At 36.2% G+C, this 60948-nt stretch overlaps 6 protein-coding genes across 7 annotated transcripts; 3 read left to right on the top strand and 3 right to left on the bottom strand.

The window, feature by feature from the left end:
* The first annotated feature begins 258 nt into the window (after nt 1-258).
* On the top strand, nt 259-5389 carry LOC131799788 (mannosyl-oligosaccharide glucosidase). The gene is made up of 3 exons (XM_059117486.2): nt 259-628; nt 1951-2206; nt 2609-5389. The coding sequence occupies exons 1-3, from the start codon at nt 339-341 to the stop codon at nt 4487-4489; spliced, it is 2427 nt and encodes an 808-aa protein (XP_058973469.2). The 5' UTR covers nt 259-338; the 3' UTR covers nt 4490-5389.
* A 1136-nt stretch (nt 5390-6525) lies between these two features.
* Nucleotides 6526-26033, bottom strand: LOC131799794 (small ribosomal subunit protein mS39). Its single transcript, XM_059117492.2, has 31 exons — nt 25902-26033; nt 24970-25028; nt 24358-24391; nt 23713-23758; nt 23261-23329; nt 21916-22011; nt 21743-21809; nt 21312-21374; nt 20095-20189; nt 19823-19909; nt 19071-19102; nt 18634-18721; nt 18183-18246; nt 17979-18046; nt 17283-17331; nt 16829-16933; nt 15849-15935; nt 15122-15223; nt 14231-14259; nt 13853-13953; nt 13202-13283; nt 12587-12677; nt 11565-11647; nt 11131-11195; nt 10737-10805; nt 10068-10109; nt 9628-9691; nt 9126-9220; nt 8054-8094; nt 7258-7307; nt 6526-7095 (listed from the first exon to the last, which is right to left on the bottom strand). The coding sequence occupies exons 1-31, from the start codon at nt 25979-25981 to the stop codon at nt 7063-7065; spliced, it is 2136 nt and encodes a 711-aa protein (XP_058973475.2). The 5' UTR covers nt 25982-26033; the 3' UTR covers nt 6526-7062.
* Nucleotides 26018-34356, top strand: LOC131799796 (copper homeostasis protein cutC homolog). 2 transcript variants are annotated; one of them, XM_059117494.2, is made up of 8 exons: nt 26018-26178; nt 28788-28847; nt 29522-29690; nt 30544-30584; nt 31108-31143; nt 31507-31640; nt 32117-32144; nt 32698-34356. In XM_059117494.2, exons 1-8 carry the CDS (start codon nt 26127-26129, stop codon nt 32916-32918), a joined length of 741 nt encoding a protein of 246 aa, XP_058973477.1. In that variant the 5' UTR covers nt 26018-26126; the 3' UTR covers nt 32919-34356. The 2 variants fall into 2 exon arrangements, with proteins under 2 accessions (XP_058973477.1, XP_058973478.1); XM_059117495.2 differs by having other exon boundaries at nt 26103-26178; nt 28788-28851.
* A 1411-nt stretch (nt 34357-35767) lies between these two features.
* Nucleotides 35768-37650, top strand: LOC131799795 (ankyrin repeat domain-containing protein 31-like). Its single transcript, XM_059117493.2, has one exon. The coding sequence runs from the start codon at nt 36196-36198 to the stop codon at nt 37210-37212; it is 1017 nt and encodes a 338-aa protein (XP_058973476.1). The 5' UTR covers nt 35768-36195; the 3' UTR covers nt 37213-37650.
* Nucleotides 37651-41475: 3825 nt separating this feature from the next.
* LOC131799798 (uncharacterized) lies at nt 41476-44357 on the bottom strand. The gene is made up of 5 exons (XM_059117498.2): nt 43834-44357; nt 43498-43596; nt 42687-42860; nt 42164-42274; nt 41476-41583 (listed from the first exon to the last, which is right to left on the bottom strand). The coding sequence occupies exons 1-5, from the start codon at nt 43984-43986 to the stop codon at nt 41476-41478; spliced, it is 645 nt and encodes a 214-aa protein (XP_058973481.2). The 5' UTR covers nt 43987-44357.
* A 2857-nt stretch (nt 44358-47214) lies between these two features.
* LOC131799797 (uncharacterized) lies at nt 47215-51508 on the bottom strand. The gene is made up of 6 exons (XM_059117496.2): nt 51406-51508; nt 50973-51109; nt 50737-50835; nt 49531-49704; nt 49323-49424; nt 47215-48166 (listed from the first exon to the last, which is right to left on the bottom strand). The coding sequence occupies exons 1-6, from the start codon at nt 51407-51409 to the stop codon at nt 48059-48061; spliced, it is 624 nt and encodes a 207-aa protein (XP_058973479.2). The 5' UTR covers nt 51410-51508; the 3' UTR covers nt 47215-48058.
* Between the last annotated feature and the right edge of the window lie 9440 nt (nt 51509-60948).

The following is a 60948-nucleotide window of genomic DNA, read 5'->3' as shown; positions in this document are numbered from 1 at the left end:
AAAGTTTACTTTTTATAACAGTTATTTGCTTTTTCACCCATTGTTTACAGGAAAATCGTCATCTAAATTTGCGACATTTGAGATACTTTGAAAACTTTGCGGTAGACCGAGAGATTTGTCTTGCAACCGGAATATTCTGAGACAAACCGGAAGTACTGACGGGTCAGAAAGCACGCGATTGTCGCGCCGGTCGGGCGACTGCCGCGACTTTTACCTTAGTGCTCAGTCCTTTCCAGCTTATTCTCGGCCGCATGGTAACAAGATGGCTGACCCTCTGTAAAGTTGTTCGCAGAGTTTTGCAAGTCTTTTTCTCCTTCAATTTAGCATTATTCTCGAAAATGGCACGACAGAGGAAAGGAAAACACAGTTTCGATTCTTCAAGAGATCATGTAGATAGGACTAAATTTCCTCGGCGCCGGGTGAAGGAATCTTCTTTCAAACCAATTCTAGTGCTGGCAGCTGTTTTTGGTCTTCCATTGTTTTTGTTTGGAGCCTATAAACTTTGGAATTACAAATTGTCCACACGTCTTTTCACGCCACTCGATGCGCCGTTAGTTATAAACAAGAGTGAAATGGAAATGAGTCGCTTCTGGGGAACATATCGATCTAACCTCTACTTTGGGCTGCGGTAAGAAAATTATTGATTTGAAAAAAAAAAAAAGCTGACACTATTTTTTTCTTAAATTATGACGACTCACTTGAGCTTGGTTATCTGTTAGTTTCAGTTACAAAGCTAAATTTATTTCCTTTTAAATTTTAAGACTAAAGTCGTTAAACATGACTTCTGAGGATTTTTCTCCTGAACCCTTGAACTCTGAAGAATGATGAGCATCAAGTTTCTCCTTACAGAATCATGGCTGAATCAAACAATAAGGTAATGGGAATAAAGAGAATGATCACCATCTAGAGAATCCTGGACTGTGAAACAAATTCTCCTGGCCAATTCCATGTGAAATGTCTAGAGAACAGTGTGTTGATTATGCACACTAATTTTATGGTGAAGAGGAGTAATGGAGACTGTTGTAGAGGGTTCTGTGAGGACAGGTGAGCTTACCCTATTTGGGGGGAGTTCTATCCACCAGATCCATATTGTTTGGCCCTTTACACCCTAACATCAAAATGCATATTCTCCATACTGTTCTCTATACATTTCCTAAGGTGCTGAAAAGGAGAATTTGATGATCAATTATGAGCCTCTTTAATTGGAGATCATCTCCTTTATTCTCATGACCTTTATCTGTAATTTAGAGATGATATTGTAAGGAGAAATAAGATGCTAGTCACTCCACGGATTTAAGGATTAAAGGGTAAATTGTCATGCAAGTGTTCATTTATAACAAAGATGTGATGATAATTAACTCTAGCCCAACAAAATGTAAGGCTGGATAGGAATTTATCCTTCAGTCAGTCTTCACTATATTTCAAACAGCTTAGGGAAGGTGCTGTGTCTTTGGTTACCCTACATATTTAAGAAGTTTTAACTTGATGAGAAAAAAATCAAGTATTTTCTTGATCTCATTTCCAAGAAAATGAATCAATGTAAAAGGTGTTGAAGTTACTTTCCATTGAGGAATTGATAATTTAAGGTAACAAAACCATTTTCAACCACCTCAAAGAGATACATTGATAGAGTTAGGAATTGGGCCTAACTGTAGAAAAAATCATTTTTACATTTACTGCAATAATGTGAGTTCATCTTAAACTGGTCTTCTGGAGAATGATTTTGAGACCATTATTACTGGATCAAACTAGACCACCAGATCTTCTTCTTTGTGAGGGAATATCAAATATAGGATTACCTCTTTCATCTCCATAACCCTACATAGAATGTATAATTATGGCAGAAAATGAAGACGCATGCTATTTTTTTTTAATTTAGCTGGCCACCTTCCAGAAGATTTTGTGTGGATTGAACTTGCTCAATTACAAATCTTTTTCTATTGTCCACAGAACAAGGAGTCCTAAGTCCCTCATGACAGGTTTAATGTGGTTCCCTCAGCTTTCACCTGATGGTCAAGTAACCATTCGTCACACTTGTGAGCAGTCTGACGGGCTTCCCAAGTATGGTTGGCTTAAACACGATGGCACCAACTTTGGTTCTCAGCAAATAGTTGACAAAGATTTTGAGTTGAATACAGACTTTGTGAAAAGGTTGGGTGGAGATCATGGTGGAGACTGGACTGCAAGAATTTCAGGAAAGAGAACGGTTGGTGTTTTTTTGCCCCATTTAGTCATACCCTGATTCTCACGGTCACTTAATGACACAACAAGCATGAGCTAATAATCAGCATTTTTGAAATGTGTCCAAAATCAAACTTCAAAGAGATGCACTGATTTTTCCTTTCTGACCTTTGCTTAATTGCTGACAAGAGAGATAGTTTTTCAACCTTAAGTTACTTTTCACCAGTCTCATTCACAGACTTGATTTTTTGTTTAATATTTTATCTTAGATTTAACTGTCAGGTTGAGGTGAAATTGAAAACGTAAACAATTTAAATGCAGTATTTCATCGTAGATACTTAATCGAAATTTCAAATGACTCTAAATCGTTTAACACTTTGAAATATGTTTATTCATTTGTTATTTTTGCGTCCGATTCGTTTTTTAGGGAAACCCCAGGCAGATGGTTTCGTTACTTTTCTATGTCACTTACGAAGGAGAAGCCCAACTGCAGCCAGTTGTCCACAAGAACACACTTACAGCGCTGCGCGGTTACACGCCTGAACTCGGCTCTTTTAAGCTATATTTTCCACGCCCCTCTAAAGTCTTGTTGTCGTCGTTCTTAATTACACACACGCCGCACGTGCATTCGGTCAAGGAAATAGTGATGCAGAACATGCGTGGGGAAAAAATGAAAGATGGCAAGAATATGCAGCTGCTTGCCTTAGCGGGTCACGTGGCTAAACGTGACCAGAATGGGCGTGAGTTACCAGTGAACCTATTTGTCCAGCAATGGATTCTCGAACTTCCTTTCGACGTGGAGTTTGTGTTCGAGTCTGAAAGTTCCTCAACCAGGGAGAAAAGCCTGATAGGGGCTGCTTTCACGAATCTTAGAGATAAATACAGCGCCGAATTTGACAAAAAATTTGAAGAAAAGTTTTCGTTGAAGGCTAAAGGGTTTAATGACGATGAGGTTAAATTTGCGCAGGCCGGGCTAAGTAACATGATTGGAGGCATTGGTTATTTCTATGGAAGCTCAAAAGTGATTTCTCGGTTCTTTAAGGAACCGAAAGATTACTGGGAAAGCGCTTTGTACACCGCAGTTCCGTCGCGTCCTTTCTTTCCACGAGGTTTCCTCTGGGATGAAGGCTTCCACCAACTACTAATCAGTCAGTGGGACTCGGATATAAGCAAAGATATCATCGGCCATTGGCTGGATTTGATCAACATTGAAGGTTGGATTCCTAGGGAGCAGATTCTCGGCGACGAAGCCCGAACGAAAGTACCTTCAGATTTCGTCGTACAGCACAACGAAAACGCAAACCCACCCACTTTGATCCTGCCTATCAAATCGATGGTGGATAAGGGCGTGTTGGATGAAGAATACTTGCGGAAGATTTTTCCTCGCCTGAAGGCGTGGTTTAATTGGTTCAACACTACACAGTTAGGAAATCAACCATCTACATACAGGTGGCACGGGAGGGATGCTAAGACAGACAGAGAGTTGAATCCTAAGACGCTTACCTCCGGGTTGGATGATTATCCCCGTGCGTCGCACCCGTCAGACGATGAAAGGCACGTTGATCTACGTTGCTGGATGGCATTTGCTGCAGGACTGATGGCTGACATCGCTGAGGCTGTGGGTGAGAAGTCAGATGCCGGCTTGTACAAATCAACGAGCCAGTATCTGTCGGACAACAGGCTGTTGGACGAGTATCATTGGTCTTCAAAGGCGGAGACGTATAGCGATTTTGGCAATCATACCAAGTTTGTGAAGCTTGTTCAGCGTGTTATGTATCCGAATCAACCCGGTTCGCCCAAAAAGACTGTTCGCATCGTTACATCAAAGCAGGGTCCTTCTCTTAGGTACGTGAACGCAGTTGGTTACGTCAGCTTGTTTCCATTTCTGCTTCAGATCCTAGATCCCACTTCACCCAAACTTGAAAAAGTTCTCACTCAGTTAAGAGACCCAGAGAAGCTGTGGGGTAAGTACGGTATACGGTCCTTGTCCAAGAGCGACCCCGTCTACAAGAAGCACAACACTGAACACGATGCTCCTTACTGGAGAGGAGCCATATGGATCAACATCAACTTCCTGGCCGTGAGGGCCTTGAACCACTACGCTAGCATCCCGGGGCCTTACCAGGGCACAGCTAAAGCAATTTACACAGATTTACGACAAAATCTAATCAAAAATATGTTCAGGGAGTACGAGAGGTCAGGGTTCATATGGGAACAGTACGACGACGGGACAGGTCATGGGAAGGGGTCTCATCCTTTCACAGGGTGGTCCTCTCTCGTGGTGCTCATGATGTCAGAACATTTTTAAAAATTTAGCACAGGTTTTTAAAATTTATTAGAACAAAATAATATTGACTATTGATTGTGACTCAAAAGAACACTCTAAAAGAGATTTTATCGTAGTTCGTTCAAGGGCGCCTTTGATTGGGTGTCGTAAACCCTAAACTTAAGTAATCACAAGTTAGGTCGAAGAAAAGGAACAATATGTGCATCTACCGTAAACGCTCTAATAAACTTTCTCCTTTGTTGTCCCTCTTTCATAATAAGACTCCTCCTCCCTAATAATGTCTCTCCTTAATAAGTCCCTCTCCAACAGGCCTCTCCCCTCCCCAATTGGCCCCTATTTTCCTTGTCTTCCCCCCTCCCCAATAAAGTACTCAAAACAAGTGGTGTAACAATCATTCGTTCGGGAAAGATAGTTTTACAGATTAAAATATACTCGTATTTGAAAGTCTAAATTAGTTTCCTAACTCTGGGCGACAATTCAGAAGTATGAAAACGGCTCACATGTTGTTCCTCAGTGAGACAGAACTGTGGTGACAGTAATAGCTACAAAGTAGACGAATATTTACACAATTCCAACCATGCCGTTTCTCTTTACTCGTGCTTAGTAAGTAATATGAAAAATTCAATCTTTCATCATCGCTGGATCCCGTCCAAAAAGAATGAACTGATTTTCACCGTTTAAATTTGGAAGAGTAAAAATCTGTGAATTTCGTGAACTGCTTCTCGCTTTTTTAAGCTTGGAAGAGTAAAAATGGGTAACTTTCGTGAACCCCAGTCCTTTCCTTGTAACTGAAGATCAGTATGAAAAAAAATATCACTGATTTAGTTGAGTGGTATGGCCTCCTAACCGTAAGTCTCGAGATCAGACTGATACTTCTCTCTTCAAGCTGTTAAACAGTTGCTTGTAAATTTCTTTAGAGCGTTAAAATAGAGTCCGCCGCTTACTGTTCAGTTTTTTCTATTCTTATCACCTGTTTGCTTGCTACTCAATTGATACTGTAAGGAAAATTACCATGTTAATCGATTTGGGTTTTAATTAAGGGTTAAGAGTTCACCCTATGGTTTTCGTAGATGGGTCCCAATTAGTTGTTAGCCGTACAGTACTGATGATAGATTCTACCTTGGTCGTAACGATGGTATCAAGAACTGGTAAACTTAACCCTTCAACTCCCAGAAGCAATGAACATGTAATTATAATATCCATACATAATCCAGCAAGCAGGTAATGAGAAAACTCAAACTTATCAGGTAGGATTTGTTCTCACGATCTAGCACCAAATTCTCGTAACCAATTTGTAAGGAAATGCTAAACAGCTAGAAGGGAGGATTAACAATCACATCTTGGGAGTTCAAGGGTTAAAGCTAACTGTTATCAAAGACGCCAAAGGTGGATTTGAAGAATCTAGTCATGACTGTTTTCACTTTCACACCGTGACAATATTTCCTGCCAATAATTCATACCCAACATGTCGCTATATATTGTATAAAATATAAGTTTGGGGAAAGGATGGGCTCCTTGGATACTGAAATACCCATTATTTTTTTCCATGAGGCACTTAAATGGCCTTTAAAACTACATTCGCTGATCCAATCTCTATTGTGAAAGGCAGCCGGGTTAAAATGGATGAGAGTAACAGATCATTCTCGGATCAAAGACCGAGCCCCTGGCCTCTCTTTGAAACAGAGGCTCGTGAAATCTCGGGGATGTCCTATTCCATCGCGTCCATCCAGCTGAATCATGAGAGGAGAGGAGGATAGAGAAATGGGAGAGAAAAGTTAGCCGTGAGAGAGGAAAGGGGAGCATGAGAAAAGTTAGCTGTAAGGGCAAACCGCATGACCGTGGAAAACTACCTCTCGTGATACTGGAAAAAAAAGTTGGACCATTTATCTATAGTAGTGGAGCAAATATTTTTTATTTAAATTTAGTTCAAGTCAAAATAGTACTGATGAAATTTTTATTTGTGAGGTGACCAAACGGACCTAAACCGAAAGCATACAACAGTAGTAGTGTGACGCAAAACACGCATATTATTCAAAGTGAACGGCACGTTGAAACTGTCCAAAACAATCTTCTTTATTTCTACTTTACTTGCGATCTGTAAGGAGATGCATTAAGAGCCATTTAAAACTTGATCTAAAAAAAATTTTTTTCCTTCGTTTGTTTGTTTGTTTGCGCGCTTAGTGTCTCATACTTGCATCTGTTTTGAGTTCTTATTGGTTTACTGTATGTTGCCATTTGCTAAGATCGACCACTTTCCGACCTATGAAACTGCACTGAAAACGCCATAGTACCCCTTCTCTCCCGACTTCAGACCATTTAGAACGACAGAGAGAAGACCCCACGGCGTTGTCCAGTCTCCCTGGCTCCGTAGGGTGGAAAGAGGAGAGACCCTGGGAACGATTTTGCTTAATACTTCGTGCGTGTCAATTAACGGAAGTGTGCGAACTAGCAGGTTGTTCAAAAAATAAAACGCTTCCGAAACACAAAATTAACGTCCACGACAAATGACTGTAACAAAGTCTATATTACTGTTCAGAGATTTCCGCGATGTTTTCTGTGCTCTTCGTTTGGGCACTTTGCATCTACTCTTTTCCTTAAATCTCTGTTGGGTTATGTGAGGCATCATCCTTAAACACAGATATAAAAACATCGTGATTAAAAGATAGAAATTTGCCCATTTATTTCTGTATTTTTCAAAAGAAATCGAAATTAAAAAATGAATAACCAATTACACCTATAAGAAAAAGGTTTAAAGTTGTATACACATGGAGACAACTACAGATCCATACCTCATCCGGCAAGTTAGCTGCTGCGTCTATTGCTTTCTTCCTGTTTTTTTCTATTAAAACAACAAAAAAAGAGACAAACAGATAAATGGTCTAATCGAGACATCATGTGTTGATTAGATTGGGTATAGCTTTAGAACACTAGAGTTGACTACTTTATCTCTTGAATAAACCCCTTTACCTTACCGCTTAGAGTGTCTGGCTTTTTATTTCTCCTTACACATCCTTTAGGAATCAAAAGTTAAGGTCATATGAATAAAAGAAATGATCACCTAATTGTCAAACAAATTACAAAAAATGGGATTTAATGGAGGACATTCCGCGAGCTGACTCTTCTTGTCCACTGTTTCCAAGTTGAATTGGAATTTAGAACGTTGGCTTTTGTGAAGGGGTGACCCAGAGAAAAACCCTTAGAGCAAGGACGAGAACCAACAAAAAACGCAACCCACATGCGACACCAGGTCCGGGAATCGAATCCGGGTCACAGTAGTGGGAAGGCGTGCGTTCTCACCACCGTGCCATAAATGCTCTAATAAATTCTTTTTGTCAGTACCACAGAAATTGTAAAGAGAACAGTGGGAAGAGTATGAATGTTAACCTTAGGGTGGAAGGGGTCAACAAGTTAAATGGCTCTCTAAAGTTGCAACTTAAACCACAAAACCAATGTAAGGCTTTCCCTCAGTTATGTCACAGAATGCAGCCCTCCCTCTTCAAGTATATCTTTCATTGAAAAAAAGAAATACTACCGGAGCCTATATTACCGAGAAACTGAGTAAGCGAGAACCTTCAAAGCACTTACCGAGAGCAGCTAAACTTTCAAATAACTTGTCGATGTGTTTCCTGATAATGACAAATGAAATAATGATGAATGAATTGGTAAATTGACGGTTTAGTCCGTCAGACGATAAGTCTGTCAATCCGTCAGTCTAGCAATCAGGCAGGCAGGCAGTCAGTAAGACTCTCAGCCTAGCAGTCGAGAAGTCAGTCAGTCAGTTAGTCTAGCAATCAGGCAAGCAGTCAGTAAAACTATTAGCCTGGCCGTCTAGCAGTTGGTCAGTCAGTATAGCTACCAGGCAGGCAGTTGTAAAATGTTTAGTCTAGCAGTCTGTTAGACAATCTTTACCAAGCTTTAGTAAAACCTCACTTTGATTACTGTGACATTGTCTGGGGTAGCTGTGGGATAACGCTTCGAGATAAGCTGCAGAAATTACAGATTAGAGCAGCCCGTGTTTTGACATTTTCCAGCTATGATGCCGATGCAACTAAGCTACTTGAATTTTTAAGTTGGAAAAATCTGACAAGCCAGCAGGAAATTCATAGAGTTACCATGGTTTTCAAATGTCTGCACGGGCTAGCTCCTGAATATCTTAATTCTAAGTTTAGATGGCGTAACTCTGCTTATGACCTCGGGGACTCTGAAAATAAACTCAATGTTCCTCTACCTCGCACTAACTATTATCGAAAAAGCTTTAGCTATAGTGGAGCCACATTATGGAATAGTCTTCCATGTGATATAAGGAACACAGAGTCTCTGGGGTTATTTAAACGCAAGATCAATGCCACTCTATAACGCACGGCATTCACGGAAAACAGCTTTTAGTTATTAGTTAGTGTTTTAATTTTTAAATAGTTTTAGTTAATATAATTGCTGATGAATTGTTTCGTGCTTAAATAAAGATTATACATACATATACATATACAATCAATCAGCTTGCGAGCCTTCCAGCCAATTTGACATTCAGTCAGTAAATCAGTCAGCCAAAAGTCAGTGGGTTCTCAAGTTTGTTTGTTGTTACCAGTGTTGTGTTTTCTACCTTCAAAAGTACTGATTGTATATGATACTAAGGAAAGAATAATGACAAGTGCCTTGCCTTTTATCAGGAGGAAGGTCGACTGCATCATAATAACGACTTCGTCTGCGACTGTTAAATTCAAACCCATACTTGGCTATCAGCTCAAAAGTTACCTGAAAGAGTTGAAAAGTATCACAACAGCAACAAATATTGGGACCCACACACACAAAAAACACCTAATAAGACAGAGCGATAGACAAACTGTCAAATCTTTGGGGTGTAAAAATTTTACGGAAGTACATAAAATCGTCTGAAGTTATTGGATGAAGCAATGCATTCTCAGGTAATATTCTGGAAGGATTTCCAAAAGTAGAGATGGAAAGAAACAAAGGCAATCCATGTAAAATTGCAATGAAACGACACTATATCTTACTTCTGATGCACACGTCTAAACTAAGCCGAGCGCATCCCTTTACCTGTCACCCAATATATCGATTGAAGCACCTACACACCTAGAGTGTGACATCCTAGCCAGAAAAATACTGTGACAGTCTAGTGTGACATGCAGCGTGACACTTACCACTACTTTGGTTTTGTCACCTTTCTTCACCGCCAGATTCAGTATGTTAAAGAGACTTGAAAAACTGGAGTGAAATTAAAAAAAAATTACCATGAAAAGTCCATGTTTCTACAACGTAAGACTCACAAGACACGTGAAATATTCTTATATCAAGTCTTACATTAACAGGTATAAACTTCGATTTAAATACCTATCCTATACATGTTAGGTATGTCGCAAACAAGTTGGCTATGAGGCCAAACATGATACAACTTAAAATGACATAGTAAGTGAATTTTTTTCCAGAAAAGTCCCCAAGAAATGGTGCCAAAATCAGCACAGAAAATACAGCCACGATTTTTTGTGAGTAATTTCCGAGTTGCAGGCAAAAAATTAGAGACACTAGAGAAAGGTCTCCACACTTTAATAAAACCTGACCTGACAATTCATAAAGTACTTACTGTGGAAAGGCTTCTACTTTATTGTACATCGCTAAACAATTCCTGAAATAATAGAATCCCTAGTTAGCCTAACATAAATCTGTTTTTAAATGTATATACTATTCCAAAAATAGGTCGAAGGTGGTGTCTTTAGGATGGCATGGCCACAGCAACAACAACAACAACAACAACAACAAAAGCAATTTTTCAGTGCTGTAAATGAAAGCATATGAAATTGGGAATGATCATATCATATAACAGGGTACCAAAACTAATTACAGAGCTAAACTAGTTGGAGCAATTCACAATCGGAGCAATCAGAGAAATCCATTTCTTCTACCAAACGGCATTTAGGATAAAATTAAGAGAACGTGCGGACCCATGTATTTTTTGTGTGTATAAAAACAGCCAGTGTTTTATAGATGCACTGAAGGCCGACGATTTGCCAGCTACTTGTTTCTGAACGGCGGGCCTTTTTAATAAGACTAAGCAGTAATTAAAAGTGTCTGTCTAAATCTTTACTGGCTACTCAATTTCAATGGCTTACTATTAAAATATACGATGTAGAAAAAGATATAATAATAATAATGGTAAAATAATATCTCTACAGGAAGCAATCTCCTCCAATAAGTGGTTTCAGAACGGCCCTGTTAAGAATATTATAACCTATGAGGTAGTTTGTAACCTTACCAAGCTTCTTCTAGTTTATCGTTTACAGTGTACATCCGAATGATTAGAGCAATGGTCAGTGGAGGAATACTATAACAGCAAAAATTGAAGATCCTCATTAGAGATTAAAAAAACCTTTCAAACTCAGTTTAGAAGATTCACTTTAACATTAGTATCAAGAAGTTTCTTTACAATATTCACAATAGGAGGAAGGAAGTTGACTAACAAGTAACTTCTCCTCACAAATTCAATACATTACTCAACAACCAGGTGATGAGAATACAAAAACAAATCCTTGAGAGGCTGTGATTTGCAAAAAAAGCAATTTTCCTAACTTATTTGCATGCTTATGTGCAACAGCTGGAAGGAAGATTTAACAACCTGATCTTGGGCGCACACGGGTTAAGAAACATACCTTAGCTTGAATACTCCTACCCAATGTAAAACATCGTGCATGACTTCCAAGTTCTTTTTAAGATCCTAAGATGATGAATGATTTAAAAACACTTAGTGACTTTAAAATCACAATGAAGTCTGACATCTGAATGAGATTACATGGTTTATTTCTTTCTGTGGCATCCATTTAAAAGAAGAAAAAAGAGGGAGTCTGGAGGGGATGAATAAGGGGGTGCAAGAGAGGTCCGGGATAGCAAATTATCCTACGGCTACCACTGGTTTGGAAGATTTCTAGGTTCCAGGCGATAACATTCCCCAGCCATCAAACATAAGGGGGGCCTAGGGAAAAAAAACTTTTTCAAGTATTTCAAATTTTGTACAATTCCTAAGATAATCACTACCACCATTATTTATTGAGTAGATGTTTCTGAATTTCCACTGATCACAACAAACCTCAGGATTGTCAGCTGCAGCAAGGGTTTTAATCAATGCTCTGACTACATTTTCTGAAATCTCTACTTTATACTTTTGCATATCTGTTAAAGGGAAAGAAAACATTAACTAATAAATTCCTGCAATAGTTAGTCTTCCTGTTGGGGAGAAGAACAAAAGGACAGCTTCGACTGACCTTGTTTGAAAATGATAAGACGTTAAAAAACAATGGAACCAGCAGGAAATCCTTGCAAGAGTTGAATGGTCAATGGAGGGAATGAGTCAGATGCTTAGAAGGAGGGAACACAGCTTAGCAATAGACTAATTAATAAGATCTGCTACTCTACTTCTCATTGTTTTACCACTTTACAAAAATTGGCTGCATTTTGAGGATGGGCTATCTAATGCAGGCTGTCTGGCTGCAATAAACTTTCAACAGGCTCCTCTTGTTCTCAGTTTCTAGTTCAAATTCAAAATTTGGGGTGTAAGTTTTTGAGGGAGGAGCCCAAAAAATGGAACCTGGAGGAGAACCCTGAGAGGAAGAACAAGCACCTTGAAAAAAAATTCTGAACCTAAAAGTGATGCTATGCTCAGGAAAAGAAGCTTGTCCACTGCATTGGGTGGACAAATTCTCACCACTATGCTTTCCCTGCTTCTCAATTAAAAAAAAATATGAGCTCTTGATGGAGGTTGCCAGCTCAATAATATTAATCAATAATAATTATTAATCTTTTTAAATTAATAGGAAGCCTAATTGATATTTCTTTTATATTTGAGACCTTTCTGGCTTTGACAATATGATTAAACACACTAAATACTTTTTCCTAAGAAAAAGCAAGGTGAAGAAGGCTAATTTTCATGGGCATAAAAGAAAGATAATAATGCCTGCTAATGTGAGAGAGGTGCAAAGGAGTTAACAAAAAAAGCAATGAGGTTTCTTAAGGACTAAATAGAGAAGGTACATGTACAAGGGGTTTACTGGAAGTTAATCCAGAATTGTACATGAAACTTTGTGGAGGTACTGTGATAAGTTGAAAACTTACCCTGATAGAGTTGTGGAGCAATTTTTACATTGTGAGTCTTGTACGCCTGGTTCAGAAGGGTGACATAGACGTATGATCTTGGTCTAATTTTCTAAAAAGCAAACAATTTTTTAAAAATATCAAAAAAATATGAATGGAATAACAGACCTGCTGTGATGAAAAAGATATATAGAAAATAAATATCTTCTCTTGAACAGGGAGATTTACTTTACATTACAGGCAACAACAATGACTTTAAATGTTTACACCTAATTTCTTTTCTCTTCTGGCACTATTTATTATTTTGAAGGGGGTGTGCCAAAATAGTTCAAGCTGTTTTCTAACAAAGAAAAGAACAAGTGAAAGATGAGTTTATGTAATAAATGACATATGCATACACTGAGAAAAAGAATTTTGAGTGCTCCAAATAGTAGTCAAAACAAAGATCCATACAAGAAGTACTTCAAATGCTTCAACACTCAGCTTTAAGATAACATCAGAAAAACTGTAAGATTATAAACCAGGGTATTACAATAAAAAAAAGAGACAAAACAGACAAAAAAAAAGCATGAGTTTGTTACAACAACAGCAAGCAATACATCAAAAGATATAATATGAAACAGCTATTAAACATACCTCAGGTACAATTTCTTTGTAGTACTTATATAGCAAAGAAAATTCCACATCTGATGTTGAGAGGGCCAAAAGAAATGTGGAACTACAGCAGAAATAATGAATGAATGAATGAATGGACAAATGGATGGAGGAATGAGAAATATCATAACATCAATTAAAGAATCAATTGGTCAGTCAATCTATTCACTTGCCAGTCAATCAATCAACCAATCCCTGAGCCAGTCAATTAGAAAAACAATCTGTCATTCTGATTGATTGGCTGACTGACTGACTGACAAACAGGCTCTTTTGTCTTTTGATTTCATGATCCACTGAAATTAATTGCTCAGTCAGTTCAAAATCAAGCAAATCTTCATAGCTCCTTAGCTCAAAGAATTCAGTCAGACAACTCAGATGGGGTGACAAGATTATCTCTCATGGAATTTTTCCCAGATGAAAATGATCTCACTACATCTGTGTACATTAATTTTGCTTCAGCAAGTCTTCTTTGTATAACCAGTAGTTCACAAAGCAAGGTAAAAGTAAGGTCATACTAAATTCTTACTAAAAGTGGTACAGGACTGTTTTTTTTTCTTATACACTAGTGTGTATACTATGGTAGGAATTTTCTTGTATGTACATTAAAAATCTTTCCACAAAAAAATCACTTACTAGAACTGAGAATATTTCACACCAAGATAAGAAACATTCCTGTCTTTCTGCACCAAGTTGTACACACGTATTGCTATATTAGCATCAATACAAAGAATAGCCTGTAAAAAGAACAAATTAGAATCAAATTTTGTTTCAATTATGGTTTTTTTCTTGTCAAAATTTTTTAGGCATCATTTTGTGGTCAAATGGGAAAGACTGTTTGTCAATTCTGAAGTCTTTTAGCAGGCCAGAACTAATACTCCTATGAACTGAGTAACTTGGGCTCTAAATTATTTTCAATTTCTTTCTAATAAAAATGGGAATGCTCTGAAGTCTTTTCATTCCTTATCAAATATTTGTAAACATGAGTGTCATTTTTTAGGTAAAAATACTTACTGCACTCATAGCTGTGTTGAGGAAGTTGCCTAAAAAAAATATATTTTTTCCCATCAGCTCAAAACAAAAGCAAAATTAGGTAAATTTTCATATACAATATAATTCTCAAATCTGAACAATAATGAGGCATAAATAGGGTGAAACCTCAATCATCCAGACCTCAATTATCTATTTTTTTTTGCATTATCTTATCTTCTGATCAACATAAATAATTTTTTTGAAAGAATTAATTCTATTTATAACTGTTCCATGAAGTCACTATTTCCAAAAACCTCTATAAACCTTTTTATTTTGCACATGTAATCTGACTTATTTTTTTGCCATGGTCATTCCATTAAACCCTGAGTTAACTGTAAGCTAACACCCTAAAATGCAACACTTTCAACCTCTGTCACCTGACATCTTTCAGTTAATCACAAGACAAGTTGAGAAAAAGGATAAAAAATTGTGTCCCTGGCAAACTTGCGTACAGCTATCTTAGGTTTTTCTTTAAATACCAAAACACTCAACAGGCCTAAACACACCAAGAGACTGTGGGGAACTTCCATTACAAATGGACTTGGCAAAGTCCTTTCTTTTAAAGAAGAAAGATATTTGAAATGATTATTACAGCTATTAAGGGGTTTGGCAACAGTGGCATGGACAAAATGGATAAAATAGTCAATACTGGAGAAAAACTTTAGCAAAATAGAATCAAGAAAAATGGTGTGTTAGTGGAACCTAAAAAAAAGAAACAAAGTACAATATAAGATTCTTCATCTGTGTGAGTGCAAAAGGTCCAGATTGATATATTAAATTTGCTTCTGAGCAATCAAAAACTCTTTTTCTTATATCATGAGCTTATCATGTAAAAGGCTAAAAAGAGGTAGATTTCTCTGGTAGAAGTCTTACTATCTTCTGGATCTATAATGGGTGGGAGATTGGGCAGAGATTCCAGTTGAGTGAGAATTAGATCAAGAACTGCAGGACTTGCAAACATCTTTTTCAATGGTTCTGAAAAGACAAGGAAAAAAGAAATAGTTTCTAAATGGTTAAGAAATTATAATTACAGTGTATAAATGTCTTCTATATCAATTTGTCTCACAGACTCTTATTTATCCATCTGTGGGTCTACTTGAATGTACCTACTCATTATAGGAAATGTTTTTGTTTGGAGTTGTCCAGGTATACATTCACAGTAATATCTGTGTTTGTTTGTCCACATGTTTGTCTGGCTTTCCATTTTTTGGGTGACCATCAATCTACTTGTGCCTTTTCATCAGAGTGACTAGAAGAATTGTGGGTTTTGCATATTTCATAAGCAGAAAAATGGAGTTACGCTATTGGTGGGAATATGGTAATTGGAGAAACAACAATAAAAGTAGAATAAAAAGCTTTCATTGATATGATAGGGATTAAAAGTGCTGATTTTAAAGATAAATTGTTACTCTAGATAACAGTCCAACTGTCTGTCTGTCTCTCATCTTCTTCTGATCACCAGGCCACATGCCTATAAGCCCTTTTCCTAGCTGTTGCTTTACAAGGTTACTGGTCTTCACACCTTTCCTCTTGGATGGGGATGAACTACATATAATCAACACATATTAAATAATTACATTGTACATAATCTGACATTTACGTTTATTCTGCTTCCTTTCCTTCTTCTTGTTCCAAAATGGCAGGTATTCTGCTCGTAGTAACTGAGTGTATGATTCCAGAGAAGGCTCTTAAAGAAAACATACTTTCCATTAGTTATGAAAAAAATAAGTTTCTTTTACCAAGAACAGACATCTTATTCATTTCAAAATACCCCTTTCATTTTTTTGCTATGTAACAAATAATCTACACCTCACTTAATTAAGCAGCATTTTGCATGTACTGCAATATGACACAGTCTAAAAAATTAAGGAAAGGTTGATGAAAAAAAAAAGAATTAAATTCTCCCTCTTCAGTCTTGATAAATAGCATGAGAGGTACCACCTCTCTTCCTGGATGGAAGCTTGTCAACAGTTGAACTATTATCCTTCCCTTAGCATTTAGTGAAGTTTCCCTAGAAATTTGATGGTACCCTGGATGCAGAGAGGTCCTAATGAGCACAAAACAATGACCCATACTCTGGTTCAAACCCAGAATTTTTATTCTGGGCATGAAATATAACTCAGGTTTAACTGTAAACAAATCAGTGTTCTTTTACCATGTAACTAACAGAAGTGATTAACATGTAACTTCTCCCTATAATATCCATACAGTATATTCAGCAAACAAGTAATGAGATTACTCAAACTCATCAGGTAAAAGTTCTTATCTTGATCTACAAGTAACACCAAATTCTCACAATGAATTGAGAGGAAATTTGTAGCAGCTAGAGAGGAGAATTAATCAGATCTTGGATGTTAAAAGAAACATGTTATGTATTTATCCTTGCGACAACAGAGGTATTGTTACTTCTTCCCACTGAAATTGACCCAAGATATTGGGAAGAACAATACAAGGTCTGAAAATAGTCTGGTAAATGTGATTTCAGGGGTTGCAATATATTGGGTAACAAATTAAAAGATTCAAGATGTGTTCCAGTCATGATTCTGGGACCCTCATTGCAATATAACAGAACCAACTTACCTATTCCAAGATCTTTCATGTCTCTCATCAAGGACAGTACAAGCCTTGTCCTTTGTCCTTCTTTAACTCCTACAACAGCAACCCTCATAAGGGAATTGAATGTGACTAGTAGAGAAATACAAAGGAATACCTAAATTAAATTTTTTCTGATTATGTTAAAAAGGAGGGAGATGAGGAGGAAGAGGAAAAATAAATTAGGTAGATAAGAGAATTCAGCAGGATCATATTCACACCCAGGTCATGTTTAAATATAAAAATTTAATACTAAAAAACCCTGACTGCAATGATGGGGGAAGTACTCAAGGATAGCTAAAAAAGAGAATAATTGACTGAAGAAACATGATCAGTGGGCATTCTCTAAAAAATGACATGCACACTACAATTAGTGATGGTATTTATGGTAATGACATGAACAATTTGTTTCAAAGGAATTATTACAGTAAAATAAACTCACTGAGATCAGGAATGACTACAGGTTCTTTAACCATTTCTTTGACAAGAATCTGAAAAAGGAAAGCCAAGATGTCAAACCAGTAATTTAGATTTCACTCAAAGTTTGTGTCAGTGTCAAGGCAAACTTTACAAGATCATTTAGGCTTCAAGCATGTACTTCTGCAAACTTTTTCACAACAAAGGCCAGAGAGATAACCTTCTACATAATGTTCATGATGCTTGGTAAGTTTTTCTGGTTTGCTGGTAGCTAGTTCCAAAATGTGTTTGCTTGAAGTCAACTTCTATTTCTAGGTAAAGGCAGATCTGCATTCTGCAGTCTGTAAATACTACACATCATTGAAAAAAATGTTTACTAAACCCAAATCTGTTCAGACTTGAGACAGCATTTGGAACAACAATGGAATTAAGGGACTCCTTAACCCTTTCACTGCCAGGAGCAACCAAAACAGAATTTCTCTTTACGATATCAATATAATATCAAGCAGACAAGTGTTGAGAATAGGGGAAAATATAAAGAACAGGACTATTAGTTGATCTACTACCAAATTCTCCAAAAATCATGAGAATTGTATGGCAGATAATTACCTTTTCTTTTCATCTACCTTCAGTTCTTTCTTTAACTGTGATGACGTTTTCTCCCATTACAGATATACCTGAACAGTGAAAGAGCTGTACAGTCAGGGTAATATGTACTGACCTGTGCCATTTCCCAATTTTCAATTCTTGAGATTCCCTTTAATAGATAATTGTAGGTCAACAGAGAAGCTGCATATCAAAAAAAAAATGGTTTTCATGAGTAAAACTGACAGGTAAATTATTAATTCAATATCTATCAGTTTAATCAAAACTACATTCATTTATTTAATTTATCCTTATAAAATTTGGAACACGAAAATCCAACCTTGGTGTCCATTTGCTCTCATTCCATTGATTAGCATATCAAAGGCTCTTTCATAGGCTCTAAACTAAAAACAGGAAGACAATAATTGTCTCAAAGATGTTCATCTTCAGGTACATATTTTCTGTATATCTTATAATTGCATTGCAAATACAGAGATTGTGAAAACCAAAACCATGAGAGAAGACACTCCCACAATATAGGTTGAATTATAAAAGCACTTTTCTGTGGAACAATTAACAATTATTTACCAAAGCAGAAGTGGATAGTGGTGGATATTTACTGAGTGGCAAAACTGCTCAGCCTGTCCTGTAGCCATCTCAAGAATTAAAAGCAGGAAATTTCTCAGGTCATGATATGGGAATCTACCTGTCTTAAAGAAATTCCTTCACATAGCCAATAAACAAAAAAGACCTGTCATCAATTAAAATCATTTGAAGTTTAATTATTATACCTTTATCAAACCTAGCATCATAGCTTCATATGTTCGGCCATCTTTGGTTGTCATACTTTTAAACAATCGTTCTGCATAATTGTCACTGCTGTTAAAAGAGACATGAAAATAACTTTTCAGTTCTCTAGAAACATTTTTTTTTAAACTTTGTGTTTCAAGTGAGATACATGTACAATGCATGCAATACAATAAATGATCCAGCATTTTTTTTTTGTAAAAAGTTGTCTTCCTCCTCACCTAAGTAAGGAGACTTCATGTGAAACACCAGCAACAATTTCCAGCCACATTGTAACAGTTTTAATTGCTCATTTGAAAAAAAAACAAACAAACAAACAAACAAATAAGAGTATTATAGTACTAACAAATACAACAAACTACTTAAAGAAGGAACAAAAAACAATACATAAAATATATGAATAAATAAACCATTCACTCACTTCCATAAAACAGTAATTGTACCACCATCACCCTATAGAATGAAGTACACAAATTATTAATCAGTTCTTTAATCTGAAAGGCACTACAAGTTGAGCTTAAATTGCAATTTTCATACATGCAAATCAACGTAAGATTATTTTGCAATTTTGTATCAGTGGGTATTCTAATTCCAGAAAAAAAAAACAGTAGGTTTAAATGGATCACATTAAAATGATAATGAATAAACTGGTAAAACTTTAATGGGTCTGAGAGGGAAACCAGGGGAGGGATACACAACATTCTAAACCCTTTTACTCTCAAGATCTTATTGGTAATTCCCCTTACTTTCTATCATGCAATGCTAATGATGTTAGTTCAGAGAATTTAGTATTGGATCAACTGATCTCCAACTTTTATTTTTCTTTATTCTCATCATTTGTCTGTTTGATGTTGTATTGGTACTGTAAGGAAAAATTCTGTCTTGGCCACTCCTGGGAGTTAAAGGGTTAAAGAAGGGAATGATCAACAAAAATTAAAACCTCAAAAGATCCTTAGAATGAGAGGTAAGAACAGAAATTTCCCTAAATTGGCCAACTGTCTATCTCACCCAACAATCAGTTGAAAGATGTCCTGTTATGGACTTACACTCCCACCAATAAAGAGCACAATGCTCTAAATGCTTTAGACATGGAAACAGAGAACATCAGCTGGTATTTATGAGCATTAGGCTTGTGTGGGTAAAAACCAGGTATACTACATGTGTATTAATTACCTCTGGGTTAATTAGATCATCATCGTTACTAAATGTTTCACTCTCATCCATATCAGCATCCCCAGTTTCTAAATACTCTGATTTTTCCTAAAGGTATTAAAAAAATATTGCTAACAGTTAGATTGTTACAACTGATTAGGCATCACCTCAAACAGCCATTGGTATCATTAATTCAAACCAGTATCATGTTGCTCTTAAGTTTAAAGGATTCTGGTTTCCATCTGCATATAATTGACTGTGTTGCATCTGCAATAGCATTAAGAAACCCTTACTTCTAAGGTCAAAGTCTCTTCGGCTGATTCAGTGCCCAGTTTAAAGGCAACCAGGTCAAGCAAGTTATTTTGTGTTTCCAGTGACACTTCAACCCCTGCAAATTGTAATAACAAAAAATCATATTTATATAAGCTGAATCATGCATACATTTAATGGCTTCTTATTTATGAGCTATTGGCAGACAGATGCATAGATGACATCACCATCAATCATTTTTTGTCTTTTTATTATGTAAAACAAATAGATTCTATCAGTGACACACCCATCTCCGTCTCATGTGCAACTTTTTTGTTCATGCAACTTTTTTGCTCTAGAAAGAGGTATAGCAACATGAAATCTATATGTTAATTAAATGAACTGTGAGGTCACATAACCCATATTGCCCTTTTATTCCATAGACTGAACCTTTCTGAGGGGAAAAACATCCAGTGAAGACTGGGAACAAATACTCTTTTGGATAAAATGTTCAGCCAATATGCTGTGAGCTGAAGGGAAGAATTGAATAACCATACTGAGAAAAACATTAAGCAAGAAAATAAAGGGCAAAATAAAGATTGTTACATGTTAAAGGGCATGAAAGAGGTGATTTTTGGCCAATAATTGCATAGCCAAAGACACTCCCATCCATGCTGCATCATACTACACAGTTCATTAAAAAAAGAAGGCCAAGTACTGTATTTTCTTACTTCTTTCATGGCTATTTGTTAATTAAAACTGATCCTCAGTTTGGTAAAACTTAGAACCTACTGTACATTCATCACATGTAGTACAGTACATAGTGAAGTTTTTAACATTTAACATCTAATGGCAAGCAGAGTAACTTCTCAATCAATCACCTATTTCATGCATAATCACTTTTTGGTTACCTTTGACCTGGTGTTATCGGAACACTTAGCTGTTATCAATATTTCCCCAGTGTCTATCTCTCTAAGTGAACTCAACAAAATTTCTTTGAATGGCTCTAATGCATGATGATGTCATTTACTGAAATTCACTGCCAAGTCCTGTTTGCACCAAACTTTCATGAATCTTTGCCTCTTTTTATGTGGGTATTCATTTGACTTTAGTGTTTTGGAAATACTTTACAATTAAAATATGCCAGTCCACACCTTAAATGCAAGGCTTGAGGGGTGAAATTGGGTCAACATAAACATGCACAAGGCCTACTCATTTATAATTAGAGGAACATGGTACAGCAAAAACAAAAAATTTTCACCTTGTTCCTTGAATTTTTCAAAGGCTTGGGCAGCATTCCTGGCACTCTTCCCCTTAATTAATACTGATGAAACAGAATTAGTCAGAGATCGATATGATTCCACTTCTAGTCTATAAATTCAAGTAGAGAAACTTCTAACTCCAGATGCTACTGAAGTTTCAAGAGAAAAGAACACAATAAATAGAAATATTAAACTTCAAAGTGCTTGCAGCTTGAGAGCTGTTGAGAGAAGGAAGCACATTAACATTTACTGTGAGTGTCAAATTAACTGGTGGTTTTCCTCTCTTGGTTAAACTGCATTGTACTGATTTGATTAAGGGAACAGGAGGTTTCAACTTCTTAATCATGATAACACCTTTTATATTCATTTGGTGATTATTTCAATCAATGTTCCAGTACACTTGTTAAATTAAACACAACTTCTGACAAACCTTTCAGTTGATCCTCAGTTTGAACATCATCAACATCAATAGCTTGTGCACCTTCTACTTTCCAAGCCTGGAGTGAGAAAGAAAGCCATTTACAACATTTATACATCTTTACTGTAACTGGCCATTAAAGAGAATTAGATCAAGGTGTGATTTTGCAGAAAAGGTCAACTTACAGGGTTTGCATTCCAAAGAGGAAAAATCCCTGGACAATTTGAGATCACAAACTTAGCAGCTTCTACACCTGACCTCTTGGCCCAATAACATTGATCCTGCAAGAAAGAAGAAACTATCAATAGGATTGTTACTATAAATCATAAAAATCCTAACTACTCTTTGAAAAAAACAAAAAACAAAAACAAAACAGAAAAGCATATCAAAACACAACACGACAAAGAATAAACCAAGAAGTGAATATATAAGTTCCATCCAGAATAACTTTCTGATTTGCTCATTCAAGTACTGACCTAATAATCAATTACTCAAAATATAAACAAGCACCCTTATCTCCTTGTTATTGAGTTTTTCTCAATTAAGTATTGATCAAAAAATTTTTTGATAAGAGGAGTCCCATAGACCTGGCCTGGGTTGTTCAAAGTTAAGTTAAGATAACCCAGGGTTAGTGTGTAATCTTATTTCAGATCTGGAAGCTTTAAAAGAAAATTCAATATAATTCTTTCTGCCGACAATTTAATGATTAGATGCTCTTAAAAGAATTGAGGAAATTATCCTGAAAGGGCTTTTGAAAAAAGGGAAAAAGAAACCAGTATTAAAATTTAACCTTGGGTTACTGCTGATTGACCTTTGAACAATTGGGCCCTGTACAATATACAGGTTCAAAGTCGATTTTCACACACAAAGACATTTTAATCTTTTTTTGTCTTTGACCAGGACACTTACATCTACAAGGGGAAAACATACTATTTCCTTTAAGCATACAGATACATTTTGTATATTTTACATCCAATTCTTTCTCGCATAGAGACAGCGAGAGGAGGACATGCAAACTCTATTTTCAATCTTTTTTTACCATTAACCTAACAGAAAATACTTACTGTACTTTAGGGACACGTTTTAGTGTATGATATAAATTTTCTCAATTTTTAAAAAATATTGGTTCATAAGGATTGGATACACTATGACATTGTAAATTGAAAAAGTAGATCTACACACAATATTGTCATGAAGAAACAGTATCTAACTTTAACCCTTTAACTCCCAAGATCTGAGTGTTAATTCTCCTCTCTAGCTGCTACTCATTTCCTTGTAAATTAGTTATGAGAACTTGGTGCTAAATTAAGATAGCAGCTTCTATCTAAGAAGTTTGAATATTCTCATCACCTGTTTGCCAGATAATGTAAGGATATTACAGGGAGAAGTTTCATGTTGATCAATTCTGGGAGTTAAAGGGTTAACTACTACTTAAAACTGTACAGTTTTTTCATTCACTAAGTTGCACCAGAAAGTAAAATATAAAATTGTTTTAACCATCATCATGCCATAACAATATCAAGAACAAACCTTCATGATTTTATTTCTTGGTAGCAAATTATTGTCCTCAATAAACTCAGGATTTGGCATGAAATGTGTCTGAGAATCAAGAAAATGATTTACTGAAGAGTTCAGTCAGATTGTTACAAAAGTTGAGAGGAGGTGCATTTAAAACATTGTTTAATGTTCAAGGTTATATATTTCATCATTTGTTTTCCAAGATTCAAACCACTGTACATGGCAACAAACAGTTTTGTAAGGAGTTACCACATTAACTTGATTACATAATGTTCTGGAATAATTGCAGAATGCAAAAGAAAAATTGTTAATAAGTACTCCCCAAGCATAGAGTCGCATTTGGGCAACAAAACTAAAAAAGTTGATGAAATAAAGAACAAAAATGGTTAATGTAAAGATTAAATGTACATACTGAAAAGCAAGTTTTATAGTATAATTAAAAACAGAAGGAAAATGGTACTCACAGGTCTTACAGTTGACTCCAATGCTCTCAACACAGCTAATGGATCTCTAAAAAAAAGGGAAAGTGTATGAGAGGATCCATTAAAATTCTACTTACAATAATTGACCTCTGGTTAGGCACTTCAGAAATAAAAAGAACCTTTTCAAATAAAGTGTTGCTTCATGTTTGCATTTAGTTATGATTTGGTTCAAACTAGATGAATCTTTTGGGAATTAAAATCTAAATTTGTTTGGAGGATAAAATTTAAAACAAAAGATAAGTTTTGTACATGTTGTGGTTTAATGCTTTTGACTGGTCTAAATCTTTTACAAGCCACTTTGATTTGTATCCTTCTTTGTTTCAAATCATGCCAAACAATACAACACAAAGAAAAATAAAAATGGATTTGATATCAGAAAAATTCAACCTGAGAAGATAACTGAATCACAACTTAAATCAAGTTTAAACTACTTTAATTTGTACTTAATTTGTTCTAGATGCAATATTATTAAAAATAGATATCAACCCAGTTTAAAATAATTCTGCCCTGATTTCCACTTTACTTACAACATTAACAGTTACTGGGTAGTTCATGTATGAGCTAGTTAGACAATCATGTTCAACTACCAGTAGTCTCAGAGGTCTGAAAGCAAACAAAGCAACTCACCTTTTCCTGGAAGAAGCATATAGAGCTTCCAAATCTAATGAAGAACAGAAAGAAGCTACTTTTTAAACTCAGAATCTTCACTTTCAGCATTTTTATTATCAACATGCCATAATTAATTTCACTGGAAAATAATACTCAATAAAATTGAAACCTATGAAAAAAAGCTCTAAATGCACTCATAGTTGAAAGGTGATGTTGTTCAGTGAATGACTCCGGCATACTCAGAAAAAATGAGGTCCAAGTGCTCTCAATGGAAGCTAATCCTATGACCTTCTGATTACTATTTTAAATACTCTACCAGTAAACTACAGGAAACTCAAATCAGGCTAAGTGGTTTCACCTTTAACTACCAAGATCTTGTAAGTAATTCTCCTTACTGTCTGCCAAACGATTCTCATTATGTTAGTTTGGAGAATTTGGTATCAGATCAATTAGTAATCCAATAATTGATATTTTTCTTCATTCTCATCACTTGTCTGCATGATATTGTATAGATATAGTAAGAAGAAATTCTGTCTTGGTCGCTCACAGGAGTTTAAATGTTAACTAGGTCTATGGTGACTAACTCATAGTCATTTTCAAATTAGTAAAAAGTGAGTACATGCAACTCACACATGGCTTTATCATCTAATTCATCAGAAGATGACTTGGAGGGTGCAGTGCATAGTGGTCTGTGAAGGATAAAAAATGATGCAAATAATTACATGCTAATTCTGCATGTTGTTTGTTGATACATATGTTTAATTCTTTCACCCCCAATATCTCATTAGTAATTCTTTTTACTGTCTGTCACATATGATATGATGTTAGTTTAGAGAATTTGGTATTGGATCAAGTAATAGTCCCCTGATTGATACTTTGTTATTCTCATTACTTGTCTGCATGATTGTCTATTGATATTGTAAAGAGAAATAATGTCTTGGTCACTCATGGGTCAGTTTAAGGGTTAAAGTCCACATTTCCACAAAGAACTCAAAACAACGGAATCTAAGAAACTCGTGGTGGTGAAACATAGACACTCACAGGTTTTCATATGTACGCCTTCGTGTAAACCTCTGAAAAGTTTTAGCAGAGGCATAATCGTCACTTGGCACATTCAGACCAAATGGGTGCAGCTGAAACTATTTTCACTCCAGTCTAAATTACACACCCTATGTATAATGTAGTACACTTCCACGAAGTCTTATATACACCTCATACTATCAGTGTGACCAGATGACTACCCGGTTAGTGTTTTATAGACAATTCAGTGCGTTTTGAACATACATGTAGCTTTGGCAGTCAACAGGTCAAAGTCAACCAAAATTTCCCGCAACTGATAAGAATTTCCAAAATTATCAGACTAAAGTTTGCCTGATCTGCTAGAATCTGAAAAATCAGCCTTTCACTGCTGCTCTTTTCCATGGTATTCTACACTCTGTAAGTGAGGGCAATCTACATGTTAAAACATATGCACTTAGTCTGCCGCAATTTGACCTCGATCGTAAAATTTCAAGAGGCTTAAAACCCACCATAGGTACATTAGTGTTACCCTGTTATCTTACCTCAGTGCTAGGGGCCGATTTACGCGAATATGTTTTAACTTTCGTGCACAGCGACTACACATGGCCAACGAGGCCGCCATCTTGTGCACTGTTTTTCTCGACACCAGTCCTCCACAGATGAAAATGAAAGATTCACGTGCGGAAGGTTACTGAATTTTGGCTGACCGTGCAGCGGCTCGAAGCGGCTTGCAGCGGCTGATTCTTTACTGGTAAACAAATATCAACATGGAAGTATGTGTAGACTCTGTACAGTCTGCTTTAAATGCTGAAAAAGGAGGTAAGAAATGTTTTAGCTGTTTATATCAGTGTCCTTCTAATTACAATATCACGATACAATCCTCAGATTTCGTTTCAAAATAGCACGTCAGTTCATTCCCTCTTCTAACTGGATCTAGTTGTGTCTGACAAACCTAAAATGAGTTAGTGCCCCTTTTTTTTTTCATCGTTTCCACCATAACTTATCTCATGAGACATTGGAGAAGTCATTTTTCAAGGATTAATTCACAAACCTGTCGAACAAGTACACCGTATTTTGGCGGTATTACGGTCAGTTGTCACCAAAGCGTGTTACTTAACTACTACTACTACTACTGCTAATAATAAACTTTATTAAAGTGTCGAACCATGTAGCCTGGGAGAACCCATGGTAAAATTTCCGCACAACCCCATACTACGTTATGCATCCAGTTCTGGATAGAGAAAACAATGACAAAAACAATACATTGCCATTAGGAAAACAGATTTGTTTTACATGGCTAAATAGCTATGCGAAAACTTTACCGAACCCATACTAATAAGGGGACACATATTAGTATAAAATACAATACAGAATTATATAAAATACCATATAGAATTAAAAGACTAAGACATCTACATTAAAATATGAGTATTGAAGTAAAAAAAAGAAAAAAAAAAGGTAAAAATGTCATGTTGAGCTGAGGATACAACCCTTGCAGCCGGTTTCTATTAACTCACCAAGATCTTTGCCACAAATGCGCCTTTTAAACTCATTAAGTGTTTTGGCTGATCTGTCATCCAATGACAGCTTCGCCCATAATTTAGGTCCTAAGTGTCGCAGCGAGTGCCTACCTTAAGTTACAGAGTTATACATAGGAGTGGAGAAATCAGATTGCTTCAAATTATACCTAGAGCTATGTTCTTTAAAAATATTGCAAATATTACTTGGGCATAGCTTATATTTAACTTAATACATAAGAATGCAATGTCATGCAAATGTCTGATCATCAAATTTGGCAGCTTGGCCCTTTTCAATAATTGAAAATAACTAGCTTACTTTTCATTGTACACCACTCTCAAACCTCTTTCTTGAAACTGTTTAAGCTTGTGCAAATCACTAGCTCTACAAAAGTGCCACACTAGGTGGCAGTATGTAAGGTGAAGTAACACAGCTGCCTTATGCAGTTAGAGTTTTGGCCTTAATAGGGATTAGATTTCTTAGTTGCATGAGGACAGCAATTCTTTGACTGGCCATCTTGCATGCTGAATTTACATGTTCAGAAAAATTTAATCTGGAATCTATTGTTACTCTATTGTTACTATAGGAAGTAGTGATGTTTATTTGGCATGATGGTTTTTACTGCATGGCTAGGTGGGTGGGGGGATAAATTTGCCTATATCAAACTAACCAGACATTTAGATACACAATCAATTTGCATGCATGTGTAACTAACAGAAAAGAAAATATTACTAAAATCATGAAAACCAACATACAAGTTGCTACCCTATGTTTTTTCTTCCTGCCACTCACTTCCATCCTCTTCTACCTTCTTCCATATAAGTAAGTAATGACCATTCTTGAAATTTCTGTTAATAAACTCACCAAAAACCTGTTGGGAAGTTCATTAAATCAAAGGTCAGTTAAATTTAACCAACTGGAGGTCTGCTTCCAGGCATGGCAAAATCCGTGATATTAATTTACTCTTCCATGCACATTGACACTAGTGATGCTACAATATTTGGATTGTGTGTACAGTAGATAGTCTTGGTTATAGGTTGGTCAATGTCTGGGTGTATGGTTGATTGACATGTACATAGAAATTTGGTAGAGAGTTGATTAACAGAGCATCGTTATACACCAATAACAACAAACCAAGGTGCTCTGAATAGCTACAGGTAAACCTTTCAACCTTGTAGCCTGACTTGACAAAGACTAGCAGTGCAGCAGTCAAAAAGTTGTGATCAACACTCAATTGATTAGCCTGACTCTTTCATTGTAAGACAAATGATCGAACATTCATTTTCCATAACAGTTGGTTGACAGTTGCTCTACAGTCAGCTTATCGATGACCATACCTTCATTGATAGTGGATTGACTTCTCAGTAGAGATTTTAGTTGACTATTGAGACACCAAGACAACTGATTAGCCTGACTCTTTCATTGTAAGACAAACGATCGAACATTCATTTTCCATAACAGTTGGTTGATAGTTGCTCTACAGGCAGCTTATTGGTGACCATACCTTCATTGATAGTGGATTGACTTCTCAGTAGAGATTTTGGTTGACTATTGAGACACCAAGACAACTGTCTTCTACCCGAAGAGTATTACCAAACTATTGGCTGATTATTGGTTAGCTATTGTCTGACTGTGTGCTGACTAGCAACCAATTATCTACAGTGTATTCCTATAGCTACCACCTGTAATTATCTACCAATGTGTTAATCAACTCTCAATTAACATATCAACTGATAAATTGACTGTTCTATTAAAGAAAAGTGGAAATAAAGCTCTTGCTAGTGATTCTTTTATTACAAATTGTATAGGGAAATTTAAAATTAAATTTCTTGTTTATAATGTCTAAGGTAGAATTTTTATGATTTTGATCAACATTCCTAGCTTTGTGGCTGTTTTATATGTACATGTAGGTGCCACTCGTGTTGAACTGTGCTCCAATCTGATGGAAGGTGGAACCACACCATCTCTAGGCAGGTGAATTTTACCATAATGTGGAGTGGTAGTTGTAAATACTTTACTGTTACCACTCAATGTCTGTGCTTCTCATACATTTTGGTAGTCAATTTTTCTTGTTGGGATCAAGATCTTTTAACCCTTTTTCACTCTTAGATCTCAAGAGTAATTCTTTTTACTATCTGACATACAGTTCTTCTGATGTAAATTCCAAGAATCTGGTATTACAGTAACCGTAATTAAATACTCCCCTAACTGACATTTTCTTTTTATTCACATTGCTTGTCTGCTTGATACTGTATTGATGTAGTGTGTAGAGGGAGTTAAAGGGTTGAAATTCTTTTCCACTTTACAGTACTCTATTTAGTGACAATTTCAATACCTGAAGGGTTATAATATTTGATCATGGGTGAACACATGATGTTCACGGCAACAAATAATAGCAAGAATGATCTCTGCTTTTACCCTCTTTCCTGTCTTAACTTTGATCAACAGTGTTGCAAATTAGCCCAGAATTACATGTTCCTACTAAAAGCAAATATGTTAACTTAAGTTCAAAAAATGACTGAAAGAAGAAGGAAATAAGTTCCTTTTTTGCTATTCAAGTTTTGCTGTAAATATTGTACTTAATGTCTCCAGTATTTCTAGGTTCAAGTTGCTTGTGTGAAGCTTAAATATCTTATTTTTGCAGGAATGTTTAGAATTATCAAACAAAGATCACCAATTCCAGTGTTTGTAATGATAAGGCCAAGAGGAGGGGACTTTCTTTACACCGAGGATGAATTTGAAGTAATGAAGGAAGATGTCAAGATATTCAAGGAAGCTGGAGCAGATGGAGTAGTGTTTGGCATCCTTACAAGGTGTGTGAGTGTCAGAAATTTTTTAACTGCAGTCCTCTTTTATGAAGCTATTCAGGTAGAGCTGTATGCTCAGCTGAAATAAACTAAGAAAAACTTCAGTGCTTATAATTTCGGCATTTCTTAATTCATGTTATACCCTTATGTTAGCATTCATATTCTCCTTAGTTTGCTGTGTATATCCTTTAGTATTGACCACTGTCTTAGTGACAAGGATAACTTGTGTGACAGTCAAGAGCTTCTGAAATTGTTGATCATTTCCTTTATTCTTATAACTTTTATATTTGATTCAAGAGTGATACTGTAAGGTCAGAAGTTAGAAGCCAGTCATTCTTAGAGAGTTAAAAGGGTTATGGTGGCACTTCACAGCCAGTTGTACTACTCAGGAAGGAACTTTTATAGACTTTGCACCTAAACTTTACATTATTGGAATTCTTCAACCAATAAGGTCATGTGCTGACTTTTGCTCTACAACATTCAATTTGTTAAATGAGATTTGTGGGGAACAAAGCTTATAAACAGTGTGATATAATATTTCAAGTACATGTAATTCTAGTTCTTACAAGATGTAAACTTTATCAGCTGTTAATCATTGTTTTAGACATTTGTTTACTATATTTAACAAATAGTCTGTAGGTGTTCATTAATACTTAGCTCTTAATTTATGTAATTAATTTGTTTCTCTGTTGTAAGTTATCAGAGGCAGATGCATGTAGATATTCTGGAAATAAACTATTATTATTATTACTGGTATTATTATTAATATTATGATGATGATGATTATTTTCATTACATCATTGCTTTCATTATATTTAGAGTATTATTGTTGATGATAAATATTTATGTCATCCTTTAGTGAAGGGGCAGTGGACACATTGAGGTGTGAAGAACTCAGAGGTTGCTTAATTTTTATTACAATTATGTATTTCTTCAATACAATGTGGTAGCATGTTAGTGCAAGTGTCCTCATCCCTGCTATTTTTTAGTAAGCACAATTTAGAGAATCTCTTTATCAGTTTGTGTTTGTGGCAAAAACTAAGTGAGAGTAGGGAGAATTTAAAACAAGTATAAAACAGTTGAACTTAACCTCAGATAAAGGTCACTGGCCATTTTAGAAAGGAGAAAGGAAGCTGTTTAAGGGGGGGAGGGGGTAGTGATTCAGATTGGTAAAAGTGAAAATTATGGACTACTGTGGCATTGGCTACCATGATGAGCAGGTTCCCATCTAGAGCTGGCCATTTCTGGAGGTGTGACTCCATTTATCAATTAAAACCTCTGCTCTTGAGTAAGAAGCACTTTGCAATTCCCTTACTTTCCTACTCTGAAATAATATTATTTTAATTTAAAAAGGTATCAACTTTATTTTATTATGTTTCTCTGAATTTTTGATAATTGTCTTTTCCTCTTTGTTTTTGTTTAGATCTGGCAAGTCCACTTCAAGCTACTTTCCACAGAGGTAGTACTCTCTTATCTTTTCTTTTCATACTTAGTGTTGAATATTCCAGAGTTAATTCTTTGTAAAGTATCAAATTTTTCATAAGATTTAGACAAGTTACTCAATGTTGGACTGTGTACAGAGGTTTATTTTTACAAACCTAATTCCAATACTTCAATATGTTTAAAATATTGAGTGTACCTGTTAGAAAAAAGTAAAGTAAACAAAATAATGTAAAGTAACACATGAAGTTTGATAAACCAGCTTTATTTCAAGCTTTCTGATATATATCTATTTTAGAAGTTTATTGATAAATGTTAGTTTGTTATTGAACCATTTTGGTGGGTCCAGTTGGCTAAAGTTAGAATGTTTTACTTTTTGCAGCTTTTGACATGCTCAAGGATCCTTACACATCTTTAGAGGTTATTATTAAGATAGGCTTTGAGCGTATCTTAACTAGTGGACAAGACTCTTCAGCACTGGAAGGATTACAAACTATAACACATCTAATTGAAAAGGTATTCATGGGCTCCAAGTTCCCTTTTTCCAAAAGTTGCCTTTTGGTGACCTTCAGCTATAAAATGGTTGCTATAGCAAAAAAATTTGGTCACTGAAAAAAAAATCATCATAATGTACCAGCAAGGACATGCTGGTACATTTGTTAATTCAACCAAACATTAATAGATTTTTCTAATTTTTTTCCAAATCTGTTGGTAGCCAATCAGCAACTTTCACTAAAATTTTAGTTGCTGTGTATATTTTTTACTTGCCATGGTGAACAGTCTCAAATTGGAGGGCTGTAATGAGTATTTTTTGAAAATTCAGCCAAGATTGAAAGTTAGCAAACTCAAAGAGAAGAAACTTAAACTTCAAAGATAGCATCAGCTGAAAATGTCATTTATACAAAGTAACAGTTTTCTTTGTGTGAGTAGGTATTTAAAAAAGTATACATGTCTTAAATGACATGGATAATTTGAAGTTTTGTCCTTCTTAGGCTAAAGACAGAATTACCATTGTCCCAGGTAGGTTCTTCTATTCACAACAAGTCATTGTCTTCTATTTTATTTTTTGTATGATTCAGTTTTAAGGTACATGTTTTCACAAGTTCCTCTGTTGGATAGCTTATTAAGGGAAATACAGTCCATGAGTTTGACTGGTTGACCTCATAAAAATTAAGATACTTTGATAATTCTATTTTAGTCTGTTTTAATTTATCTTCTGTTTAGTACCTGAAAACTAGCTTGAGAATGTTTCTCACCAATAGCTACGTGTATTTACACAGTAAACCAGTATGAATGTGTGTATGTATGTAGATACAATTTTTTGTCAATGAATTTTGACTTAGTCATCATCATCATGATTACTATAATTATTATTGTAATTATTATGATTTTTATTATTTCATTCTTAACGATTCTGTTTAAGAACCTAATATGCATTGATTTCTGACCTAAAGGGGCACAATGTAGTCTGCTCATTCAAAGGGTTTTCCCCCTACTGTAGCAGTAATATGGTTGCGGCAAGGTTTTCAATTTTTTCCAAGAGGATGTGAAGGATCACCTGTTATTTTTGTAGGTGGTGGAATAACTGAACGTAATTTGGAACGTATACTACTGGAATCTGGTGCTAGGGAATTTCATTGTTCAGCCCGGCATTCTATATCATCTGTTATGGAGTATAGGAACACTAATTGTCCTATGGGGGGGACCCTGAATCCACCTGAATTTGTTACAAAGGTGGCAAGCTATGAGAAAGTTAAAAACCTTGTTTTTGTTGCAAGATCAGTTATTTCTTGATTTATAACACTAGTTTACATTCTGGTCTGAAAATTTTAGATTATTATTACATTAGATAGATAATTTATTTATAAAATTATATTGACACTATTGCGCAAAAATTTACACATGTATCATCATTATATACACCTTTAAGAAATATGAACAATACCTTTATGAACTATCCTGTCCCATCATTATTATGTTTGTTCCTTTGGCAAGTGATATGGTGATTAACTGTTCAAGTTATATCTAAAACTACACAGGCAAATTCTTGCAAACTCCTCTTATAAATAGGATCCATACCTTTGCACGAATTTTTAAAAAAATTCTACCTTGCCATCTAACAAACTTTGTATTTTATGTCAACAGTTTTGATTGTGTAAGACAGGGAAAACTATACTGTTTCCCTTCGTAAAATCCTTTTTAATTTTGTTTATAAAAAACCCTTCTGTATTGTTTGAACTGGTTTCTTTGTACCTTGTTGTAAAGTTACAATATTTACCTTAAGCGTAATGTAGTATGAAAGTTAGAAGCATCATATGCAAAACAAAATGTTATGCGACCTAAAATTAATTTTACATTTTATTAATGAACCCTACAGCTGCCAAGCTCTGATTTATGATTCTCTTTTTTATTTATATGATTTACATTTTTACGTGAAATAGTGCTATGACACAGTAACAACGTCTCCAAGATAAGATTGTTTTCTCGTCACTTTTTAAGTGGGTAATACATCGATATTATTAGAAGTGACGTGTCGTTCATTTCTGGGAAACAAAGGGTTCAGAAGCTCTATCTAAAATTTCTGTCCCTAATATCAAATGTCAAACTTTCACCTTCTAATGCTCCTTTGCACAATACAGTGTATCACATGATCAAATATCACATGCGACACACGTAACAACACACGCGTTGAAACAATCTTTTGGTCCCCTAACGTAAAAGTCAGAACTATGGTAGTTTGCCTTTGATTGTGGACTATGCCATCAAATGGAACATAGTTCAAATTATGGACAGAGTACATGTAGTCGTAATACAGCACTGTCCACTCAAAAACAATATTTTTTTTAAACGTCAAAGGAAGACAATTTGAGGAGCCTTCAGTGAAGGGCTTTTATGGTAATTATCTTTAGTTTGTTCACTCGTGGAGTCTTCTTACCGCTGCTAACATTATTTTCTAGAGTATCATCATGTTATGTCTTAGCCTTCGTTTATTCCGATCCATCTTGAGTCCTACAGGAGATGTTAAGAAATGTTGTGCCAATACTCGTGTACTGTTACCGTGTTGGGGGACGAATTGAAACTTTATTCAAAGCGCTGTACAAGAAGAAGCGTAACGCCCATTTTAGAACTGTGTTCTTCTAAAGTATGCGAGCAGTTGGTTCTATATATTTTCGTATCTATTTCGGATACATTTACCTGTCTCCATTGCACTTTGCATCAGCAGTATATACAGTTCTACTCAAAAATGGGGAGGGGGGGGGAAGTATGCGTGTAAAACGCGTATGAGACCGTCTCATAAATCTTGGGCTTAATATATCATCGTTAATTTATAGTTAGAATTTGTTTTTATCAATGCGGGACAGGGAGGGGGAGGGATAGGCGAAAAGGGCATTGCCAATCGCTTACTCTGTGTCACTTGGAATAATTGTATAAACCTTATATGGTAAGAATACACATACTCGTTTCGACTACTATTCCACACACAACAAACTTTTGTCGTGGATGTATTGCTATAGAGAAGTAAGACTTAGAAGTACCTAGGCAGTAAAAATGAGAACAAACTTCAGTTGGGATCAATTAATCAAGACTCGTACATGTTAAATGAAGATCTCTGTCTATTTCTTTTTGCGGTGGTTGTGTGTTTGGTAACACTCTTAATGAACAAACCGAAAAGCAGGAAAAAAAAAACGGAAGTTATAGCATGATGTTTAGAAGTCCCGCAAAATTTTTATTAACTTGTTTCTTTTATGATCACAAACATGCTTTGCCAAAAGTTTCGATTGAAATGTTCAAATCTAGAACAGCTCACATGCATTGGGATCACTTTGAGGAAAAAGGTCTCAATTGGTATTTAAACTATTTGAAATACTTTTTCGTTCAATTACTGCGTAACTACACACAGATAAGTTTTTAGTTTGCGTCATTGATAATTCTCTTATCTTTTCTTTTTACACGTTGTTGTTCAAAGTTTCTGATAATTTTCTTTAGAAACTAACGGGTTCTATTAACCGCTTTTTCTTGCTCTAAAGGTGCTAGCCATGCTTTTGTTAAGCTCAGTTCTGATTGGCGTTCTCCTAATTGCGTTCGCCCATTTTGTTAGGGCTATTACGTAACCGTCAATGCACTGAACGATGTTCTTACTCAATTAAAGTGGTTATTTTCCAACTTTTTTCTGTCAGGTATTCAACAGGTTTATCGAAGTCGGCTGCAATATCTATTATTTTGATGTTTTCACTTTTGAGGGAGAGGTAAACCTATCCAAGTAGAAAATGGCACGCTGATGATTAATAAAAACAAATCTATTGTGGTTAACAGAGGGACCGCTTTGAACATTAAACTGTACATTCATTATGTCCCACTCCTAACCCTGTGCCCAAAAAGGTTTGGTTCAACGATTTTTTTTAAGGAGCATTTGCTTTCCATGATTGCCTTATTGCGGTTTGTTTTTTTATGAGATTTAGATTGTCCTATATCGTTAAACAATCTCTAAACTTCTACTGACGTCTTTAAGTAAGCGGCTTTGGAAATGAACCACAATGGATACAAAGGGATTACTACAATACCGTTTACATGCAAATCGTTTCAATTGGCTGTGTTTACGCGCTTGATTGATTACAAAGTCTTATGAAATTTAATGTCAACCAGTTACGTCGCTTACGACAACATGCCGTGTTAAGTGGGAGAGAAGGCATGACCCTGATGTCTGATAAACCTGATGTCTGATAAATCCAATTTCGTAGCAATCACGGTCATTTGCACGTGATTAGTTCAACTCTACATGTTCGTGAGGATGGCAAAGTTTCAAATGAGTTCTTTTATTTTGTAAAAGCTCGCGGTAGAAGTCAAAACAAAGGCTATTTACCCAGAGAGCATTTGTGAGTCGCTACAAAAAGTTAACAGGTAAGAGCGAGCGACGGAAACGACTGTCGAAAAAGTTGTCTATATGACCAACGAAAGGCTACTTTGTGACGCAGAAGTAAGGTCCTGCATTCGTCTGCCTTCCTCAGTTGATGATAGAGAACCTTAAAAGTCTACTACTGTGAGCGGCGGTTCTTGTGAGGAAAACTTAACAATGGATAGGACGCCAATGAAAGAAAGCACGATGTCAGCTGTGGAGAGAATATTGGATTCGTTAAGATTATCACCAAAATGGAGACGTCAGTCGCCAGTAAACGAGAAATCGGTCAAAGAAACCCGTATCATTGCAAACTCTGATTGCCGGTTAACAAACCAACACTTATCTCCTGATAACCGTAAACACGCAACAATATCGACGTCGAGTTCCGATTATCCTGAAACAGAAACGTACGACTCTTTTTCCGACTCTGCTTACTCGCAAAGTTCTGAGACATCGGTCAATTCCGATAGGAGATCACTCAATACAACTTCAACAGATTCGGATAACAACCGATTATTCCATCAAGATATTTCGCCAAGGAGTCAGATTTGGTCGAGAGGCGACACCGCTGAGGTTACAGACTTAGATGAGGGATACTTTAGGAGGGTTTTAATGTTGATGAAAGTTGTACTTTATTTACGACACAACTTTCCTCTGAAACTGGTTCGAAGAAGAAGAAAGGTTTATCCGGCCGATAGTAGAAGAGACAAGCTCCAAGGTCACGATAGTCCCAGTTTAAGTTCCAGTTCAATGGACTCGCAGGACTCAAGTGAATATAGCGGTAGAAGTGCGCGAAGTCGAAAGCGTATTTCATTCAGTCCAACAACTCTTCTTTTCTCTGCAGTAACAGAAAAGGCCTATGCGGAGGCCAAAAGTATTCTAGAACAGCAAGATCTGGACGTGAATTCTCAAACTCCAAATGGGCAAACACTACTACATATTGCTGCAGCAAATGCGGATTTGAAATGCACTCAGCTTCTTATACAGTACGGAGCGGACGTAAGTTTGAAAGATGTTAGCGGTTGGACACCTTTACATGCGGCTGTTAGGCGGGGAAACTGGAAATGTGCGATTTTACTCATCGAGGCTGGTGCTGATTTCGGAGAATACGCACAGACAAGAATCCAAGAGTACAATCAAGTGCTACAGATGTCTTCCTCATATTATCGATCGGTAGAGATCTTTGTCTAATGCAGTTCGCTTGTCTCTGAACTGTCTTAATTTATTTATGTACCATTCTGTGGTACTTTGTACATTTACTTGATCTAAGTTCACGATTGTAAATAGTAATAACGACGCCTTTAACTTGACACAACAACAGAGTTTCCATATGGCCGAATATTTAATCATGATGACCTATGAATAAGGGATGATTTAATTTAGATTTTTATTTAGAGAGTTTTTTCGCAAATTCCTCATTTTGGTCAGTATCGCTCTTTGCAGGAGTCCATTACTAAGTTGTCGGCATATTTTGCCTCGGAGTTTAAACCAACTTAGATGCTATTCATAGTCGCACACCGTGGGTCAATTTCAGTCCAAATCGATGTTTAACAAAACTATTAAGAAAATTCAAAACACTTGAGCTGAGATGTTTTAAACGCGAATAAAGTAGAATCTTTGGTGCGCTGATTATGGTGAATTTTAACGCAAGGTACCTCTATCAATCTTACTTTATGCCTATAAAGCACGTTGGTTGAAAATGAAAAATCTTCTAAACCTGCAGTTAGCACTCGAACGAAAATGATTTGGCATTACAATTATCACTAATGGCACTTTGTTATTGTTTAAGTGGGGCAAAGAAGTCAAGGACATGATTCTTAACAAAAACACCCAAATAGGCCGGCTATGGCTTACATGACGTACTTTGTGAATGCTAAATAGCCCTGTAGTTTAAAAGATGGAATACAATTTTTTTTTAAGAAAAAAAAAAAAAAGAACGAGGAAAGAGTTTTTTAATGTAACAAATATGTCCAATGCTTCAGTGAACAAGAATTCTAAGAACGTAAGTGTCGATTTGAAGTATGCTCCTATTTGAACCCATTTTTTATAAGGTCACCGCAAAATGGATATAATTGGTTTATCAATAAGCCCATTGGCTCCATATGTTTTGACACTGAACATATTTTTAGTACTTGTTGTTCTCAAACAAGTCTTCGACATGTTTTGAAATTGAGCAGATTTTGAGCACTTGTTTCCAAACAAATCTCTGATAGGTTTTGAAACTGAATAGATTTGAGCACTTGTTGTAGTCAAACAAATCTTCCAGGGGTTTTGAAATTGAACAGATTTTGAGCTTTGGCCTCAGGGAAAAAAAAACTGACAAGAGATTTCCTTACATTTTAAACTTGTTTGTTGTTAAGACCTTTGCGTATTTTTTGGTTTTAATCGTGGTTAAATCCATACTATTTGGAGAAAAATGGTAGAACCTGGATTTCATTAATCTAACCTCTTTAAACAACTTTGATGTAGTCAATGAATTTTCGTTTCTACACAAAGGTATCACCATCTGTGCACGTCGGCTTGATGTTTAAATAGCACAGCGGAAAAACTTGCTTGCATGATAGGAGGGGCACGTCATGTACGGGGAAATATATTATGCTTTTTACCGGTCACAAGTCATCACTCTCGGCAGACGTGACAGGAGCCGAGTGAAAAAATACAGGATTTAGACTTGATTACGATTTGTTTGTTAACAACTGAATGGCTCGTTAGTTGGCGCAGTTTCATAAACATATAGAAACGTTTTCCTTTTGTCTGAGAAACTTCTCTTTTTGATATTTATAACTCGTGTGAAAAACTAAGCAACTTCTGCGTATGCATCTTTCTAGAGGCGCGCTATTATCGCCGGAAAGTGAGATGAAAGCACATCTGGATATCTGGAATGGAATGGAACAATCTGACATCGAATCAGTGATGAAGGTATATATTGTTACTATATTTTGTAAGCCTATACACGATTTGGTTTGACCTCCTTTTTTCACACATAAAACTATCGAAAAATACTTGAGACAGTTCCTTTCATGTTCCGCACAAATTTCGCTTGTTTTGCATTTAATGCAAGACTGTTCTTATTTCGATAGTTTTTTGGGTCACGATTCAAAAGTAGACGGTTGATATTCACGCGGTGTTTTTGATGGAAGATTTCCAAGGTAATTAAATTCATCACGAAATCAACCTGAAATGGCTGACGTTATTTTTTAGTGAAAACAATAGTATGTTTGTTTTTGGCGGAGAGTATCCATGTAATTTTAAATGCACAAGTCAAACGTCTCCCCCTTTTAATAACTTAAACTAGTAATAATCAAAGTTTAGTAAAGTGCGTTCGATCTCTAGTAAAAGTCTTTTTTATTGTACTGATCGCGCAGAAAAAATCGGTGTCTTCAGCTCAAGGCGGCCAAGAAAACACATGAGATCGAGGCTATTTGTGCCACATAGCCAGCCAGCCAGCCAAGCTAGTCCAAAATGGCGCTTAATGCCTGAAATCGCATGGCATCACGATCGATCCCCTTTAGGACTGGTCCATAAAGCCCTCGAGAGTGATTCCCGTTAAAACGCTGCGATTAGTATGCGTTTTCCTTCGTCGAACGCTGTAACTTTCCCATTAAAAAAATAGAGTCAATTTTCACCAGCCGACAGTAAAGAGTTACGCTGCTGAAGCTTCTTTAAAAAATTTACTTTTTCTTCTTGAAACTTGCGTTTAATTATCTGTGTTACTCTAAGGACAGGTTATGAAACTGTAAAATTCCTTGTAGTAATCTCATAGCTACTACTAGCAGCAGCTTCTCCTTAACTGATAGATTTTCAGTTGAGTGTCGAAAGTAACCCGGTATTAAATTGATTTTACTTTTCCTCGATCTGCAACAATAATCAGACGCAAAACTTGGTTACTTGCGTAACTCTCAGTAATTGCGGCTTGCTTTCTTATTTTCACTTTTGGTTCCGATTGGCCCTTGCGATGTTATCCTATTTTCTGATTGGCTTTGGTGATTATCAAGGTTTTGGTAAACATTATTCCTAATAGAAATGTGTCCCACTGTAATGACCTTTGGCTGTTTGAGTCGATCATCAGTTAAAACACTGAAAATATTCTCTAATCAGTTGTAATATGTTCCATTCTCTTATGTAATTTACCTTGGAAGAAGGCCAACATTATTTTTCCCATGATTCGATCATCAAATTTCCTGGAGCTTCTGAGGTGGAACGAAATTCCAAGCTGTGTGAGAGATGTTCCGTGATTAACAACTTTATGGAATAAAGATAACTTGTCCGGTCACTTTCTGACATTTTGAAATAAGAACTCAACTGTATTGAACGCCAGCGATAGTTAGAAAGTAGGTGAAAAACCCTTTCATTTTAAATTGGCTGATTTTGTCGTTAAAAGCTCTATACAAGCTTAATTCGCTGGATTCTGAGGAATGGCATTGCTTTAGTTATGAGAGAATCTCCTCGACTTACTGCCTGTGATGTTCCTTTTTTTCAACTGTGGGGAGCATCCCAATTGTTGCGTTTAATTGTTGCATTTGTTGCAAGAAGTTCTCTGAGGCATCCGGCCTTGACTATTTGAAGAGCATACCGATCTAAGACAGTGCTCAAATCGACTTTTCACTTCCTGTTTTTTACTTTCAACGCTACCGAAATGTAACTTAGAGCAATCACTCTTGGTTTAAGAATATTGATGATCAAATTCTGTCAAAACTGGACCGTGAGGGTTCAAACCTCCTTGCTATTAATACACTCATTTGCTGTGTTTAAATCAATAACCTACATGAGTGTGTTAAGTCAATCAAGAAACAGGTGCATTCATGATGATAGAACAACTCCAGTCACTTCCACGTATGATAAGGCAACCCTTTTGCTGTTCAAAAAACAAAAGAGGCTTTGCGTTAAGTTTTAAAGTTGACGTAATGCCTCTTAAGAACCCAGATAAGATTACTTTGGCAAGAGAAATGGGTTTTAGAATAATTAAGCTATACGATAGAAACTGATTTTAACGTGTGATAATAGATTTATTGTAACTTCGAAATCCTTTACAAGGTTAAATAATAAGTTGTATCACATCAAAACAACTGATCCTGATCAGTTGATAACATAGCAATAATGTTGATAATAATAATTAGTTTTTCGCAATGTAATAAATATCGTCTCTCACTGAGAGTAATAACAAATAGGCCAATTATCGGTTGACAGTCACCAAACAATTTATGATATTCAATTACAAAGGAATTTTGAAAGAAATTGTTCATTATCATTATTATACTTAAAGAGAGGAAGTTCGCTGCAGATTCATTTCACGAAACCTTCGTAAAATTTCCGTTTGTTAGCAATTATATTTCGTCGCAGAAGTGATCAACACTATTTCCATTTTTCTTTATATTTTCTTATAATAGTGGTTACCAGAAAAAAAATTAATTAAATTCAGTGTGCCACTCCCAGAGTGCATAGCAAAGATTGACGTTATACACCAAAGACGCACGTGTACACCTCAGTAATGACATCATGAAAGGTGGAATAGATGACGTAGTTCCGGTAAATCCTCACGACATCGTCAGTGATTGTAAGGTTCTAAAAAGTAAGATTTCTAATTTTTTTAAGAGGTCAACATTTCTTTACAACATCACCCCTGAATCAAACATTAAGTTTACGGAAAAAAAGGAAATGATCACCATTAAAGAAGCTCTCGATTATGAAACAAAGTCTCTCTGTCAGCACCTTAGGAAATGTATCGAGAACAGTATGGAGTATATGCACACTGATGTTGTGGTGTAAAGGGTTTGGCTAGATTTTCTCGTTTTTTCAATGCGTAAGAATAGGAAGAGCTTTTGGAGCACGTCACCTTTGTACTTATCTTTAGCTTGAATAACATTCATTACATTTCCTACTGATGAAACTAACGCTAGCGAATGCTGACTGCATGCCAGTGCTTATTTAAGTTAGGAGGTCACTGTCTTGGAAAACAGCGTGTCAAACCAGTCATGCTATTTTATCCTCAACCAAAAGCTTAGTAAATGAAGATCTTGATCGTGATGATGAGATATTTAATTTAAGGAAAACTGTATCCATAAGAAAACAAGTATAACATGATGAAAACTGGAATTAAAAATTGACGACATGATTACGATCTTGTATCGCTTTGTAAACTTACCAGCCAGTTTTGGTTGACAAGCTCTTGTAGATATCCACGAGTGTATCGATTTAATTGCTTCTCCGTCAACACAACTTGACCAGCGGGCACGGAGTGGCCTCTTATCAGCAGCTGAAGTTTAAACCAATGAAAAATTATTCATGCTCAAATGAACGATAACAAATTCACAGCCAACGAAGCTGCAAAATAGCCCAGTAAGAGGTCTTCTGTTACATTTACCAAGATAATTGAACTGAATATCTGGACGAGAAACGTACCCTTGTCGCGATCTTCCGCAAATATTAGACCCTTTGGTCTTGCACACTTTGCTTGATCGAGATTAAATGTGGTAAATGCTGGTCGTACCAGTGTAACCCTTATGTTTCATGCATCACTTCAATCACGTGACCTTTACGAACCACACTTTACCTTAAAATATCCTAGGTTTTTGAGTGCAGTAATCGCTACTATAGGTGCTTGTAAGTAAGTTATTAATGATCAGAGGAATGCCCTCTTGAATACTGAGAATTAGGGAGAATATTACCTCATGTCTTAAAGTGCTAACTGTACTATTCAGGAAAAAGCTGGTCTCCCTGAGTACACTTGCTAGCACCGTGTACTGGGGCCCATGTGCTTCTTCATAAGAGTAGGCCATGTACAGTGGTGTGATGTAGTTAGAGAGCTTTAAGTAGCTGTTAGTGAGCTTGTCTTTCAATTGCTGGATAAGAAAGAAAGGATCACAATTGTCAGATAGAGAGAAACTCTCAGCTCAATGTGAAAAGTTATAATGGATTGCATTAGTTTTAATTCTACCCCTACGGTAATTGGTGAAGAAAACTAGCATCGTGCTATCGACCAATCAGATGCCTACTAAAATCCATCAAGGAAATCTAGTGGCTCGCGTTTTCTTGTGCTTCCGGTAGTTTACTTCACATGTATTTTCTTTGACCTTTCATTCGATTCATTTGATAAATATCCTTGTTATAATTGGCTTAGAGGTAACGTTGGTTTTACATTAGGATCAACCGAAAAGCCCTCCGTATACCATAGTCTGCACTTTGGCTACTCTAGGTTGGTCTTCGCAGTTTGATAAGGTTCATCCTGGTCAGAAAATCTTAGAAAAGAGTAAATATTTTAAAGCCAGGACCATGCAGCTACATTTGAAAGTAGCAATTTAGTAACAGATTTCTATTGGTTTACCAGCGCAAAAACGTTCGCGGGGTGTCGAGAGGACTTGAGAAAGGTTCTTACATCGCGAGCCGAACAAGAGTGGGTAATCAGCTTAACGTTGGGGTAGTGTGGGGTGCAGGGGGTGATAGATTTTAGTATTCCCCAGACCTCACTTCATTACATACCAGATTTAAAGAGCACTTTTTCGTCACTATCACTCCAAGCATCAGCATTGTCTCCTGCAGATCGTTCGTCGAGGTTATAAATGGATACTTGGTTTGCATCTGCAGAGAGTTTTTACATACATATTAACACACTACGCCCAAAAATACTGATTGAAATGTTTCTTGTAGCGGCATATATTAGTCACATGCTGCGACACAGCGCATTCCGGACTGAAACATTTCGCTCGAGACTAAAATTTGTGGCCTTCTCTCTTGATGTAAGTAGTATTTTCTAAACTAACACTTAAATATTGGAAAGAAAACAGAGGTGAGAGTTACAACTTGAACGGCACCTACCTCTTTAGTTGCGTTTTTGACCCTAGGCGCTATGATATCTTTGATGAGTAGTTGAAGTCTCTTTGGTTTTGAATTCGCAGAAGAACTTTGAATTTGTGAGATCATTGTCAAAACAAATATCATCCCAAACACGACCTTTAAAAATAGTTCCATTCCTAGTTTGAAAGGAGGGAAAAGTGATAGTCAAATATAAAATATTCAATTGAGGAAAATAAAAATTTCGAAGAAATACCTATTTTACTTATTTTTGTCGATTGAACACAATGGATGATGCCTCGGTGAATGTGAGAAAGTTCACTTGATTATTGAAATTTAGCTGAACTTTGCGAGCCTCTCCATCCCTTTTCTTTCTTTGTAGAACACTACAACTGGTTATTATTTTATTACTCACCTGTTTCTTTTTTGACCATTTAATTTTTCTGTATTGAAGTTTTAGTTCTTAAACTGGCTATGACTATTGATTGCAAGTTGCCTTTATATCGAAGACACATTTCTATTTTCCCTTCCCTTACCTCATTCTCCTTTTGGAGTTCTTCCGCACCATTTTATTCCTGTTGTGTTTAAGTTCCGACAATCATAGTTACGAAAGATAATTTTTCTGTAAGCACGTACCCTTTTAACTGAATAATTTCCGATGGGAAGAATCGTATGCTTTTGTGACTCGACTTCATTTTGCCATTGATGGTGTTTTGAAAATGTAAACAAGATATTTCCATCAGGACTTCAAGGTATTTTAATCACATAAAATGCCGTATATTTAAGCCAGTTTGTTCCAGAGGTAATAAAAAGGTGTTTTGTTCTCTCTGTTTTTTACATCTGAGTTAGAAGTTTAATCTAATTTATACAATCAGTATCGTTACTTCATGTGCTATAGAGTAATGTGAACAATTTTAAGATGTGTTTCTGTGAAGCTCCCTAAATCATTGCGATTTCTTCCGCATGAGTACAAAAACGAAGGATCAATAAGGCAGAGACTAAGTGAGGATAGCCGAAAGAATCATGGCTGCTTTAGTTTAGGAGAAGCGAATCGGAAGTGACTATTTTCAATTAATTATATAGTTATCACAATAACGTCATGTGGAATCATGACACACGTGCTAAGCTGTATATAATTTTACACTGGACAAAAATATAAAACTGTTCTTGCGACTAGTGACACCTCTAAAACGCGTTTCCTTTCGCTTACAGCTGTTCTAAAAATATTTTTCCAAATATAACTTTCTATTTGTTTCTGTTTGGATGAAATTAATGTAAAATAGGATTTATGAATCCTTAAGTTTGTTTTATTTTTTCTAATCCATGACTTACGTTTTCCAAAGTAGAAAACTAACCTGCCGTGTGAACGTATTTTTGGCAAGCTTAAGCTTAGTACTTACTTGGATGGAATTAATGTGAAATAGGATTTATTAATTAGTACTTAATTGGATGGAATTAATGTAAAATAGGATTTATGAATCCTTGAGTTTGTTGTTTTTTTTTTCTAATCCATGACTTACGTTTTCCAAAGTAGAAAACTAACCTGCCGTGCGGGCGTATTTTTTAGTAATCGCAGAATTATTTGATGCAAAGGGTGATTAGTTGGAAGAGAAGCGTGTTCCTATCAAGGGAGGGTTGATGGGAGAGTCAAACATGATGGGTTGCTCAAGTATCGCTACTTTAGAACGCACTCTGATCACTCTGGTCAGATGCTGATCAGATGCCTTTATTGCAGGTTTAATTTTCTCATGGTAAAGACTGCACACGACAAAATTTGAGTTGAGTGCCGTAAGCTGATTATCCTCATTATTCGAGCTAAAAAAATTCGTAGAACTAAGCCATTAATCTGTTACAATCTTTGTCTTTGTCCTTTAGAGGGGAAAGTCCTCTTCACGACTTAAGTGCACGTGATCGACAAAGAATAGGCGAATGGAAAACGATCGAACAGCCGATAAGCTTCAGTTTAGTTTTAAATTTGATCCAGCGCACTTTCTGTCTCTATATATAAAAGTAAAATTTTCTACGTGAATATGAAAATAGTTGGTGTTCATGGAGGAGTCAAAATATTGAACAACACTTCTGACCGGAAATATGAAAAGTGAAAAGCGGATGTGAAGGACTACCGTCTTACGTCTCTTAGAAGGAGAGGAAGACCTGATTTGCTAGTAAAGTGGCGTGATTGTTTGTCAGTTCATTGGATATTAGGCTACAACAGGTTTGCTTAAAGTAAAACCGATTAAATATCCTATCTTCTGCCCCAGCAACATCGTCGAGGAAGTTAGTGAATTGAAACCGCGGAGGTGAAATCGAAACTAGATACTAGAAAAAAAAACAATCTTCGCTTTAAAATTATCAATAATTGAATTTTCCATTTTCGAAGATACATACACTACACGCGACGTCGTTCGAAAAAGCATAGAAAGAGAAAATTGACTGCCAGTGGGGGGAAGGGAAGGGAAGGGGACTAATGGCGTCATCGGACAGATTTTATCTTGACACAACCAAAATTCTCCCACCCCCCCTCCCCCCCCCATCTAGGCGATGAATAAGGATCAGTCCCATACGTTAACCCTTTTACTCCCAAGATCTCATCAGCAATTCTCCTTACTGTCTGCAATACAGTTCTCATGTTGTTAGCATGGAGAATTTGATATTCGATCAGCTAACAATCCCTTGATATTTCATTGACGTTATGAGAAGAATTTTGTCTTGGTCACTCATGGGAGTTAAAGGGTTAAACAGTAAAAACACTAGCTTTCTTTCGTTGATGTAGTTTCCAAGTTCCTCTGAGACAATTTTAAATCAAGTATGAGTCATTTCAGTGTTGTTTAAGAGTATTGTATATCCCTTCACTGTCTCAGACAGTTACAAACTCGGTCATGTACAAATATATTACAAAAACGCGATATGTAACAATTCTACGATTACACACTTATTTTCAAAAATAGAATGTCTTTCTTTAATTTTGATAACTTGTTTCAGGCACCTATAAGTTACAACTTAGTTAATAAGTTAGGAATATAACCACGTATTTTTAAATAAGTCAAGTTTTGGATTTCGATTGAACCTTAGCTGGTTGAGTTGAACGGTTATGAAAGCCGGCAAGAAAAAAAAAATGAGAACAAAGCCGCTGGTTTTGCTGAGAGCTCACTGTGTGCACACGATCTTTTGTCTTCGCGTTTCCACAGTGTGACTAAATACAGGGACAGAATCAAAATTTGCAAACTCTGATTCAGAAAACCCTAAATAAGCCAAGAAATATTTTGAGATTACCGACAATTTAAAAGTCAAGCTGTCTGATGCCACTACAATACATTAATGAGAATTCTGAATGGTAACTCAACATAATTGAAACTGTATTGAATGCTGGCCCGATCAGTTCACAAAAACCAAAAAAGACGATACAACATCAAAATTCTGTCAGGTTTCACAACCATTGCAGCACTTTATTAACTATGGTTCAAAAGATTCTTCAGCAGACATAATTGTTTGTTGAAACCGCTTGGTCATCAAGGGCTCAAAGATGGATTTTTTTGACTGAGAGTTAGATCAACGAGAGGCGGGTGGAAAACGTGTTTTTGCCAATATGGCTGTACATAGCTTCTTATATCTTATAGTTTAACTATAGTATCTAACTATAAATAACTTTGGAACTATTTATATATTTATAAATAACGTTTTCATTTTACACACTTTACCTTTTTTCCTTAAGTAAAATTTTTTGTCTATGTTTTAGTGATAAATAGGGAAGATATTTGGCATGCTTCTACTCTATAGAAGGCGATGCCACATTTGTCATACTGGATGAATTGAAGAAGTATGCTTCAGAAACCATATTGGTTACTGCTTCTCCAGATTCCAGAGTAACTTAACCAGTTGAAAATTTCCTTAAAGCTCCCAACGTTCGATGAAGGATGCCCCCATTTTGTAAAAAGCTTTGTAACCTGTCCGCACACGCGAAACCACAACGTGCTGTTCACGGACAGCTGATGCTCTGGTTATCGCAGAAAAAAATAAATAAATAACAAAAGAGAATCGATACTCGAGTTAAGAGGGGCTTCTTGTGTAGCTTCTTGTTGTTGAAACAGATCGCCAAGAGTGAGACTTTGCAGGTCACACTGTCAAGCGACCAGATTCTCTGGCTGGGTTCAAATGGTAGTGTCCTTTGTTACTTTTTGAAATGCAATTCAGTGAATACATTGAAATATCAGAGTCAAAAATTATATGGTTTCTGGAGCATACTTCTCTATTAAATGAATTGGAAACAAGACAGAACTTCACGGATGACATCTTTTAATGTGTAAAGGATAGTATAGTTTCGATACGTCTTAACCACGTCATCAGTAATCGTCAGGCTCTGGTGATAAGAATAAATATGGAAGAGGGCTTTTAGATTTCTTCGTTGCAAACCAGAGGGAAAGAAAAAAATTGTATTCAGATTTCATTTTACCAAGCAAGTTTTGCGTAGGATTTCATCCATATAAACAAGATCTACGTTTGATTTGATTCGGTTTATAACAGATTTAATTTTGCTGAACAAGGTCCACTCGAAATTGGCGTTTCTTAAAATTTTTTACACAAGTTTTCTTTTCATTAAACGATATTTCCAAAGATTTTGTTTTGATATTCTAAGCAAATCGATCTAAGTGAGATGGCATTTACAAGATCGCCTTATGATTTCATTTGACACTCCAAACAATTTTTAAAAGATTTAACTTATTGGACAAAATCCACTCCAAATTTCATGTTGTGACTTGCGTAAAATTTCATTTTGATGTTCCAAACATGCAGATCGACATGATGTTTGATGGTTTTAAACAAGATCTAAATAGAGTTTCTGGATCAATGCGAGTATCTGAGCAACTGCACACCTACCATTCCTCTAACCAAAAATTAACCCTAGCTTTTTACTGGTTGACTGTTGACGCGATCTACGTGAAATTTGTTTATGTTAAGAGCGAACTATGGTATTATTATAGCTCACAAAATAATCTCAGTCAACAAACCTGCACTCAATCAAAACTTTCTGACAAGTTCTAAAGGGTTCCCACGGTAATACGGCAGAGCCCAGTAGGGAGTTTAAGATGTCACGACGGACGCTTAACAATACCGAACAAATAAACTTTCTATCTTTTAGGCATTTCGCGCGTATTTCGACCACCTTCTCCCCTGAATAAGGGGTTAATTTCGAAAAGAAACGTGAATAATTTCGGAGGCTAGGTTCTCGTTCTCAGACAACGCAAAAATTTTCATGAATCCACCTTGTTTTGCTTCGGATGGCCAGGAAATGTACAAAGTTTGAAAACGCACGTGTAGAGCTATTGTTCTACGGACAGAACCTTTGTTTCGCCACGTTTCGGTTGCCATCACCATCGTGTTTTCCTCAAAGTCCCTAATCTTACAATGACATGGAGTCTTTGAATTTATATAAGTGTTCACGGTTCCAAGTGTATAAGGCATATACATTAAGTTTTGCAAGAAGATTTAGTTTTTTAAGAAGATACACCACATACCACACGTTTATCATTGACGAGGGCTTGTAGAAATACTCTAGTATATTCGTCCAGTTCTGCCTCTGTCTTTTGATTAGGAGGGAACGAAGGCAATCCCGAAACCTAAAGTAAAGAAAAACAAAACAAAACAATCATGTCACCAACGATAATCAATGAATATTGGGATATGAACGGAACTCTACAATTATTAAGTTCATCGTATTCTTACGTTATGATATATGGCCATGTAGGTATTGTTTAGCCACCAGCTTGTTTTCTTGAGGACCTTTGCTAACCCATAGTGCTGATTTCCTTTTGTTTCTTCATACGTGTATGCCATCGTGAGTGGGAGGACGAAGCCGGACAACTTTTCGTACGCTGTAAAGAGGTTGCGTTCTCTTGTCTACAGTGCGAAAAAGTATACCAATGATATTTTTTAATGTTTTATACTTATTAAGGAGTTACCAACATTTTTACTGATCATTATATAAGATAAAAGGCATGAGATCTTTCCGCAAGATTTTGAAGTTACGTGAATGCTTCTCTTCAAGCAATGCACGCGTTAAGAAAATCCTCATGTCTACTAGTTTTTACTTACGATGTTTATACTAAATATAAAAAACTACAGACGTATATGACCTAAAATCCACAAGCTTAACACTTACGTACACAACTCGATTTGGCGTGAATTCAGTTGAATATAAGCCTTTGGAGTATTCACGTGCTCAAAAAATTTATCGTTAAGGGTGAAGATTTTGGCGCTCTCCTTGTGAGTGATGCCAATAAAAATACTATTGAGTTTGAACTTCACATCACGCGACACGGAAACGTGGTTGTCAGTTGTACTTTGGACACCTCTAAGAGTGAATTGTGATTTTTTTTCCGTCCATTTCCTTTCCCTCAAAAGTCGTTTTTGGACTTTTTAGTCGGCCTAATTGCATCCTCTGAATGAGAGGCAATTGATTTAAATTCAAACACGAGTATTTTCATTATCGTATATTATCACTTACTTTGACAGTGTTAAAGTTGCTTTTGTTTGGTCTGTGAATGTAGGAGCTTCAGTCAAAGCTCATTATCAACGTTATAAAACTATTCTCCAAACAATTTTTAAGCTTTTGCGAGAAAACCACCCGCTTCGCTCGTGGTTTCTGTTGAATTTTGAACAGTTTATGACGTAAATTGTACTGTCAGGAAGATCACAGACTCCATAAAGATGGTAAAAGATTGCAAAACCTGTCTCATGATTTGCGCGCGCTTGGGCTGCAGACGTAAGCGACGATAAGCCAAGTGCATTAAAGCAAGACGAAGCACGCACGCCTCTAAATGCACATACTTCAAATTTGATCCGACCAATCAAAAAGCGCGAATTACACAGCATGTTAAAATTCTTTTTATTTCCCTTGACGACCTGTGTTGGAGAACCACCGATACTCACCTTATTGCCAGAGCATGACTGTGTGATTTCTTCTACTAGATATAATTCCGGTTCTTTAAGATCCCAGTTGTTTCTTATCCAAGGGTAGAGGTTTAACATCTAAGAAATATTTGGAGGAGAAAGAATGTCAGTTTTCAAAGATTAGGCAACTCAACTTAATCACAGAATTATTCCATTATTATTTTCCTCAGTCTTTTTTTTTCCTTTTCTCTTTATCTATGTATTTCGTTTCTCACCTTTTTAGTAGCGTTGATTTGGGTTGGCTGCAGGATAGCTTTAACCATCACATTTGTACTACTCAAGTGTGTCGTAGAAGCAACTGAACCTAATACTGTTATAATCATGGCACCGAGCAGGACATTGTAGGTCATTTCTAGACGAGTAGAGAGAAGAAAACGTACATTTATATTATTTTATTTGACTTTCGTAACTGTTTTTCGTCGTTACGGGAGTACTGAAGGAATTAATTAAAGCTTATCGAGATTGCGCGGGCGAGAGTTGATACCGAGTGGATTACAAGCGATAAAATGATTTTCAAAAGCTTCCGTTTTAAGATGTTGACGAAAATGTTTTACGGAACCTAGCGATTCTTTTTTAAGTACTTTTTCTAGTAATAATTTTCGTTGCCTTCCCGTCTAATTCCAAATCAAAGTTGTAGTCATAGCTTACCCATCCCTTTGAGGTTCGTTGCTGCAGGAGAATCGCGTTGAATTAAGTTCTGTCCTTATTACATTTACTTAATTCCCATATGACAATCGATTGGACCTTGATGGACAGTCGTTTATACAAAAGCGAATGGGAAACCGTGCCACTGTTTACCATCACTTTTTCGATTAAGGATTCACAACAAGAGGATTTCCGTCACGCTACTCTCTTGTGCTCTTTGGAAATCCTCTGTACTTTAGGTGTCACGCGGATTTAGACCATTTTTTATCATCAATGAGCAGCAGCACTCGCTATATTTACGCATATAAAAGGAAAACAACAAGGTTCAAAGGCACCCTTTTTTTTTTTTTTTTTTTTTTTTTTTTTTTGAACATTACCGGCCAAAAGTTCAGCTTGTTTCGTTCTTCACTTTGGTAAATTTACCCAAACTAGGAAGTCAAAAACCTCAAAACCAACTTTTTTTTTAAGTTGCAATGCATTTCAAACCAATGTATCTATTTTTTGACACTTATCGACAGTTTTGTTACAATTTGAAGGGGAGGGGTCATAAAGTTTATCATAATCTATATGTTTATATTTTTGCAATGACGCGTTTATATTACAGACGTGACGCTTAATCCCATGACACTGTTATTATGAATTTTTTCACATTTCTAGTTAATTCTTCGAGTGCTCTTCGTTCTTTTTACCGAGGAAGCCACGAAATGTGAGGTAAATTAAATATAATCAGGCAAAAATTATAAGAACAAAGCATAATGATCTCTGGAAACAGTCAGTTTTTCTGTAATTTCACTTTGTCAATTTATGAATTGAGGAGCTTGTTCACGTTCCAGGATAGTCACGCTCTCATATTAAGTCACTTTGGGGAGCTAAGTGCTCGTTTTCCACAATATGAGGCAAAAAGGAATTTCGGGAGGTAAAATCATATAAGCAAGAGCTTGTATCATCCTGTAGACCTCTAAACTGCCGATTAACTTGCTTCCCGAGTTCAAAAGAAAACCAAACGAAATATGTAAACATCGTATTACAATTTTCACGTGCAACCAGGTCAACGTTCATCGGTATGACAGTTGACCCATTGACTGTTAGACTGTCTGGTTATTAACTGATGGAAAAGCAATTAAACATCCATTTAATAACCAATTTCTTGTCATCAATCAAAAGTGTACCTTTCTTTCTTTTGGTTTTGCCAATTTTAGTTGATAAAAGTGTCCATAATGGCCATCATGATTTACTCTGGGTTCTGGACTTGGTCTGGTGAACAAGTTTTGTAAGCAAAAAAGCAATAAACACGTGCGAGAAAAACAAATATTTATAAAAATAATATTTCATGGGACATAAGATGCATTCCTCGAATTTTTATTGATAGACCGTGGTAAATAAATGAAAACAAAAACTCCCTTAACATCACATGAGTACATGTGGGAAAGTTGTTAGGTATGTCCTATGATGTTCACGCGTTTTCTTGGAAAAATTGGTTGCCGTACAAACTGCACGCAAGCATTCGAATAGAAAAGGTGCAAGGAAATTTATGTCGATGAGATGGGACCATCGTAGATGTGGTTAATACTTAAGGAAATGAATAGCGTTCTTGTCGGACGACTGCTTCTTTGGAAAAGGATTTTACATTTGTTGACAAATCTCTAATTCTTATTAATTAATGATTAATGTATTAAATATTTTCTCCCTGAAGTTATCAACCTAGAGTTCTGTATTTCTTTTTTTTTTTTTTGTTTTTTTTTTACCAATAGATATCTATAAAGAAAAGTATATAATTTGGGCTGTTCACACTAGTCTACCAAACTTGCTCGATGGATGTTACAATTTTGTATCGGTAGAAAAGATTATTTAAAGCAAATACATAAACGGTTTCCAACGGTTACTAATCTCTGTATGGTCACTTTGCTTGAAGACTTTAACTCGGAGAAAAGTTTTTTAAACCAAACTGTCCCATTTAAATATTCAGTTTAGTATAATACAAAAGCAGTCAGAAGAGCACAGAATCAATGAGATTCTTCGCAAAAATTTGGAGGCCTTTACTTCCTTTTGACATTCGTTTTGAACAGCCTTCTTTATTCAGTATCAGTACTGGTGAACGCGAGCGAGCTACATTCAACTTTCCTATGAAAACAACAGGTATACTAAACATCTAGGTATACGCCCAGTGGTCAAAGGGCAAGGAAGAATTGATGTTGAATGTCTGGGGTCGTTTCCTCTCTTAGCACAAAATATTCGGTTTGCAAACTGCAGTTGACTAATCCATATATTATGATACGTTTAGTAGCATGTTCCAGTTTTAGCACCCTGTGAAACTGGCTCTTTTGAAGCTTGCATCATAACTATTCGATTTCACGTCACGCATTTTTACCAGTGAAGGTCAAGAGAACAAATTGTTCTCTGTGATTTTTCTCACGGCTATTAGCTTTTGGTAGAAGCTCACAAGATGTTGGCCGACCTTGATTTATGTACGGCCGAAATATGATCGATCACAAGATCCACACGAGAAAAACATATTTCTTTTAACCGGCATTTGAACAGGGAAGAAATTTAGTTTCAAAACATCTGTCTTTCTGAAAATTTTCACAGTATTAGTGTAACCTCTTACCCATAAGTATAGCCCCTTTTCACGAATTACTTAAACATATATGTTAATGGAAAAAAAAACACCAATGAATAACTAGTGACCATTTCCTTATCATAGAGATATGCTCATATATGAAAACAGAAGCGCAATTAGTACGCAACCAAAATGCTTGATACAAATCTACGGCTAAAGTTCATGAGTATAAAGCACAGTTAGCAAGCGTTCTTTCATCGACGCCCATATAGGAATTGTATACTTTGCGGCGAGTACTCTTGGCTATGATTCTTCGAAGAGCCTTTTGCAAGCTTTGTTGTGTTTTGTTTCATTTTGTGACTTATTAAAAATATGATAAATTGAAAAGAAGGTCGGTTTACCAGCCCTTGTTTTATCCATAGTTTGATTTGCAAAATAATGAAGTGTGGTCGAACCGCTAGTTAGGGAGCGTCACTTTCAAGTATAAAGACTTTACGGTTTGCTTATATATCAGAATTCTGTTTCCGGAAGTCTCCTATAGAAAAATCGTCTCTTATTTGAAGAAGACAAAACAGGGACTCAATGGTGGTAAATCAGCTCAGTTCGTTTTCTTGCTCTGGAAACAAACATCAAATCGTGTTCTGCTTCTTTGACAGTTCTAGAGTGGTCCGTTTACAACCGCTCTTCAAACCAGGAAATCATTTGCCAAAGGCTTAACTTTATGAAACTTGACATTTGAGGGAAAATTTATCAACGTATTAGGCCACCAAACGCCTGAAGGTATTCTTCCTTTAACATGAGGAATTTTGTCATCGATTATCATATAAACGACGTCTAATGAGTCTTGAAATATTAGTGGTCATTTATAGCAACTGTGATCTATTTCTGTTGTGACCCCTTTTAATCTCTAAATCTGCTAATGGCCTCACTCTTAGCAAAACATTAGTCGGTGAAAGATCAGTTTCAATCATGGCGTGACACAACTTATCACCACGGGAGATACCGAATATACAAGGATTAAGCACAGCTACGAGAATTACTGTATCAATTGCACTAAGTCGAATTAACATGATGTCGCATTAGACTAGCTGTGATATTGCTTCTTGAGCCCAGTGTGTTATTTGAACGTTATTAGCTTGGTCTCGTGGTGCCGATAAATAGAAATGTTATTCGATAACTGACACCTGACCTAAGGCGCATCGAGACTTTGAAGAAATCTCTTCATGTTGTTGAAACCTTACAATCTCATTAGACGTAAGACTTCTGACGAGAATACTGATTTACCACGAAGTTATGGTAATTACAAAATTCACAAGAGGTTTTCTTTAGAGAGAAACATGTTTTTTTTATTGTAAACCTGTCCATCAACACTACAGTTAATCGTAGATAAACTCTTAGAAAGGCTTTAAACGATTTCAATTTTAAGAGGAGAGCACGCGAGTGGAAATTTTTTTTAAGGATAATTCTTTTTCAACTTACAGCATACGCAATATTTCAAGTGATTTTTTTTTTTTTGCGATCTACATAGCCCCGACTTGTCAAAGTAACTTTAAAATAGCTGTTTGTGATAGGGTAGAGAGACCAAAGGCCAAAGACCAATTAGGGGCAATGATTATTTAGATGTGAAAAAAATTGGGGAAGGATTTTTTTAGATTAGCAAAACGGATTAAAAAGAACGAAATTCAATGCCCTGAAAAAAATATTTTTCGATGCTCCAACCACGCCGGTAATTCCAAAACATCGTATGCGCCAATTACGACTAACGCAGCAAGAAGTTCATATTTGTAAGTTTATTTGGCCAATCAGCCTCAAGCATTGACCGCGCCCAACAGTTGCCTTTAGGCGAAAAGATAAATATGTGTGTAAAATCAGAAAAGTTATCAGCCAAAAAGGAAAAAAAGATGAGATACTTAAATCAAGTGTATGTATATATGTATGTATATATATACACACACACACACACATATATATATATATATATGATAATTTGAGTAATACTACTCTAATCATTAAATTGTTTCGTTGGAATGGGCTATAGAATTACACTAATTCACTTTAAGCACTAAAATGAGCTTGTTGGGTTTCGAAATTCCCTGTGAAACTAAAAAATTTTATGTTCAAAGTCTGAAGGACTTGTTTGTAATACTTATGACTGTGTACTGTACTGACTAGGAGTGTTAAATTAACACTTCTTCTTCCATGGATGCCCACTAACCGAGCAACTCTGGAAATAGACTCACCTGAATTACGTTTTTTGAAACCGGTATTGAGAATGACAACCATGGAACTGAAAAAGAGTCCGCTTTGACGTGTTTTCCTTTCGACGTAAACAGAAACTAAACAGAAACTAACTTTCAAAAATATGACAGTGAACTTAGGAGTTGTTAGATGGAGACGTAATTCCATGAAAGTTGAAGTAAACTGCTCTCTACAAACCAAAAAGAGGAAAAATATATAGGCTGACCTTGGAGATTTATTGAACTCGTACACATTGACTATAGGACGCTTCTTATAAAAATATGGACTACGGACTATGGACTGCTGACGACTAGTGTGTTCGTCACATCTGGTTGGCTCGCCCGATTCATAATTATGTAAATCTATTATCCCCCAACATGGACTGGCTCTCATTGCGCCACTCAGCATTCAGTTCAATCGTCTAATTTTGTTTTTCGTGCAGAAAACCTTAAATTCATGGGTTTTCTCTCAATTTGAATAAAAGGAAGGAAGCAATTATCAAACGGCCCTTTATTACCCTCGTGGCGCTCGTGCAAATTGTTAAGACGTTTCCTGTTTTCCTGTATTCCTGTCCATAATTAGAAAAGGAAGTTCTGCATCTTTTTTTTCAAATACGGAGAGATAACTTTGCTGCGTAAAAGCAAACGGGAAATAAAATACGGACCCAGAAGTAATGGACGTTTTTCAGAAAGCATGAATTAACTAGCTAGAAAGCCAATCCAAAGAGAGGAAACGAAAATAAATAAAACCTGCCAGTTTGTCATCACAAACTCATTGATTGCAGCATAGATTTCGGTTATTTTTGAGTGTTAAGTTAGGATTTCGTCGACAGCACAGTGAGAAGCTTTATGGGGGATCTCTGAATATATTATCAAGCCAGTAACGTGAGAACGAAGTATGATGATAGAATCTGAATTGCTGTTAAATTGGACTATTGGAAAAGGAAATTAGCACGTTGTGGTCCCTTTTTTGATATCTCAGCTCGGAAAAGCCCGCACATGTATAAACTATCTCAAAGCTGGTGTGCACTCCTTATGTGGTACCTCTGTAATAGAGGAGTCGCTGCTGTTTTCTAAATTCTCATGGGATCTCATGCCTTGTCGTGCAATGTCATAGAAAATAATAATTCTAACAACGAGACTTACCGCGAAGTTGAAGAATGATCGAAATTTTACCACATGACAGCGGAATCCGAATGAATCAGCGGTTGAGCACAACAACTATTTCCTTAGCCCTTCTTTCTTGGTACTGATAATTCTTGGTAAAGTAAGTTATTGTAGCCTTTGTCTCAAGCGTATTCTTTGACAACTAAACACCCATTGAATGTTCTAAGAATGACTCGCACAAGCGCCGCGCTTTTCATGTGATTTCCTAGAAATCTAACTGCACGTGATGGAATCTCCATAAAACTTTAACTTGCAGGCAAGTCCCGCTTATTGTCCAATCAATTTGGATAATCGCCGACTTCATCTTCTTGGTCGCATGTTAACGGAACTCTGTTCCTTTTTGAACAAAGATCGTGTCTGTATGTGGCTGAAATCATAATTCTTGAAGCTTTTTGTTCCCTTTTTCTTCTCGATTTGAAGTCACCTCGTTCCCCCACCCACGAGAAGAAGCGGCATATCCTGATCTAACGAAGGTTATCCTTTCACCTCGTATTTCCCCTTTCAAAACCCATCATGTCTACAATTTCGCATCTCAATCTGCCAAAACAACTCTAGAACTTACTAAGTTCTAGAAACGAAATCACACTATTTGTCGAATTTATTACACAAATTGATGGAAAGGTATAATTTCGCTTCCTTTTACATGCTCAAGGCGTAGATGAACATGAAATCAAATCGACAAGAAACCTCAACATCCTCGGAATCAACATGCACATGAAGTTTTCTCTCGGTGATTCATCGACAAATCTGATCTTTGTTAAAAAGCAAGGCAAAAATAATGAGTGCTTTTGCGACTTGGGAATATGATCCGTCGTGCAGCCAAAGTAGAACTATATTTACCTATAGCCAGTGCTTTCTCACATGACGCACTGCTCGGCTGTTGGCGTTCAGTTGCAAAGCAAATAAGCATAACAATTGAATAGTTTCCTGAAAATATATGTACTCGGAGATAATTTTTTCTCTTTTAACCAGTGCGTTTTCAAAAGATACAAGTTTTCTCTCCACCTTAATAGAATTCTAGGTAACTTTTCATGCAATTGAAATAAACGAAGGACATTGCATCGCTTTCTTTTTGCAATCCCGATGAGGGCTTTCTCTGCGACAGAATGGACTCGGGAGTCCTCATTTTCGATAATCACTCCTTAGAAACTTGGAAGTTTACATTACACTTCAAGCACGCCGTTAGATACTTTCAAAGTGTTATCAACAAGATAAGACATAGTGGTCTTTTTATCCTGTTATGAAACTTAAAAAAAGAAACGCTGTTTTCATGTCTTCAACCGATGTAACTATATGGTAGTCGATCTGAGCACGTATTTTGGAATTAATTTGGAGTTTATTTTTATATTCTAGTTAATGTAATATCTTATATTTTAGTAATTTTCATATCCAAGAGTAATTGGCAAATTTCTTTTATATTTTCTCAGAAGTGCGCGCCTCTTATTATGCACACGCCATTTTGTACTTTCTTCAATCATTGTTTGTAATCAGAGTATACCATGAATAAGCTTTGACTCAAACTTTTAAATGCCGAAGTCCAAGATAAGTTTGGTAGAAAAAAAGGTTGATGAGTCATCAAAAATTATTTTGGATCATTTCTGAATTCTATAACCATACTTTAGGTTTTTAAGAAGCATAAGTTTCCTTCAGGCAGAATATAAGAAATCAGCTCCAACTCAAATTTTTGGAGACCTAGATTCTTGACTTAATTTTAGATTTTTTATTGGGGAGAGATTTAGTATTGACGCTTCTAGTTTTAGTTTGCTATTTTTGTCATTCCAGATCCTTAATGTGGCTTGACGCAATAGACAGGTGGACTAATGAGAGACCGGACTTTATTCCCTCACGTACTCGTGGAAGACATCGGATCTTATTTCATGAGATATATCTCAGTTTTAGTAAGAATATACCCTCTTTCAGTGAAAAATTTCTCTTTAAAGAATTTTTTTAGAACCTCTACTCTACAGATATTTGATGAAATAAGTGCCAACTTCGGGTGTTTTCCGGCATTCCGCCATATCCTCATTTACAGAAATCCCTTCTTTCCTGTATTTTCTTTTGAATCGGCACTTAACCGTTTTCTTAATTGAATCAGGGGTTTTTCACTTTAAACATTTAATTATATAATTATATAATTTAATTAGACAGTTTCCATAGCAAAGTGAATAATAAAATAGTTGGCGCAGTAGATGTAAAATATTTAGATATGTTACCGAAACCAGTACTCAACGACGAATTTTTTTCAGTGGACATTACTGTCCAGTATTTGGGATGTGATAAATCGTCGTGGAATGAATACAGCATAATTACTGCAATAACTCAAATTCATGCAAGTGCTCTTATCGCATTTATTTTAGAACGAAACAGTCACTTGCTCACTTTCATGGTCCAACTTATTTAAAACCCATCTCTCAACAGTCCGAATCTGTTCGATGCAAGGGGGCAAATGCCTTATGTTTTGTCATGATGCCCTTGCATTGCATGTACGGCCCAGCTAATACTTTGGCTAATGTGTATTTTTGACTCCAAGAAAATCTGCTTCAGTAAAATCTTGTTTGGAACTGAAAATCTATCATCCATGTGTAAAGCAATTTTTGAATTAAATAACGGACCAGTTGATAACTGTGTCGCGAGTGTCATGGAATTTACAGTGTAGGAAACAAACAACTCTTATGCGATATGTCTTTATAGAAAACCTTCCTAAGTATTTTTGAGCTATGGTCATATATTTATTCCCTTGGTTGGTCAAAAGAAGATCGTACCTTTTTACTACCCAAGGAACGCATTTATTAATGTGCAGTCACTGCAAGTTCAAGCTAAAGGCGATATTGGCTCCGGTCCTTCGTCGGGTGTCAGGTGTGCTGTTCCATTCAACTAATGCGAGGATCTTTAACTAGGCTTGAACCAACATTTCAAAACAATTGGTCAGAAATAAGAGGAACTTGTAATTTTCGTGCGGATCTACTTAAAAAAAAAATAATGGATCACCTTAAGGGAAACAATTGGATGAAGAATTGCTTCACCGACTAAGCAGAGAGAGAGAACAGGACGTTTTACTGTTAAGCGTTTTGAATTAATTTTCCTTGGATAATCCCGGGAGATAAATCAAGTTGTTAGTACGTTGGTATAATAGATAATTCAGTAGAATCTCGTTTATATAAGAAATATGCTCCTGCCTCCTAAATACACTCTTGGTTCCTGTTTTGCGTAACTAAAAACATGCAAAATCCCTGCGGCTAAATACGCCTTGCAATCAGGAATGTTTTTCGAAATTTCCTTCAAAAATCTTGTTGTTTTCATGCATGTCAATCAGGCATACCTTATAATTGCAATATTCTCGACAATCTGAAATTTTTCCTCAGCCGCTAGACACAAATATAGACCAAATTTTCCACAAAACATTCCATGCAAACCTTATCAGGGCACTCGATATCTGTTCAAAAATACTGGGCGCTTCTACAAATTATTTTGGTGTTGAAGAGGACGAATTTTGAAAAGAAATTACTCGGCTCTCGGCTCTCGACACTTATTAGATTGTCAGGCGCATTCTTAAATAGACTGCATACCTTTATTCTGAGATACTCA

The sequence above is a fragment of the Pocillopora verrucosa genome, chromosome 1 (assembly GCF_036669915.1).
Source record: "Pocillopora verrucosa isolate sample1 chromosome 1, ASM3666991v2, whole genome shotgun sequence".
Classification (NCBI taxonomy): domain Eukaryota; kingdom Metazoa; phylum Cnidaria; class Anthozoa; order Scleractinia; family Pocilloporidae; genus Pocillopora; species Pocillopora verrucosa.
Note: the sequence above shows the minus strand (reverse complement) of the source record. Positions and strands in the feature narration are given on the sequence as shown.

Coding starts and splice junctions, on each gene's coding strand:
- LOC131799788 (XM_059117486.2), top strand. CDS start 339: ATGGCACGACAGAGGAAAGGAAAACACAGTTTCGATTCTTCAAGAGAT. Junction 629..1,950: donor AACCTCTACTTTGGGCTGCG/GTAAGAAAATTA, acceptor TATTGTCCACAG/AACAAGGAGTCCTAAGTCCC. Junction 2,207..2,608: donor GAATTTCAGGAAAGAGAACG/GTTGGTGTTTTT, acceptor TTCGTTTTTTAG/GGAAACCCCAGGCAGATGGT.
- LOC131799794 (XM_059117492.2), bottom strand. CDS start 25,981: ATGGCGGCCTCGTTGGCCATGTGTAGTCGCTGTGCACGAAAGTTAAAA. Junction 24,392..24,969: donor ATTAGATGATAAAGCCATGT/GTGAGTTGCATG, acceptor GTTCTTCATTAG/ATTTGGAAGCTCTATATGCT. Junction 18,247..18,633: donor TGATGCTAGGTTTGATAAAG/GTATAATAATTA, acceptor TCCTGTTTTTAG/TTTAGAGCCTATGAAAGAGC.
- LOC131799796 (XM_059117494.2), top strand. CDS start 26,127: ATGGAAGTATGTGTAGACTCTGTACAGTCTGCTTTAAATGCTGAAAAA. Junction 26,179..28,787: donor TTTAAATGCTGAAAAAGGAG/GTAAGAAATGTT, acceptor ATGTACATGTAG/GTGCCACTCGTGTTGAACTG. Junction 32,145..32,697: donor CAGAATTACCATTGTCCCAG/GTAGGTTCTTCT, acceptor TTATTTTTGTAG/GTGGTGGAATAACTGAACGT.
- LOC131799795 (XM_059117493.2), top strand. CDS start 36,196: ATGGATAGGACGCCAATGAAAGAAAGCACGATGTCAGCTGTGGAGAGA.
- LOC131799798 (XM_059117498.2), bottom strand. CDS start 43,986: ATGGAACTATTTTTAAAGGTCGTGTTTGGGATGATATTTGTTTTGACA. Junction 43,597..43,833: donor TCAAAAACGCAACTAAAGAG/GTAGGTGCCGTT, acceptor AACTCTCTGCAG/ATGCAAACCAAGTATCCATT. Junction 42,275..42,686: donor TTAGCACTTTAAGACATGAG/GTAATATTCTCC, acceptor TTTAAACTTCAG/CTGCTGATAAGAGGCCACTC.
- LOC131799797 (XM_059117496.2), bottom strand. Junction 50,836..50,972: donor AAATCAACGCTACTAAAAAG/GTGAGAAACGAA, acceptor AATATTTCTTAG/ATGTTAAACCTCTACCCTTG. Junction 49,425..49,530: donor ACATGGCCATATATCATAAC/GTAAGAATACGA, acceptor TCTTTACTTTAG/GTTTCGGGATTGCCTTCGTT.